This window comes from Nicotiana sylvestris, chromosome 5 (genome assembly GCF_000393655.2).
Source record: "Nicotiana sylvestris chromosome 5, ASM39365v2, whole genome shotgun sequence".
Lineage (NCBI taxonomy): Eukaryota > Viridiplantae > Streptophyta > Magnoliopsida > Solanales > Solanaceae > Nicotiana > Nicotiana sylvestris.
The window spans coordinates 116384405-116456493 of NC_091061.1; the positions used below are offsets into that span (position 1 = coordinate 116384405).

Consider the following 72089-nt stretch of genomic DNA (forward strand, 5'->3'; position numbering starts at 1 on the left):
TTTTTTCCTTTTTTTTTCTTTTCTTCCTCTTTCTTTTCTTTTTCCTTTTCTTTCTTTTTCTTTTCTTTTGTTTTTCTCTTCTTTCTTTTCTTTTGCTTTTCTTTCTTTTCTTTTCTTCTTCTTCTTCCTTTTTTTTTCTTTTCCTTTGTTTTCTCTTCTTTCTTTTATGTTTGGCACCTGTGTTCCCTGATAGTGTCGTTGATTCCGAAAGAGGGGTATGAAAAATAAGTAAGGCTCAAAGGGGATAACAAGGGATAAGAGTGTTTGGATAGCAGGACAAAATGCCTTCATCATTTCAATCTTTAAGATATGCCAAATACAAACAGATACATTCAGAACTAAAGAAATCATACATAATATCTCTTGACCGCATCGGAATTGATGGCCATTTCTATACATTTTCCTTCCACACCTGTCAAATACAATGCCCCGTTAGACAACACTCTGGTTACCACAAATGGTCCCTGCCAGTTTGGGGCAAACTTTCCTTTTGCTTCAGCCCAATGAGGCAAAATCCGCCTCAGTACTAACTGTCCGACTTCGAATTTCCTTGGACGCACTTTCTTGTTGTATGCTCTTGCCATTCTTCGTTGGTACAGTTGGCCATAACACACTGATGCCAATCTCTTCTCGTCAATCAAACTCAATTGCTCAAGATGACTTTTCACCCATTCATCATCATCGATCTCAGCCTCTGTAACAATTTGCAGAGACGGTATTTCAACCTCTGCGGGTATTACTGCCTCGGTGCCATACACCAATGAATAAGGAGTCGCCCCCACCGAGGTACGAACGGTGGTGCGATATCCTAACAATGCAAAAGGTAATTTCTCATGCCACTGTCTAGATCCTTCAACCATCTTCCGGAGTATTTTCTTTATATTCTTATTGGCTGCTTCAACCGCACCATTTGCCTTGGGACGGTATGGAGTAGAATGCCTATGGGTAATCTTAAACTGCTCACATGTCTCCTTCATCAAATGACTATTAAGATTAGCCCCATTATCCGTGATGATTACCTTTGGAATCCCAAACCGACAGATGATATTTGAATGCACGAAGTCGACTACAGCTTTCTTAGTCACAGACTTGAACGTCTTAGCTTCCACCCATTTGGTAAAATAATCTATAGCTACCAAAATAAACCTGTGCCCATTTGATGCTGCTGGATCAATTGGCCCAATAACATCCATGCCCCACGTAACAAAAGGCCATGGTGTGGATATCGTATGTAGTTCTGATGGTGGAGAGTGAATCAAATCTCCATGCACTTGGCACTGATGGCACTTACGCACGAAACTGATACAGTCCCGCTCCATGGTGAGCCAATAATAACCTGCTCGGTGAATCTTTTTTGCTAGAATGTACCCACTCATATGCGGTCCACAAACTCCAGAATGTACCTCAGTCATGATAGATGTAGCCTATCTAGCGTCAATGCATCTTAACAACCCGAGATCCGGAGTTTGTTTGTACAACACTCCTCCACTAAAGAAAAACCCGCTTGACAATTGCCGAATTGTTCTTTTCTGATCACCGGTGGCCTGTGTCGGATATACTCCCGCCCTAATGTACTCTTTGATATCATGGAACCACGGCTCGCCGTCAATTTCCTCTTCTATCACATAACAGTAAACATGCTGATCACGGACCTGAATCTGCAATGGATCAACATAAGCCTTATCCGGATGATGCAACATCGACGCCAAAGTAGCCAAAGCGTCGGCAACCTCATTATGAATCCTTGGAATGTGCCTGAATTCTATGGCCTGGAAACGTTGACAAAGCTCATGCAGACACTGCCGATACGGTATAAGCTTCAAATCCCGTGTTTACCATTCTCCTTGAATCTGGTGTACCAGTAGGTCCGAATCACCCATGACCAAGACTTCCCGTACACCCATATCCACAGCTAATCTCAATACCAATATACACGCCTCATATTCTGCCATGTTGTTCGTACAGTAGAAACGAAGCCGAGCTGTAACAGGATAATGCTGACCTGTTTCAGAAATAAGTACCGCTCCTATTCCCACGCCTTTCATATTTGCAGCCCCATCAAAGAAAATTTTCCATCCTGGCTTCTCAGCTTGTTCCAATTCATCAATGTGCATCACCTCTTCATCAGGGAAATAAGTTTTCAAAGGTTCATAATCTTCATTGACGGGGTTCTCAGCCAAATGATCGGCTAGTGCCTGTGCTTTCATTGCAGTCCATGTTACATAGATAATGTCGAACTCTGTAAGCAGGATCTGCCACTTTTGCAAGCCTCACTGTGGGCATGGGTCTCTGAAAAATATACTTCAATGGGTCCAAGCGAGATATAAGGTAAGTAGTGTAAGATGACAAATAATATTTCAACTTCTGTGCCACCCAAGTTAGGGCGCAACATGTCCTTTCCAGATGAGTATACTTAACCTCGTAAGATGTGAACTTCTTGCTAAGATAGTAGATAGCCTGCTCCTTTCTGCCCGTAACATCATGCTGCCCCAGTACACAACCGAATGAATTATCCAAAACTGTTAGATATAGAATCAAAGGCCTCCCTAATTCTTGCGGGACCAACACGGGTGGATTCGACAAATACCCCTTTATCTTATCAAAAGCCTCCTGACATTCATCAGTCCATCTAACCGCAGTTGTCGTGAGCTGAGCAATGAACCTGCTGATATAGTTCAATCTTCCCAACAAACTCATCACCTCGGTTTTGTTTCTTGGAGGTGGCAGTTCCTGAATGGCTTTGATCTTTGACGGGTCTAATTCAATACCCCGCCGGCTGACTATAAACCCCAACAACTTCCCAGATGGCACCCCAAAAGCACACTTTGCAGGATTGAGCTTAAGATTGTACCTGCGAAGCCTTTAAAAGAACTTTCTCAAATCTCTGACATGGTCGGATTGCTGTCTAGATTTCACGATCACATAATCCACGTATACCTCGATTTCCTTATGTATCATATCATGGAATATGGTCGTCATGGCCCTCATATAAGTTGCCCCAGCGTTTTTCAAACCAAACGGCATGACCCGATAACAATACGTTCCCCACAGCGTAATGAATGTCGTCTTTTCTGCATCTTCCTCGTCCATTAGAATCTAATGATAACCCGCGTAACAATCTTGGCACAATTGTCAATCAGTATATGGATGTTGGGCAGTGGGAAATTATCTTTTGGACTTGCCTTGTTAAGATCTCGATAATCGACACATACCCTGGTTTTGCCATCTTTCTTCGGCACAGGCACGACATTAGCTAACCAAGTGGGGTACCGTGTAACTTGAATGACCTTTGCCTCAAACTTCTTGGTAATCTCTTCTTTGATTTTTACACTTATGTCCGTTTTGAACTTTCTCAGCTTCTGCTTGACAGGGAGGAGTGCCGGATCAGTGGGTAATTTATGAACCACCAAATCGGTGCTTAGACCTGGCATATCATCATATGACCATGCAAAAACATCTTTGTACTCATGCAATACTTTAATTATCTCCTCCTTGAGTTGTGGCTCCAGATGAACACTTACTTTAGTTTCCCGCACATTGTCTTGGTCCCCTAGATTAACTGCTTCTGTGTCATTTAGGTTAGGTTTGGGTTTTTCTTCAAAATGACTTAATTCTTTACTAATTTCCTCATAAGCTTCATCGTTGTTACAATCCACCCCATCATCACACTCGATTTCTTGTATTATTACTTCCGAGCTAGATTGGCTTTTAAAACTAGGCCGAAGATTCCTCATGCATGTCATATCATTGATATCAGCATAAAAAGAACTGTACAAAAGAAAAGAAAAATGGAAACAAAATTAGGAACGAAGAAAATTGCATTTCATTGAATGTAAAGGTAACAAGGTTTTAACTCATCCAAACGGACGGAACATAGCAACTGGATTACAAACCCTGGAATAATCCAGGTGACAAAAGGAAAACAAAACCCACTACCACGACTCCCTCCGAATTGGAAGAGGAGTAGCTTCCCAATTGTTGATGTTAGCACGTGGTCCGATGTATTGTATATCTGCTCTGCTTGACCCTTCCCCGGCCTCAACCATGTTCACTTCAGCAAATACCCTCTCGAACACCTTATCCAAATTCCCATTTTCCCCAATCAGTGAACCTGACACCTTTGCCAATGACTGTTTCTTGCTACCCGGTCTGACGAAGGACCTGGACAAGCGTGGAATTGGTTTGGGAAGAACCCAAGCTTTCCTTTTCAATTTACGGGCCTTTCTAACATCTGCCGCTGTTGGTTTGAACCCCAATCCGAAGGTGTCCAGATTTTTGGGCAGGGAAACAGGTTGAATAATGCCCTGAAGTTCAGCTCCCAGACCTTTCCCTGGCACGAACCCGTTACTTAACATTTCTGATACTACCATGACGGTCGCAGCTGCCACCCTGGGACATGGAATGCTTTTACCCTCGGGCACTCTGCTCACCGGGACCGTGTCGAAGACCTGATAAACCCATGGTCCCTTATCATCTTCAGTTTCTATAAAGGGAACAATGGCATCATTCATGGCGCATGCGGGATCTTCCCCATATAACACAATTTCTTGTTTGTCCCACTCGAACTTGACCATTTGGTGCAGCGTAGAAGGCACGGCTTTGGCCGCGTGGATCCATGGTCGACCCAACAAAAGATTGTAGGATACTGCAGCATCCAACACCTGAAATTCCATAGTGAACTCGACTGGACCAATAGTCAATTCGAGTACAATGTCCCCTACTGTGTTTGTTCCCCCTCCGTCGAAGCCTCGAACACAAATGCTATTTTTGCGGATTCTATCATCATCGATCTTCAACTTGTTCAATGTGGACAACGTGCAAATATTAGCACTCGACCCGTTATCAATCAGTGCCCGAGTAACCATTGAGCCTTCACACTTGACCGTCAAATAGAGAGCTTTATTGTGCTCTGTGCCTTCCACAGGCAATTCATCATCAGAAAATGCTACCCTGTTCACTTCAAAGATTTTGTTGGCAATTGTCTCCAGATGGTTCATTGAAATTTTGTCGGGCACATGAGCCTCATTCAATATCTTCATCAAAGCTCGGCAATGCTCGTCAGAATGAATCAATAAAGACAACAACGAGATTTGGACCGGTGTTTTTCTCAGTTGTTCAACAATGGAATAATCTTGCACTTTCATATTTTTCAGAAACTCTTCTGCCTCTTCTTCCGTCACCGCCTTTTTGACTGGCACTGGATTGTCTTTAGCGCCCTTAGCCTTTCTCAACTCTTCGGGAGCAAAACAACGTCCCGACCGAGTTAGTCCTTATGCTTCACAACTCTCTTCCTCAATTTATTTTCCTTTGTATGTCACCACTACCTTGTCATATTTCCACGGTATGGCTTTGCTATCAACCATGGGTAACTGGACTACTGATTTTATGATAACTGGTTCTACGTAGGCCTCTTTCACAACCACCACGGGTGCAGATGATGACCCTGGTACCACTAACTTGACTGGCTCTGGCTTTTTTGCAGCAACAAATAGTCCTTTTCCCATTACCAACACTGGTTTATCTTTTATTGCTTTTAACTGAACCACTGGCCTTGCACTCACTGTCTTTTCTTTGGCTTCCGTAGAACGAATCACCATAACCACCTGCGAAGGTTTTTTAGGCTGTCCCCTTATGTATCAGTTCAATCATATTGGCCTCATAATGCGTTGGTAACGGATTTTGATTGATGTTTGGGGCCTCTGGAGCCTGTACTTCAATACGGCGATTATCAATGAGCTCTTGTATCGTGTTTTTCAACTTCCAACATTTTTCAGTATCATGCCCCGGCATCCCTGAGCAATACTCGCAGCTAACAGAATGGTCCAGGTTTCGGGGAAGGGGGTTTGGTGCTTTGGACTCAATTGGGGTCAACATTCCCAACTGTTTCAATCTATGGAAGAGAGCAGTGTAAGATTCTCCCAGCGGAGTAAATGTTTTCCTGCTTGGGGCCTTCTCACTTCTAAAAGCTTGGTTTGGGCAGAAGCTGGTTCCTGGTCTGTTTGCCCTAGGAGGTGGATAGGTGTTTTGTGGGAATGGATGTGTGTTTTGGGGATTCGGTGCACGCCATTGCGAGTGAACCGGAGGCTAAGTGTAGGTCTGGGCGTGGTGGATAGAAAAGTGTGGTTCTAGTGGTGGATAGTAGTGTTGCGGTGGGCCATATGGGGTATATTGGTAGTTTGGGTTGTGGGGTCTGGGTTGGTTGTAGTAGAGTGGAGGGTTATTGGGCCTGTACCAAGCACTAGCTTCAACCGTAGCAACTTCTTCCTTCTTCTTCTTTCCAAGCACACCACCAGTACCGCTTTGGATGGCCTGGGTGGTTGCTTTCAATGCCGAGTAGCTCAAGATCTTGTTAGATTTCGATCCTTCTTCAATCATGGCTCCCATATTTACCACTTCATTAAACGACTTTCCGACAGATGTCACTAGATGACCAAAATAAGTAGGTTCCAATGTTTGCAAGAAGTAATCTACCATCTCACTCTCCCTCATTGGAGGATCAACCCTTGCAGCTTGTTCCCTCCAGCGGAAACCAAACTCTCTAAAACTTTCCCCAGGCTTCTTTTCCAGCTTCAACAATGATAAACAGTCGGGGACTATCTCAAGGTTATATTGAAAATGGCCAATGAATGCCTGTGCCAAATCATCCCATGTATACCATCGGCCGGGGTCCTGTCTCGTGTACCATTCCAGCGCGGACCCGCTCAGGCTTTGACCGAAATATGCTATCAACAATTCATCCTTTCCCCCAGCACCTCTCATTTTGCTACAAAAGCCACACAGATGGGCTACTGGGTCACTGTGCCCCTCATACAAGTCAAACTTCGGCATTTTAAACCCCGCAGGCAACTGAACATCAGGGAAAGGGCACAAATCTTTGTATGCGACGCTGACTTGGTTACCTAAACCATGCATGTTCCTGAAGGATTGCTCCAGGCTTTTGACTTTACGAATCACTTCCTCCTGTTCTGTATTCTTAACCGGTTTCTCAACCTCTCCCGGGATTTCAAAATGGGGAGAATAGGTATATGGCTCAGGCGCTTTGAAAGTGGATTCGGGAGGGTAATATTGGGTGTCATGAGCTTGGAATAGCGGCTCACTGGACGATCTATGTAGTGGGGATGGGGGAGGTGCCACAAAGACTGGAACCATGGGTGGTGGAGGGTTCTGTTTGGGGGGTAGAGCTGGGGGAGCGTATGAAGTGGTACCATAGCCCTAGGTGTGATAGGGGAAGGCTGAAGATGTGTGGGGAGTGGTGGGCTCCTGAGCTTGAGCTAGGGGTGGGATGTAAGATGGATTGGCGGGATATAGTGGTGCCGGATGTCCATGAGACCATGCCCGATGCATCTTAACCATTTGTGCTTTTAATTTCCTCATCTCTTCTTTCATAGCACCCACATCTGTTACCTCAACTTCATTTGAAGGGTCTACGATGCTGATTTCCGAATCATGCCCTGTCATTTTTACTTGATCTTTCGACCGGGTGTTGTGCGGGTGAGTTGCCAGAATTGCCAATCAACTAACCACCTTCCTGGACTCACACATTTAGACAACCACTTTGTTAGCGATTAAGTTTTAACAGATTTAACAACCGCACGTTGGCATGAATGCACTTATACAGTTAATCATTTCTATTATGCGTTTGCTCGATTGCATGCGTCATCCCGGCACTTCGTTCCTTGTTTTCTTTTTACCTTCCTTTACAATTTCATCACCTCATCCCTCTCTTGTACTCTTCTCTTTATTTTCTTTCTTTCTCTCTTTCTTTGGTTTCTCTTCTTTTTCTTCTTTTTTCTTCTTTTTTTTTTCTTACGATTACGGTCGAATCCTATGGAGATTGCCTACGTATCGTGACCCCGCACGAATCAGACCAAGCGTAGTTCATGAAAATAAATGCAAAAATAAAGGGTGAAAAATATTTTTTTGAAATTTTCAATTTTCAATACTAAAACAAACTATTACAAACTCAACACTTTTCGGAATGAGACTAACAGACGCAAACTAAAAGCAAATACAGACTCTAAGACTACAGGTGCGCTTGACCTGGAAAGATAACGGGCATACGAAAGACTGACTCAAAATGGTAGAAAATTACAGACACGGACTATACATACTCTAGTGCTTCAAACTTAGGTGTCTGCGGAGCATCGTTCGGCCTCGCCGCGGGCCTAGGATCCAAATCCCTTTCAAGCTGCTCTAATTCATTCATGGTTTGCTTCACATAGATCATTACTGCTGAGATAAAAGTAGTATAGGTCATGTCTTCACAAATCCGGCATCTCCTGAAAATGGCATGAGCAATGGCTCTAATCCTGTCTTTTGTTTGCTTCTTTTCTATGAGCAAGCGTCTTATCTGTTCGTTGCACGTCTTTAAAGCTCGAGAATCCTGCAGGTATTGATCTTGCAACCGCTGCACTTCTACCTCCATTTGGGCCAACAAGTTGTAACAATGTCCACTTTCAATTTCAAAATCTCTAGCCTGCCTAACCGTTTTACCCTCAAGGGCAACCACTTTTCTCTTTAAATTGGCAACAATTTTCTCATGGTCCCTTTTCAACTGATTCAAGTACTGGCGCGCTCCTCTGTTCTTGTAGCCCACTGTGCTTTAAGTTCTTCCATGATATTCTCAGATTTTTCTAATTCATCCCGCCATTCCCTGACTTTGTTTTCCAATCTTTTTATCAATTGCTCATCGGATCGGCTCCTCGGTTGCTTATCGACAGTTATCTTCAATTGCCGGATTTGGGCCTTAAGTGCTTCATTTTCTCGAGCCAGTCTATTCTTTTCACCTTGATCCGCGGCAACCTGTACACTGTTCTCGAATTTTAGACTCTCAACTTGTTGCTTCAGTTTACCAATCTCAACTCGATAGCCTTCTTCCTTTTCTAACCAGTCCCACTGCTCTTGGGACGACTTGGCGAAATCTTCGAGATGAGGTCTTTTAGCCGGTCTCCCACATGTCACGTCACCTTTGAACCAATCATGATACCCTGGGGCAACTTCCCCTTTAACCCTATCAGACGCACAAGTGTTTGCCATCAAATGTTGACACTCACTTCAGATTTGGCAAACCTCTTCCTCGGGGAACCGACAGTCAGGAGTAATTTCAACCACTTGGGTACTCAGATCTTCATCTCTCGGTACTACTTGATACCTCCCAAGTTGCCTCAGAACCCGATATGGTGCATAGGGCTGGATGCTTTTGAGTCCCATCAACAAAAAATGCGACCGGGCTGCTGGCATATATATGACTTCTTCGACAGTCAACCATCCAAGCACCCACTGTATCTGGCTGGCATTGAGGTTCCGAAATAATGATGTCCAGGCCGTGACTCCTTCAGGTAGACTAGCCCCTTTGATTCTTGTGTAAAATTCTCCTATACAAGTTTTCTCAACCGAACCATAACTCAATAGCTGAGAGCGAGAGCACAAATGCTCAGTCATCCACATTTGTAACAACAAGTTACATCCCTCAAAAACATTGCCCCCAGCTTTGTACGTAGTGAGAGCCCGGAAGATGTCAGCCACGATCATAGGTGCTAACGTGCTTTTCCCCATGGTTTGCAAGGTACTGACGACCCCCGCTACTTTCAAATCAATATTACCATCTTTCCTTGGGAATATTATGAGGCCCAAAAAGGCTATCATAAATGCCACATGTCTGTGTTCCTCCTATTTTTGTTGGTTACTTCTACTACATAACTCAAAGTCTGGATTATTGAACCCGCCCACATGGCCATACCTATCATATACGAAGTGGAAACTGCAGAAACCCTTTGCAAAATCTGGATGATGAACTGTTCAGGGTATTTTCAAGGAATCCAAGAACCGGTGTATGGTAATGGCCCTAAGAGCAATCAAGTATTTGAACCTCAATGGAGCTTGATCACTTCCAATATACCCCGCTATTTCTTCCAATGTTGGGGTGAGCTCAAAGTCTGAGAAATGAAATACATTATGTGCCGAATCCCAATAGGCGACCAATGCCCTGATAATATCCCCCCGAGGCTGAATGTTTAATAAATCCGGAAGGTCTTTCAAATATTTTTTCACTTCGTCTTGCCCCTCTTTGCCTAAATCATTCCACCATAATTGCAGCTCAAAAGGGATTTTGGTCATTATTGAAAAAGGCTCCTTTATCATCGTGCTCATCCTGCACATTTATTAAAGCGTTTAAGCAAAAAGAAAACTTTTATTCGACTAAAAAAAACTATCTATATTTCGACTCAAAATTACCTATATATTTTCAAGCGAAGAACTTGACTCTCAAACATGGTCTTTCAGCACTTTGGGAACAAAGATTTTAAGGCTATTTATGACAAGACGACTCTACTTAGCTTATTCACAATTCTTACTTCTCTTTTTTTTTATAATAAAAAAAAATGCCCAGTATTGCAACACGACCTCTCAACGCCTCGAGGACGAAAACTTAAGGCTGTGAGGGTCGAAAAAAAAACATGACCAAAGGTGGCTATTTATGCAAGGTCAGCCTTCCGGCGTTCCGTTTGGGAACATTTGGCTATTTTTGACAAAACAGCATCACCTAATTTATTTATGACAAAAATTAAAATTTTGATATTTTTGGTTATTTTTGCAAAGGGGAGGTTGGACCCGATGAGGGTTGCCTACGTATCTCACGCCCTGTGAGAATCAAACCTGCGTAGTTCGGGCGAATTAACCGAACTATTTTAAAACAATACTTTTTTTCATTTTCATTTATTTCTTTTTCAACGAACAATAAACAACCCATTTTTCCAAACTAAGAATAAAAGACTTTTTCTTTTCTTTTTCAACAAACACTTTCCAAAATAAAAGACTTTTTTTTTCTTTTGCTTTTAGTAAAACAGACTATTAAAAATAAAGCATTTTCCTTTCTCATTTTCTCAAAATTTCGGCAGAGTTTCGACAGTGTTTGGGCATTGGGCTTTTCTAAGATAATCAATTAACTCCCTAATTGCTATTTCTCTTTATTTTTATTTTTATTTTCTTTTTTTTCCCTCAATTTTCCAACATTTTCGAGATTCAGAAACCGGTCAACATGCAGGTTCGGAACAAATAAATGCACAGCACAAGAGAATGCATCAGGATGGTCTTTTCATTTCAGGTTGCTAGTCCTAGACGGACCCAACCCCTGTGTTGAGTCCCCTAAGTCAAATGCAACGTGATGCAAATAAGCGTTCCTACTAGGGATCCGGCATGAAGTCACGTTATTCTATGTTCAAAACCTGGGTCGGTGTTCTAGACTGTGTACCCGAGCGGACAACTCGAGTCGAGGAGGGGCAACTTACCGGGAACCAAAAGGCCATCCGGCTTCGTAACTTGTCCGGCCTCTTTCTTATTTCAAGGTATGACACTAACAGAATAGGGAGTATCAACTAGTAAGCACATCCCCGGAGGTGAAGAGAGAAGGGTGTCGGCATAGTTTATATAGTGTTCAGATAATATCAAAGCGGTAAAAGCATCATTTAACACATTAGGCACAAAACATGTAGGAAAATCAGATACAATCAAATACAACAATTTATCTAAGATCAAATTCTGAACCCTGAACCAGAGATTCTGGGTACGCTTCCCCAGCAGAGTCTCCAGAGCTGTCGCACCTCCTTTTTCTACCTACACCCGCAAAGGGTGTAAAGGAGTTTTTCCAATTAAAGGACAATCAGAACAGGATTTAATTATTAATATTCAGAGTTGCCACTTGGGAGATTAATGGTGTCCCAAGTCACCGGTTGAATCCCGAACCGAGGAAAAATATGACTCTGTTACAGTCTGCGAACCAGAAATCCGAGTAAGGAATTCTGTTAACCCGGAAGAAGGTGTTAGGCACTCCCTGGTTCCGTGGTTCTAGCACGGTCGCTTAACTATTGCATTTGATTTTATCTGATTTTAATACCTGCTAGCTTATGTGCCTTTTATTCGTAAACCGCTTTTTATCATTATTTATTTTACAAGAATTGCGACGTCATGAAAACGCGTTTCGAACCACGTCGCAATCAATGCACCCATGGTTGTCAACACATTTCGACTTCGTCGAGATTTGGATTTGGGTCGCATCAATGCGCATCCGGGTTTAAGAAGGTAATTTAATTAAAATCGCGCCTAAAGATTCTAACGTAATAATATTCTGGGGAAGGCCGTGAAATTCACTAAACGGCCCTCCCGAATTCTAAGTATTTTAATAACTATTTATTGAGGGCCCCACAATCTATTTATCTATCTAGAGAGGCTCGTCTCATTTTGTTTTAAAGGCCGATCCTAGAGTGGCTATAATTTTCTACTATTTTTTTTGTCTCGGAAAATAATAATTGATTAATACGTCGGTAACTTTCTTTATAAGAAAGACTGTCCCCAACATATGGGCTTACATGGACACTAACAGTCCCAATGCCAAAGAAGGCCCAATTCTCACGCAAACACATACCAATGAGCCCAGGTTCGAACCTGGACGGAAACAACACGACGTTCACCCTAATCGATCCAAAACACCAACTCACTATTTTTAGCATTACCTCACTTCGGATCTCGGTTTTAACCAATCAAAACACAAGTGAACAATTATTTTTATTTAGCTTACTACCATATGAATTGTAAAATAACACGAACATAACGAAAGTGCAGTATCAAATTTGAACAACAAACTTGCCAAACAAAAGGCTATTTTCGACTCTAGCACCAGAAACGTTAATATTAAACTGAGATTCGTGTATTGACTCAAACTTATCATTTTTATGCATTTCAAAATTTAAATCTAACCACCAGCTTCACACTTCAATTACTTCCTGACTTTTAAGAAACAAACTGTTGCTATTTTTATTATCAACTATTTGCACAAATCACAGTTGTTATACAAATACGTTCATAATCTAACAATAATCAATCCAAATGGACCTATCTGCTTCACTGATTGACTGGGTCAACAACACCATATTAATTCGAATATGAGCTTAAACCAACATTTAATAACATGATCTAACAAGAGATAGGGATTATCAATGACCAGTTCCAACTGCCCATTGCCTAAACCAATTAACAGCCCATAAATTAACCACAACATCAGTCCTATTATTACATATCCAGTACAGATTTAATCATTCCAAATGAACACCAAGGAAACAGTGTATGACTTAAAGTAACAACACAATACTTGCACTTCAATCTCTTTTTCAATTCAGTTTTATTCAGCTTGTAAACACATACACCACTCAATGCTAGAGATAAGTACCTGGAAGTAACGAAACAAATGGGGAATAAGAAGGATCAGCAGCAGGCAGCAGAAATAATTGAACCGTAGTAATAGTTTCAACCCAACAAGCAAATCAGCAACCCAAGTACCAAACATGAAGGAGAAATTGACCAAAAAAGTATTAATGCCAAACAAACGAACTCAAATGGCATCCATAGACATCAGCAACCGTCAAACTCCAATAAATCCCAGTTTAATTCAATCCAAAATGCTTAATAACAAACCAGCATGGTCCAGAGCACTCTAACAATCAAAGGAGAAGAAAATCGATCAAAACTAAGTCCCAAAACCAATGTAACAGTGATTTGTATATTTTCTCGAATGTACCGGGAGTTTCAGATCCAGTATTTCTAATCTGAGATTCAAAACTAACCTGGGAAGCTTAGTCTAAATTTTTATTTTTATTTTATTTTTTTGAGGGGATTTTGGGGTTCTCAGCTGAAGGAAGAAGACCCCTTCCCTAAGGCATTTCATGCCCTTTTATAGGCAACAAGAGAGAGTAGATCAGATTTTAGGCCTTCTTTTTTAGTCCCTCCCTTATTTTCAGTTTAGTCCCTCTATTCTTGACTTTCTAAACAAGTAAATGCATCACAATTATTGAAATCTACACTTGTACCCCATTCTAGAAGCCTCTAGGATGCTCTTTTAGCTAGGCAATTCCTATATTACCCTTACTCCTGCTTTGAAATTACCAGTCCTTAAAGAAACTACCCCTTTCATCCAACTAGAATTACTATCTTGTTTTCAGCTATAACCATACTGCTCAAACAACCGAGATTTAAACAAAACTTCAAACATTTACCCCAAATCAAACAAAATTCCGAACAATCCAATTATTAAAACAAACTACTTAGCATGAAGCCACCAACCAAAGAAGCCCCGATTGATTCAGAGTTTGAACTAATCGACTGACAAGCCCATGCCCAATATTGATAGAAATATATGAAGAATAAACAAATACACAAACTATTCTAATCGAATTTATTAGCTAAACCCACAGACAATAGAAAGCGTGAGGCCATGACTTCTAATCCTAACTAATTGTTCGACAAACAAGGTTATGGATTAAACTAATTGACATTCAACTAAACTAATCAACACAAAACAAAACTGAACAAAGCGATGAACAAAGAAACTCACTGATGGAGGGAAAACTCCGGCCAACCACTGCCGTCCGAATCTTTCCAGATTTTTGACACGTAGCATCCCTAACCATGTGTTTTTACAAGAAAACACATGGTTAAGGATATTACGGTCCAAAGTCACAAAGATTTTGCGTTAGGGTTTTTGGCCAGAAAATTTAAAATTGATATTTGAACCAATCTAGGAAGATTCGAGACCAACGGGTATGGTTATTGGGTAGAGTAGGTTCCGGCGGTCACAAGGTATAAATTTGATGGTAATTTGGTTACTTTGAGTTTTGGCCGGAAACCTTTGATCAAAGATTCGATGATCTAGGGATAGATTTGAAGGAAACGGATGGTGGATTCATGACGAGGGGGAAGAGGAGGTCTCGTGATGTTATTTTGGTGGTCGATGGCATAAATGGCGTTTCCCGCCGGCGAGGATTCTGGCGAGCTCAAGGCTGTACGAGGAAGGAGGCATCTGTCTCTAGGGTTTGTGAGTGTCCTTCAGACACTTTTATTCAAAAGTTATATGGACTCTGAACCGTTGATACAAGGCAGATGAACGGTCAGGATCGTATCGCTTACAAAACGACGTCGTTTGGGTTAGGATAGGGGTAGGCCGGGTATTGCAGCATTGGGCCTGGATCTGGTTGGAATGGTCTAAGGGCGTTTGGGCCTGAAAATTATCAATGAATTGGCCCAAATTTGGGTCTTTATTAAGACCACTTTCCTACTCTTATTTTCTTTTCTCTTTTATTTCCTTTTTCTCATTTTTTAAATTTTTATAATTTTTTCTAATTTTTATAAAGATGTAATACCAACATGAAATCCTAATTATTTCAAAATAAAGACTAATTAATTCCTAAAATTGTTTTAAAAAACTATTTCATGACAAATTCACAATAAAAGTCATTAGAATGCAAAAGTGAACTAATTTTGTGATTTTTCATGTTTTGTTCTAAACAAATTAACCCTTAATTGATACTAAAATATAAAACTAAACCTAAATGCGAAAATGCATATTTTTGTATTTTATAAAAATTAACATGCGCAAATAAAATGCAACAATTATCAGAAAATGGCACCAAAATGCACAAAAATTGTAAAAATAAAGAAAAACCATTTTCTTTGAATTTTTGGGAATAATTGGCTTAGGGCAAAACTCACGTGCTCACAGCTATAAATTGGGAATTTTGTTTGACGCGTACTCCGAGACTTGTTGTCGAAAGAATTGACCGGGTAATACATATGATGACAGTTATAAAGCAGTAAACACATAAAGCAAAAACTGTAAATACATAAATAACTAGCAAATAACAAAATATAAAAACCTAATAAAAATTAAGTAAAGCTAACGAAAAAAATAAAAACCTCAACCAAATATTCTAAAAGCTAACAAAATCAAGTACTAGCTCGAATCCGCATGTCCCCAGCAGAGTCGCCAGAGATGTCACACCCCTTTTTTTTACAAACTTCACTAAACCCTCTTAAATTAATAAAAAGATTTTTTTAAAGCTTGAAAAGGGTTTTCAATTAGGATGTGACAAAATTTGTGTTCAAAAGGATTAACTCAGAGTCGCCACCTGACATTGATTTCGGTGTGTCAGGTCACCGTTTTTCTAAAAATAATTTTTCCCTTTTAAAACACTTGAGACTCTGAAACTAAGGCTGCACCAGAGAATCGGATAAGGGGGTTCATTTAACTCGAGGAGAAGGTGTTAGGCATTCCCCGAGTCCCGTGAAAGTCACGGTTGAGTACTCGATCTAGTTGGCTTTTTAAATATTCAAATTGAGGCAAAACACACAAACTGAAATAAACACACAAGAGGCTCGAGGTCGTCCCTACCTAATAAAAGAGAAATGAAAAATAAAATAAAAATACTACAAGTTCTACTTTCGGCTTCCAAATACAAATGCTTCGGGGCATACCCCGGATAAAAATATCTACAAATTTCGCAGGGCATTCCCCAGATAATAAACTAAAGGAACGACCTTTCGCCTCGAAAACTAATAAAGTGTCCTAATATTGCCTACCAAAGTAGTCGGCCTAAACATGCTACAAGCGGGCCAATTAAATAAAATAAAACACGCGCAACAAGGATATTTCTTTCCGTTATTTTTTAATATTTAAGCCCCAATCCCAAGTCAATTTTAAACCAACTATGCCACAACTGAGCTGTAAGATTCCTTAACGCTCTTTCAACTCAAATCAAAACCAACTTACTTTGGCATATTTATTCAACAAACTAAGTCAATAAGAGACATATTAACTTATCTACATGGGGACAAGAAATGGACTAAAGCACTAAAAGATTTAAAGAAATTTAAACAAATCATATTAGGATGCCATTCTACCGTATTTTTAATACCAAAAAAAGTTTAACTAATAAACATCAATTCTCCAAATAAATCTAATAAACATTAACAATTCATACTCAACCCAAAGTTGGAAAATCCCCCACTGATATATTGAAAGCTTAAGTTCTAGTTTTAAAAGGAAAGATGCAGAATACTAACACTAAATATTAATACTACTAATTTAAGTATGTGACTATAAAAGAAACTGATTATTCCCTTTAAGGTGAAACCTCAAGCTTAGTTCAAATGAAGATTGCATCATAAACCAATGAACACCAAAATCAACACCATTTTCCACAAAAAAAAAAGTAATTACAACTAAGTGAATCTAGGATTCCTAGCCCCAAATTGCAACGATATAAAACTGCTTCCACGGACATGTATCATGGAGAATTCATCATCATACGCAAATAACATGGCAAAAAGAGAGATCATACAAAATAAGAGAGGGAAGTTTAGAGGGACCTGTTGAAGTTCTTTTAATAGATTAAAAACCGTAAAATACAGAAAGTTTGGCTCCACAGATTCAACTGAGAGAACAACGATGAGAGACGGGCAGAAATCGCGAATTCAAAATTGACACCTCGAACGGAAACCTGGGCTCTCAAAAAAACTTCGCTCAATCAAACTCCATAGTTGGGAGCCAGAATCACGGAGAAAGAAGCTAAAGTGTTTGTGTTTTGTTTTTTTTATTTTCGAAGTTAACAGTGAAAAATTTCTTAAGATCAATAGCTCATCGTTTTCACCAGAAACTTTGAGTCTTGGAGAAGAAGATCGAAGGCTGCCTTTTTTGTGTATACTAGGTTCTAAGGTCTTAGAGAATAGGGGTAGGGGTGGGGTGCCGATTGCTTCTTGGTCGTGTCTCTCTTTTAGTCTTCTCTAGGTTCCTGGAGCTTCTACGGTTGAAGATGAAGAAGCATGAACAGCCGAAGCTTTTGGAGATCGGGCCTTTTCCACTAGGAGATGGGGTTGTCTTGTTTGTTCTTGAAGATGAAGTTTACGGTGTTGTTTTTGGTGAGGGTAACGGCTGGATGGCTGCTTGTGGCGTGGAGAAGATGGTCTTTGATGGAGTTCGTTTTGGAGTTAGCGGCTGAGAGGGGTCGTCGAGTTCTGTCGCTGATGTTCATAAGAAGAAGAATGTTCCCCTAGGGTTTTGGTCTTGTGTCCATGAAAGAGAACGGCTCCTTCCTAAAAAATCGAGGTCTTAGGTTTGGGAGTTGTGAAGATGGAAGATGAAGAAGCGGCTCGTTTGGTATTTTTGAAGTCAAGGGTCTATTAGGTTGGTCCTTGGTATTGGGGAAGAAACAGATCCTTTGTTTTTTAGTCTTGATGGGTGTTGAAGCTTGGGTGGTCGTTTGGTTTTTGGTCGTGTGTAGGGTGGAAGAAGAAAGGGTGGACGCTGGCTATGGAGTGATCAGGCACTAGGGTTTCTGATGAAGATGAGGCTAGGGTCTGTTGTTGTGTAGAAGAAGAGAGCTCACTCCTTAGGGTCTCGATTTTTTAGGTCTTGTGTTCAAGAAGAAGATGATCTCTCATGGGGTTGTTCTCATGGCTGCTCCCTCTCTGTTTTTTTCTCTCAGGTGTAGGGTTCTTTTTGATGTGTTAAGAGTTACGAAAAAGTTAATTGGGCCAAGGAGATTGGGCTTGGAAATTTTACAAAATTGGGCCAAGAAAAGGTTATAAATTCAATTTAAATACCTACAAAATATAAAAACTCTTAATTGATTTTAATAAACTATTATATGTAAAATAAAACTAAAAATTAAAGTTGAAACTATTTTTTGGCATTTTCAAAGATTATATTAAAATAAAATAGGTTCAAAGTAATATATCCTTCTAAAGATATCTAATACGTGAATTGAATAGACAAATATGTAACTATTTTTTGTATTTTCAATTTTGTGATAAAAATAATGTAAAAGAGTCAAAATTAGTTAAAGTAACTATATTAGACCTAAACTAAGTATTTAAATACTAAAAGATGTAAAATCTTGGGGAGGGTCAAAAATCACATGTCTACAATCTATGTCAAGATAAGTTGTTCCTACTCATTACAAGCTAAATACAAGGTTTGTATGTGGATTTGGTCAATGAAATTATTAGAAATTTGGGGTTTTGAGGAAGACCTAGAAATTTGATATTTTTGAATTTTGACCACGATTTTGGGCATGAAATTGAGAGCAAATTATATATTTGGGTTTGTGAGATTATGGGTAAACTTTATCTTCAAGAATTTCGGAATCCGGGTACGTGGGCCCGAGGGCAATTTCGTCAACTTTTCGAGCGGAGTTAGTATTTTATATAAATTGAATTGTTATGAGTATTATGGTACATTTTCATTGGTTTTCCCGTTATTTGGCTAGTTTTGGAGCATTGGAGCTTCAGTTTGAGTCGTCGGAAGGGCTTGGAAGCCGGTTTTGGAGCTTCAGAGCGAGGTTAGTCTTCTTTCTAAACTTGTAAGAGGGAATTGTCCCCATAGGTGAAATAATTGGTTATGTGCTTCTATTTGTGGGAGCTACATATGCACTAGGTGACGAGAGTCCGTGCGTAGCTACTATTATGTGTAAGTCCGGGTAGTCTAGGACCCAAAAACATGCTATACTTGGAATATCTGTAATCTTATTGATAGTTGAAGTGCTTAAATCCTATCGAATTGGTAAATGAATTTCTAAAAGGATTAAACTTCATTTTCTTAAATCATTAAAATAGAATTGGCTTTTTATTTGGATAAACGTTCCCCGATAAATTCTTAATTGGCTGTTTGAATGTGTGTATCTATGTGTGCCCGTGTCGCATGTATGATTCGCGGGCGGGGTATTTGTTTATTTATGTTGACCGCGTCGCATGTATGATTCGCAGGCGGGGTAATAGATGCATCTATGGTTTGCGCCGTTCGACCCTCGGCAGTGCACATTTTACATTTATGTTGGATCGGGTCGTACGACATTGGCATGATATGCACATGCTTGTATTGTTTGCTTGAGATTTATAAATGTTGATATTGGCCTTTCCTGGCCAAAGATAAATTGATAAAAGATGATGAAAAGTAAATCTTTGGAAATCCATTATTATTTGAGAAGTTGTTGACCTGCTATCCGGCCTTATGAGTTTATAATTGCTTTATAAAATCCATGATCTCCTCCCATCTTTACAAATATTATTATTTGACCACTAGTAAATGTCGAAGTCGACCTCTCGTCTCTACTTCTTTGAGATTAGACGGTATACTCATTGGGTACACATTGTTTTCGTACTCATACTACACTTGCTATGTATTTTTGTTGCACAGACACACACATCTCTAGTGGCCTAGTGGGCGTAGCATCATGGTTGATACGGAGATTTAGGTGAGCTTCACTTCTCGAGACGACCCGCAGCTATCAGAGTCTCTTTCAGATTAATGTATTTACTTTCTGTCCAATATTATATTCCGGACGGTTGTTGTATTACATTATTTCCTAGAAATTGCTCATGCACTTGTGACACCGAGTTCTGGAATGATTATGGGGTATTCTGTTTTTACTTCTAAACATTCTTTTATTTATTTTTTTGCAAAGATTATCTTTTACTAGCTGAATTGAAGAAAAATTTCAGTTTTCAAAATTTTTAAGATAAGAATTAAATTAAGCATTTATGGTTGGTTTGCCTGACAGCGGTGTCTGGCGCCATCACGACCCTTAGTGTATTTTGGGTCGTGACAACATTGTATCAGAGCACTAGGTTTCGTTAGGTCTCATGAGTCATGAGAGAGTCTAGTAGAGTCTTGCAGATCGGTACGAAGACGTCTGTACTTATCTTTGAGAGGCTACAGGGCTGTTAGGAGTACTTCCCTTCTTGATTCCTCATCATGCGATTTGATTCCTTGAGGCTTGTGCCCTTGTTTCCTTCTTACTCAATCTTATGCAATGTGAAGCGCTTATTATAAATCAAGAATTGAAGAATTTTAATGGTACCACCGATGTGGTACAGGATGTTTCCCCTGCATAGTTGATTGGGCTATTGTCGTTGCCATGCGGAAGGATATCTTGTCATTTCAGCTCAGTAACAGCATTCCTAAGAGCTTTGAGTCTATGCGCAGATTTCTATGATTGCTTATGAATGGTTGTCGTGCAGTATTAATGTAATGGTAGGATGCTTGTCTACGTGTCAGGGCAATGAACGACTTGAAGGGAGGTTTACTTAGGGCATGATTTAGAGATTCAGTATTTTATTCCCGGCGGGGGAAAGGCAATCGGGCTAAGGATGTTTAGATTTGGGTTGATGGAGTAACGAGGCTTGTTATTTTCGAGTGTGGGGGATTTTTCACCTGTGATGAGGTGCCATTGTCCTTGTTGAATGTACTAAGTTCGTCGGTGTTAAGACCTTCAACAATTTGCCTTAGGGGCAGGATATTGTAAGATAGTATTGGAGAAGCAGCTGCCAGAGATCACGAGGTGTGGTGGTTCAGGATTTAATGTGTATTTCTAATGCTGACGGCTCGAGAAAGATGATCTTCGAAAAGGTTTAAAAGTTAGTAGCGTTCTATTGGTTCAAGTGCTATCGAATTAGACTTTGATCTAAGGCATTAGCTGAGCAGCAAAGGACGAGGAAGGACGTGTGGGAAGTGTAAGGCGATGGTTAAATTTCTAGAAGGCCAGGTATAAGAAGCGGGGGTCGAGTAGCTGATTAAAAGAGTGAGTTTCGCCAAAGTGGGAGAGTGGCAGAGTTGCATGTGGGTTTTGTGGAAGGATGACTGCGCACCCTTGAGGAAAGTTTGGAATGATTTCGAAATGTTAGTGGGCAATGATTAGGGCTACTGATTTAATGTGAAGTATTGGCTATTATGTGGCGGGAAGTTGGATATGGCAGAAGGGAGTTGCTTGGTATGAAGAAGGGTGCAACATGACTTGGTATGGAAGGATATTGTCGCACATTTAATCGATGTCCACGAGAAGTGAATGGACTTGTGCAGCTGGTGAATGAGCACAGGCTCAGGATGGGTTATTGATGTCGTAGTGGGTAATTTCCATAGGTGGGTTATCCCTTGTGAGCAGGATAGCGGTTGCGTGGTTGGTAAAGCTTCTGCGAAGAATTTTACTGGCCATCCGGTAAGAGGTCGAGTATGGGGTTATTAATGGGGATTCAAGGTGTTCATGAAGTGCTAAGGGAAGGATTTCAAGGAATCTGGCGGTTGATTGCGCAAGGTCATGTCAATAAAAGAGATTGAATCTTGGTGGGTTTTAGAGTGTGTGATAGTGGCTTCAAGCTAAATGGGAGAGTCCTACCGCCTACGGTTGACTGCATGGTCGCCTATTTATGAGATTATCGGTTATTCGCGTATCGATGGGTTATTTCAGCTAAGGAAGAGGAATATAAGAGGTGATTTGAGCAAAGGAATTGTTAAAGGTGTGATATGGTTGGCCTTATTGGCTCATGTTCAGACTTGGGGAAGGAATCAAGATTTATGCCTTGTATATATGCGGCATTTCAAGGAAAGTGATTCGGCTGGGTGCCTCGTCGAGAGGGTATTCATGTACGAGAAGGTTCAGGGAGTTAATTATATTCGGGTCCAAGTCAGAGCGGGTGGCTCTCAACAATGGTCCTAGTGAATTCAAAAGTTAAAGTGTGGTGCCTAATGATTTCGAGCCTATAAGTATGGTTAAGAATTGAGCTTTTGTAGGAGATTATGATAAGAGGCTCGGAGTGTTCCATGATATTTTCGACTTGCAGTGTAGCATTTGGGAGTAAAATGAGAAAAGACTTCGGATTCATAGAGGGATTTTCAGAATGGGCATACCGATTGAGGATGCGAATGTGCGCACAAGGCAGGTATGAAATGGTTCGTGGGATTTGAGATAGCATGGTCTTGTGATTCAAGGTCACTCGGGATGAGTGGATGGAGTGTGTTATGTGTTGAATGGAGTTATTATTACTTCTAAGGCAATCAAGTATAAATTGGAAGAAGATAGATTGGTTGGCCATAGTTGAATTGGCATATTGGTAGTAGTGATCAGTTCCTTCAACATGATCAAGTTATGCAAGTGATTTGTGATGGTACGTGTGAGGCTTGTCGACCGCCGTAATCGATGTTATTCAGAAGCATTCTACTGTTAGGGCCTGTTATGTGTAGGCGGATCCCAGAAGGGCTATGGTGGCTTAGACCACTACTTAGAGATTTGCATATTCTACGGTTATGAGAATTCACTCATGTGTTGCTATGGTTCTCTTGGATTGAGTTAAGTAAAAAGTTTCCATGTGAGGAAATGTTTACCATTTTAGTGGTTCAGGAGTTGTGATGAAATTCTTGTACTATCGCATGCTGGCTTGTTAGGTGTAGTGAGCGGTATGAAATTTGAAAGTGAGGATCAAGGTTGCAACTTGGTGTTGACAGTGATGTCACGAGCTCGGATGAGCATGAAAGGGATTTGAATGTTTAGAGTAAGCTGGCATTGTCTTCAGCCTCACCTGAGATCGGTGTTCCGTGAAAGAGGATTGCATCCTGGTTATGGATTCTTGATCGTTTTTCAGCATTAGTGCGGCCGGTGATATGGATGTGCAGACTTGTTATCTGTTACGGAGGGTCGTGGGAGCGTGTCCTACAGGAAGATTGTATAAGTGTGGCACGTAGTCACTTGATTGATTGAAGAATAAAACCAAGTATGAAGATTGTGGTGATATTGTTAATTTGAGAATTTATGCCTGGAGGGCACTCGATTTATTAGGTGGTGGACTGTGGAGGATTACTTCGGTTATGATGGTTGTTCTTGTGCGTTACGAGAAAAAGGGATTATTATGGACCTAGAAAAGATTATTGGCCTAGTCTGGTACGATCAGAATCAGCTTGAGGTCTATTGATGGATTTAAATATGAATATGGGCTCTATATCAGGCCGGATATGTTAATTTCAGCATAGCGCTCCTTACGGAGGAGTATTCGGACGTTGGATGTTATTTCATCATCGGTTATTTTATGTAATGCTATATTGTGTCGTGCGAGTTGCGAAATGGCTTGATAAATTTCTTGTGTGTTGAAGTTCCGCGTAGAGACAATGTTATATGAGCAGGATGGCTCTTGAGATTCAGATCGTATATCGCACCTCAGTTGTGCTTGCATTTTGTAGCTTATGGCGCTATATGTCTCCCCAGGGATGGTATTATGCACTTAGCGTGCTTGTGACCGATATTCGGTATTTTGTTATAATGAGAAATCTAGCTCGGTGTGTATCTCCTTATGTGATTTTTATGTGTGGATCGGGTGGCATACCTCCTTGGGTATGTTGTTTGGATCGGGTTATGCGCCACAATAGTGTAATGTCGAGTACAGTTCCCTATATCTGTTTTTATGTGTTTTGTTTCCCATTTTACTGAGGAAAGCTCGTATTAGCTGTGTGAGTTGAGTAGTCCCTTCCAGAGTTCGTTTTCCTTTTGTAGCACGTTCGAGTTGGTAGCCTATTGGCACATTGTGGCATCATATGAGACTTTTGGTCATGTCTGGGTAGCTTATTACCTGAGCAGTTTGTACTGGGTGAGATGAGATTATCGGAACTGAGATCAGTGCAATCGGATTATATGAAGAATATTAAAGAGCAAATATCGTTATTTGGTTCAGAAGGAGGTAATGATTCTTGTCATGAGTATAGCCCCAATGATTTGTTGATTCGGCAATTGGTTGTGAATTTCTATGCGCATCTTCCATTATGGTGGTATGGTAAGAGTCAGAGCAAGATGTATATAGGTCATGAGATGCATTGAGAGTATCGGATTCGTGGAATTTCGACTAATTTGATCAGAGAATGTTATTATGGTCCTGTGAGTAAAGTGGTGCAAGGTGGGAATTCAGCAAAGGTATGCAGTCATGTTTTGGTGCAGCGTGTAGTGATTGATATGGTGAGCGTATGTTGGAAACAGGACTGGCAGAGGATTCCAGATGTTGGAATTGGGCTCTAAGGCTTATTTTCTTAAGTGAAAAAGGATATCTTCAGATTGATCGAGCCAGGGTGCCCAGCTGAGTTGTGGTAGCATGGGTAGGTGCTTGAGGTGTTAAATAGCGATTTTAGACAACTTCAGTGCAGTTCTCAGCACGTTTGAGGACGAACGTATGTTTAAGTGGGAGAGAATGTAATGACCCGACCAGTCGTTTGAGCTTTAGAGCGTCGTTCAGCAGTTTAAGGCCCTGAGTAGCTTCACTTCAGGTATTATGACTTGTACGCATGGTCAGAATTGAATTTTGGGAAGTTCGGAGTTGATTTGGAAAGAAAATCCTCATTTCAGAAGCTCTAAGTTGAAAGAATTGACTAAGATTGAATTTTTGAGTAAACGACCTCGGAATCGGGATTCGAAGGTTCCAGCATGTTCGTATGATGATTTCAAACTTGGGCGTATGTCCGAATTGGGTTTTGGAAGACTTGGGAATATTTCAGCACCTATTATGGAAGTTAGCATTTTTGGAAGAATTTGATAAGTTTGGTTTGAAGTGCATTTCAGTGTTATCAATGTCTGTTTGGTATTCCGAGTCTGGGAATAGCTCTATATGGTGATTCTGGTGCTGGGAGCACAATCGGAAGTGAATTTGGAGGTCCGTGGGTCATTTTGGAGTCATTTGGCTAAAGATAGAAATTTGAAGGTTTTTGAAAAGTTTGACCGGAAGTGGACTTTTTGATATCGGGGTTAAAATCCGATTCCGGAAGTTGGAGTAGGTCCGTAATGTCAAATATGACTTGTGCGCAAAATTTGAGGTCAATCGGACATGATTTGATAGGTTTCGACATCGAATGTAGAAGTTTGAAATTCTAAAGTTTATTAAGCTTGAATTGGAGGGTGATTCATGATTTCGATGTTGTTCGATGTGATTTGAGGCCTCGAGCAAGTCCGTGTTAAGTTATGGGACTGGTTGGTAGGTTTGGTTGAGGTCCCGAGGGCCTCGGGTGTGTTTCGGATGCTCAACGGGCATTTTTACCCTTGTGGGTGATTGGTGGTTTTCTGGTATTAGTGCAGCAAATTTTTACTCTATGCGATCGCATGGAGAGGAGTGTCATTGCATAGTGCAAAATTTGGAGGCTGCTGTTTTGGCTTATGTGAACGCATGGAGAGAAGTGCGATTGCATAGTGCATTTTCGGGGCTGCTGGATTTTTGGCTTATGCGATCGCGGGGAAGAGTGTGCGATCACATAGTGCATTTTGGAGGCCGCAGGGATTTGGCTTATGCGATCACGGTCGGATGAATGCGATCGCATAGAAGGGTCGCCTGGGTAGTGAAGTGTTTTAAAACGGGTTTTGGCTCATTTTTATCTCAAATCTTTCATGGGAGTCGATTTTTGGAGAGCTTCAAGTGGGGATTTTCGTCATCTATGTCAAGGTAAGTTGTTCCTACTCATTACAAGCTAAATACAAGGTTTGTATGTGGATTTGGTCAAGGAAATTTGTAGAAATTTGGGGTTTTGAGGAAGACCTAGAAATTTGATATTCTTGAATTTTAACCACGATTTTGGGCATGAAATTGAGAGCAAATTATATATTTGGGTTCGTGAGATTATGGGTAAATTTTATCTTCGAAAAATTTCAGAAACCAGGCACGTGGGCCTGAGGGTAATTTCGTCAACTTTTCGAGCGGAGTTAGTATTTTATATAAATTGAATTGTTATGAGTGTTAGGGTACATTTTCATTGGTTTGCCCGTTATTTGGCTAGTTTTGGAGCATCGGTTTGAGTCGTCGGAAGGGCTTGGAAGCGGTTTTGGAGCTTCGAAGCGAGGTGAGTCTCCTTTCAAACCTTGTAAGAGGGCATTGTCCCCATAGATGAAATAATTGGTTATGTGCTTCTATTTGTGGGGCCTACGTATGCACGAGGTGACGAGAGTCCGTGCGTAGCTACTATTATGTGTAAGTCCTGGTTGTCTAGGACCCAAAAGCATGCTATACTTGGAATATCTGTAATCTTATTGATAGTTGAACTGCTTAAATCCTATCCAATTGGTAAATAAATTTCTAAAAGAACTAAACTTCATTTTCTTAAATCGTTAAAAGAGAATTGGCTTTTTATTTGGATAAACGTTCCCCGATAAATTCTTAATTGGTTTTTTGAATGTGTGTATCTATGTGTGCCCCTGTCACATGTATGATTCGTGAGTGAGGCATTTGTTTATTTATGTTGACCGCGTCGCATGTATGATTCGCGAGCGGGGTAATAGATACATCTACGGTTTGCGCCGTTCGACCCTCGGCAATGCACATTTTACATTTATATTGGATCGGGTCGTACGACCTCGGCATGATATGCACATGCTTGTATTGTTTGACTGAGATTTATAAATATTGATATTGGCCTTTCCTGGCCGGAGATAAATTGATAAAAGATGATGAAAAATAAATCTTTGGAAATCCATTATTATTTGAGAAGTTGTTTACCTGCTATCCGGCCTTATGAGTTTATAATTGCTTTATAAAATCCATGATCTCCTCCCATTTTTACAAATATTATTATTGGACCACTAGTAAGTGTCTAAGTCGACCTCTCATCTCTATTTCTTCGAGATTAGACGGGATACTCATTGGGTACACAATGTTTTCATACTCATACTACACTTGCTGTGCATTTTTGTTGCACAGGCGCATGCATATCTAGTGGCTTAGTGGGCATAGCAGCATGGTTGATACAGAGACTTAGGTGAGCTGCACTTTTCGAGATGACCCGCAGCCAGCAGAGTCTCTTTCAAATTACTGTATTTGCTTTCTGTCCAATATTGTATTCCGGACGGTTGTTGTATTACATTATTTCCTAGAAATTGCTCATGCACTTGTGACACCGGGTTCTGGGATGATTATGGGATATTCTGTATTTACTTCTAAACATTCTTTTATTTATTTTTTTCAAAGATTATCTTTTACTAGCTGACTTGAAGGAAAATTTCAGTTTTCAAAATTTTTAAGATAAGGATTAAATTAAGCATTTATGGTTGGGTTGCCTGACAACGGTGTCCGGCGCCATCACGACCCTTAGTAGATTTTGGGTCGTGACATCAAACTTCAAGACCAAGTGTCCTTAAATTTTTCAAAACAATTTGCTAAACTATGACAGTATGTCTTTAATATTTAGAAGAATAACAAAAAACGTTAAGGACAATGTGTCCTTAACTTTTTCAATTCAATTTGAAAAATCAGGACACTATGTCCTTTATATTAGTTACAACGGTCATGTTAAGGACACCAAATCCTTAATATTATGTGCTCAATTTTTATAGAATTATCACAGGACGCGATCCCCTTAACCTTATCAATCCAGAAATTCAAAAAAAGAAAAATCAAATTCCTAGCATCAAATTCATGGTAACGAAATAAAAATCAATAGAAACACACAAAATCATAACTTACTATAAATTATGTCGATTTTTGGACGAGAAAGTTGAATTCAATAGTTTCAAATCGGAAGAGAAGCTTCTGTAATTCTAGAGTTGGAAATTCGATGATCACAATCTGCTATTGTTGCTGATCGTCTAGTCAGGTAAAAGTTAATAAAAGCGTAGGTATAAGTTATAACAGAAGGGTATTTTCGTCCAGTCAGGTAAAAGTTTATTAAACCAGTGGCTAAAGACTAAAGACATTTAAAACACTGGCTTTAAAGTAAAGACATGTGCTCTTAATGGCTATTTGTGCACATCGCCCTTAAATTAGTGCTTCCTACCAAAAGATTTTCTATTCATGGAGCTCGAATTTGAGATTTCTAGTTTAAATTGGAATCTCAATTATCTCATTAAATTTCTCGATAGCTGATGTAGGTTAAAAATTCATATTTTGCATGTAATTTACCATGCATTATGCCTTGATCTTGTTAACTTTGGTGTGAATATTTGTCACTCGATCTTAATAATACTCCCTCTATTCCAGTTTATGTGGACCTATTTTTCTTTTTGGTGTGTTCCAAAAATAATGACCCTTTTTTAAATTTGGAAACAATTTAGCTTAAACTTCCAATTCTACCTTTGATGAGAAGCTTTTATAACCACACAAATACTCTGGGTCACTTTTTGACTTGTTTAGGACTATAAATTCTAAAAGTCTTCATTTCTTCTTAAACTCCGTGCACAGTCAAGCAGGTTCACATAAATTGGAACGGAGGGATTAGTATTTATGTGTGTAGGAGTTAATTGGAAGTGATTTGGAAAGCATGCATGCAAAATGAAGTAAAAACAAAAGAATTGGGAGGAAGTGACTTTGGTGCCTAGGTTCGCGTCAGGCACCAACCAAAACGCCAAAAGCAACAGAGCACAAAAGTGGAAAAAGTTTGGTGTCCAAGTTCGCATCAGGCGCAAAGCGGGATGCCCAAGGGCGGATTTCGTCCTAATTCGGCTAGGACTTGGTAGTTTTGACCCTACACGCTCTCAACATGTATAAAAGGGGTTCTAAACCTTTTTTGTAGGGGCAGACATAATTGGAAATGCAAGAAGGCTACATGAATACTTGGAAGCAACGAATCACAAGAGTTTTCTTTTTCGTTCTTCCTTAATCTGTATTTGAATTCTTTCAACTATTATCATGATTGTTAGTATGGTTATGAGTAGCTAAACTTTCTCATCTAGGGTTTGATGGAACCTCTTGGAGGATGACTTTTAATTACATTTAATATGATTTAGCATTTGGATTTCTCTACTTGTTTAACTACGTGGTTATTTCAGTTGATTGAATGACCATCAATTGACTGTGCCGATTTAGTGTGCATTACTTGAGAAAGATTGCATATTTAGGTTGTTGTCGAAAAATGTCACTCCAAAGGTATATGAGAGATCAATACGGCGAGTTTAATAGTGGAATTAGAGATAACGAAACCTTGGTGTGATCTTAGTGAGCGGTGAACTAGTGCTAGCTAGCGTAGTTCAAGAGAATATGTCTAGTAAATTGTGGTAGTTGCTCGAGAGAGAATTATGACACCTGAAGTGATCACAATCAATAGAAAATAATTAGTCGATATTATAGGAGACGTCGCGGAAAGAATTCCGACAATTGGAAAAATCATAACTCTAGGCCTCCTTAATTTTGTCTCTAACTTTTAGTATCTTTAGTTGTTAATTTACTAGTTTAATTTGCTAGTTAATTAGTTAGAAAATAGAATCTTAATATTTTTAGCTTAGAAATTGTCCGAGCTTGTCCTCTTAGTGATACATAACAGTTACAGCAAAACCTTAGTTCTCTGTGGGATTCGATTTCGAACTTTTAGACTAAATTATATTTGCAGCGACCGCTTATCCTTTTTAGGACTTGAATGGGGTGTGATCACTAATCAATAACACAATCATATTTGCTGTCTTATTTTAAATATTACTATAAGATAAGTGCAACCTTGTGATAAATACTAGATCATTAAAAGACTTTTTACTTATAAAAAAAATCCTTCCATCCTTAACTAGAGGTTTCAGATTAGAGAATTGTGAAAAAAAACTTCTTGAAAATTATTCCAAACATTTGCCTAATTAATAGTACCAAATTTGCTCAAGTTGATTACGACTAATATACCGCCTTTCCTAAAGAATCCTTCACATTTCAATATTTTCTATTAAGTTTTTCAATCTTGAATATTTTTTCAGGGTGAAAACTCAAATCTAAATATAGGTAAAAGTATGCAATATTTTGTGAAGTACATTCCTTCTTCCAGAAATGAATAATATCACACAAATCGACTCTTCCGAACTTTGTTTGCAATTATTTTATAAATCAAGATAGGGAAATACATTGATTTCTATTAGTTGTCATTGGTTAATGTATAGGATAAAATATGTTATGCCAGGTGGCCGCTTAAAAGAATAACACATGGAACCAAGACAATTATCCCGTTTGGTACCTTGGGGAATGAGAATCATAAAGAGGCAATAAATACCTTATGTCCAGTGGCATTAATAAAGAATATTCCACGGCATTAAGTGCACTGCCCATTACAAAGAATTTGTCATTTATGCTCACCATTACATCTTAATTGACGTTAAATAAGGGCATGATCCTAGGACCTTGTTCCCTAGACGTAGCTATAAATAGTGAGCTTTGTTATCATTGTAAAAACACGAATTTTCTGGCAAACTGATACTACAATCTATTCAAAGCTCTATACAATTTTATCTTCTTATTTTTTTGTTCTTATTACTGTTGCGCCTGGAGGCTTCGCTACCGGAATCTTTATTTTTGTTATTTCATTTTTATATCACAGCTAAGTGTTATATATTTCTTTAACTATCTTATTATTTTAGGATCGAATTAATTCACTTGTCTAGAAACCACATATAAATTTAACTGTACTATTTTACGGGTAAACAGTTAAAGCTATATGAATGCGCCCACCGTGGGGCCTGGAGAGCCATGTAATTAAGTTGATCCTTACCTCTTTTACTAACATCTTTTTGATTATTTTGTCTTAGAAAAAAATCATAAGAAATGACAGATAACGGTATTAACAACACACACAATCCTGAGGTTCGAGGAGATCAACCTCATTTTGAGGATTCAATCAGTGACACCTACAATGAGGGGAGTGATTCCACGCCGGTACATAACAAACGGTATTCTCGACATGTTCGGGAGGTAATGCTGATTATGCTGAAGAGGAACATGTTGTTGATGTAGTAAGGGTCCTACAAGAGCAACACGCAATTATTCTAGGCCACCTCACGAGGCAGGATAAGGTTATGACAGAGTTGAAGACGACGTTATCTGGGGCTTCCAATAATGTGAACAAACGAGATCCAGTTCTTCCCAGCGCTCTCCCAAATCAAACAACATAGAGGGTCGATAACAACACCCCGGGGGGGGGGGGGTAATTGGTTCCGATAGAGTTGGGGGAAGTGGATCCGACCCCAATAATGAAAACGACCCCTTCAAAAATGAACTTTTACGGTTTATGAAATAGGTGAACGCCCGCATGGACCAAATTCCAAGCGCACCACCAGTGCTGAAATGACTAGACTCAATGAAGTATAATCAGTTGCCATACAAACCGAGCGCGGCACCAGAATTAATCCTGAAGCGGTTTAAAATGCCTGCTATGCCAAAGTTTGTTGTAACTTCAAACACTCAAGAGCATATTACCACCTATACGATGGCGGTAAAGGGGGATAATTTAGCTCTTCACGAGCTTGAATCTGATTTGCTGAAGAGATTTGGAGAGACTCTCACGAGGGGAGACTTGACGTGGTATACACGGTTACCCTTAGCATTCTATAGATTACTTTGAGATACTCACTTATTCTTATATTAAGTCACATGCTAGGGCTATAAAGGTACATGACCGAAAGGCTGACATATTTAGAATTGCACAAGGAGAATTTGAGTTGCTGCAAGAAATCGTTACCGGTTCCAAAAGGAGAGGATGTTGCTCCTAGATATTCCAGACGAATGGGCGGCTGAAGCATTTACCAAGGAAAGTTTGCTTGAAGTTCCAAGCGATTACTTGGGCGGATGTACACAACCGATACGAGTCAAAGATAAGGATCGAAGATGATTAGGTCGGTTTCCCGTCGTCAGTAAAAGAATAAAGAAAAATCAAAAGACGATTTTGACACGGACAGACGGTCTTTGAGGGGCTAGTTTTTGCCCTACGAATGGACAGAAGGCTGCAACAGAGGTTTTCAGTTAGTAGATAGATTCGCTATTGATAGAAGGTCTGGTCACGATCGAACAATAGATCGTTGAAGGATAAGGAAACGCTAGGTATGCGGGATCCTTCCTACCCCATGCTATCATAATACAATTTCAATGTCAGTGTACTAGATATGGTATCAGCTATGAGAAACCTCAATGAAGCACGGTTTGCGAAGCTGATGAGATTCGATCCCATCTAGAGGGATCCCAACTTATAGTGTGAATACCACGGGACGAATGGACACTGGACTAGGCACTGCTGACATCTCCAGGAAGAAGTGGCGATGCTATTGAAGAATGGTCATCTTAGAGAATTCTTGAGTGACCAAGCTAAGAACAATTATGGTCGTAATCGGGACAATGCGGCACCCTCAAAAGTAGGGGAGGATCCCCCACGGCAGATGATCAACATGATCTTTGGGGGGAATGACATCAACGGGGTCACCTTTTCGGTAGCAAAAAAGATGAAAGTATCAATAACCCATAGCAAGAGGCTCTGGGAAGTCGCCGAAGACAATATCACTTTAATAGAGGAGAACGCAGATGGATGGCTGCTACCACACAATGATGCACTGGTAATTTCTTTAAATGTGCTAGATTTTAAAATTAAACGCGTTCTAGTGTATCCAGGAAGTTCATCCAATATCATAAAATGGAGAGTATTGGAGCAAGCTAAATTCACCGAAAGCATCATTATGGACACAAAACTCCTCGTCAGATTCAACCTCGCGAGCGTGACAACCCAAGAAGAGATTTTGTTACCCGCGAATGCCGAAGGAGTGATGAAAATAACTCTTTTTGAAGTGGTAGATGGTGATATGGGATATAACATTATTCTGGGAAGACCATGGCTGCATGAGATAAAAGCTTGTTAGTTTGTATGGGTCCATCAAACCGTAGAATACCTGGTCCTCTACAAGATTCTGCTGAAAATGCTAATAAAACAGTATGTAAATGAGGCAGAGGATTTTTACGTGGAAAAATCCCACACAAAGGGATAAAAAACACCACGACCTACACCTGTAGGCTTTTAACTTCACTAACTTGTAATCTACCTATTACAAGCCATTTTACAATACTTCCTATTGAAAAGGATTTACTCAACTAACTTGTGGTACTCTTACCACAAGCTACTTTGTGACTATCCTAGTTAGAAAGGCTTTTTCTAACTTGTGATGCTTTCAGCACAAGCCACTTTGTAACTCTACAATTACAAAGACTTTTCCTTATGACTAAAGCTAGTCACAACATAAACTCAAGGAGTTTACAGATTTTCAAGAGGATTCCTAATCAGAATGCTTCTAGGTAAGCAGTTTAGGAGATACAATAATTACAATAACAAGGATACAACTCAACTAGCAAAACAACAGTCTATCTTTTAGGAACTGGTCCGTAGTTGCGTTCAACCTTGTTCTTAAAGCTTATAAGGATTGATTTCTCTATTTTTGCAAGAGGCTTGAATGAGAAACAGAAACCTTCAAGTGATGTTTTATATAAAGCTCATTGTGGGGACATCTTGATCACATCACTTGAAATGATGTGAGTACTATGTTTGGTTAGAGAATGAGTGGTCGTACAGTGCGGCAGAAACAATACCGTCAGTCACTTCATTTCCAGTTGTTTCCAATTGACTTTGTACTGCTATGAGGAAACCACAAGAGCACAGGTCCTTGTGTTGGTTCCTAGCTCCTGAAGCTGTAGCAATTCACCTTTAGTTGGAATCTGTTAAAGCTTGCAGCAATCCAAGTAGGCCAGGTTCCCTATCTGGTTCTTAACAGTAAGTTTGTTAGATCATCAAAACATAAGACAAGAGTATTTAAGATCTATCAATTTCCCCCTTTTTGATGATGACAAACTTAGCATTTATAAGGTGGAATTAGAGCAACACCAGTTTTGAAGTATCAGGGAACACAGAGAGTTCCCCCTGAGACTATGCCTTATCGTAACAAATGTTTACATGATTAGAGCAGTAATAACATAAGAACCAGTCCAGTTTCCCAATGTGTTTCCCCCTGAGTCCTATTTTCCCCCCTTTTGGTATCATTAAAAAGAACAACAGCACAAAGAAGTCCAGCTAAGCTAACTCATGCCACATATGTGCACATAATCATGATAAGGAATAGAACACAGAGAGAGAGTACTGGACATAATAAAAAAAGGATTTATATTAATAACGATTTAATATGTCGCTACCTTTTAAAAATAAAAGAGGCAACATTGGACTTGTTAACAGGAGCAGTAGTAGTACATCCCAACCATCAAAAAAGAAAACCAAAAAAAATATCCACCAAACATCAATACAGAAGCAAAAACAAAAGAAACATATCTAGAAAACTGGTCACTAAAGGGGTTCTTAGGGGGTACTAGGAGCAAAAGGCTTGGTAGCTGCAGCAAGTGTCTGGAGAACGAGGTCTATTCGGGCGTTTCCCGACTTTTGCTCATTGAGTAGTTCTGCTGTCAGGTTCTCAACTTGCACCCTGAGATCAGCATTCTCTTGTGTCAAACGAGCCACTTCATCATTTGACATGGGAACCCCTCGGGCTTGCTGACCTTCCAGGATAGCATTTCTGGCCTTCAACTGACGAATTTCCTCAGTTGCACTGTTCTGGGTATTGATAAGTTGAGACACGGTTGATGTACTTCCAACCCCCTATACTTTTCCACACACTCGCACTCTTCCAAAGTTGTCTGTGAGAAGATCTGCTTTCGAGTCCCCACTTTACCTATTCCCAGTGGAACTTTAAAGAATTTGAACACTGGAGTAAGCAAGAATCCATAAGGAAGGCCATGATTACCGTCCTTGAAGGTGGCAACCTTTTGCATGTGTTCTATCATAATAGCACCCAGACTCACAGGATTGAAACCGTCCAGTTGATCCATTAAGAATAGGTCGGACTTAGAAGTCACTGACCTCCTTTTAGCTCGAGGCAATAAGACTTTGTTAACCAATTCAAACAGCAGCTGGTAAACTGGGAGTAGTGCTTTCTTATGGATTTGGTCCCCTTTCTAATTAGCATTGTCTTTCACCACTGCATTTCTAAAGTTATACTGACAAACATCTCGTACACTCGACACCCAACTGTAGTAACTTTTAAAATCTCTCCAAGCAGTTTTACATCAAAGACGATGTCCACCCCATTGACCAAAGCATAGACATGGTTAGTATCAACTGGAAAGAGACTAGCGAAGAAACTTTGTACCTCCTCCTCATACACCTTAGGTGCATCAATGTGAAATAGATGCACCCACTGTTGAAACTCGACCATTTCCAAAATTTGGCGCATTCCGGCTATCTCAGAGATTGCTGGGTCAAACGTACGACCCAGCAGAACTTTTTGATGCCTCAGGCGCTCAGAGCCAAGGCTGACTTCACTTCTCATTTTCTTCAAATAACTAGGTTCTTCAACAGATTCGGACTTGCGTTTCCTAAACTTTTCTCCACTGACTTTGCCTTTTCCCTTGGACTTGACTAGTACATCCTCATCAGACATGGAAAACTCACTCACTACCTCCTTTATCTTAGACTTAGATTGACCCTTTCTCCATTGAAACAAGCTCTACTTTTTTCGAGGACCGTTTAACAAGTGAACTAGGTTCCTCTAGAGTTCCCTCTTCCACCTCGACTACAGGGATAGCCTCATCACTTACAGGTACACTATCCTTCACCAACTTTCTTCTTTTCTTCTTACTACTCTTCTTGCTCTTTTGGAGAGCAGAGTTGTAAGCCACTTTGACTTAAAGCTTGGTAGTAGGTCGTTTGATTTCAGACTTAGGGGTGGACATAACCCTTCGCTTACTAATAAACGTATCAAGAGCCACATTGTCTAGGTCTTCTTCATCACTGGATCACATTTCAGGTGCTTGAATTTCCAGGGGCACAGTATCGAATGCAGGAACAGCACTGTCCTAGGGATGAGAGCCTTGACCTGGGTCCTCCGGAGAGGGATCAGGTTCCTCATGTGATGCCCCAGTTGTATCTGCTACTGCATCCCCTTCAACAGCCATAATGGCCCCTTCTTCCTCTACACTATGTGACTCATTTTTCCGGGAAGTAATTTCATGCAATACCCCCTCAGCGGATACTACAAACACAGTTACGACATATTTATCTTCTTCAACCGGTGCTTCCATAGCCGTGGAATCGGTGGCAACAATGAACCCTTTGTGAACTCAGTATTTTGATCTTGTTCTCCACTTAGGGTTTGACTGGTGGGAACAGCAGACGGTGGGGAGAACGGAATAGCAGTTTCAAGGGTTTCTGAGTTGGGAAGAGATTGGAAAATTGGGGAAGGTGTGACTGTAGTAGTAGGAGTGATAGAGGGTGACGAAGGCTTAGTGAAAACGAGAGATTCCATAGATGGGTCAGTGGTAGTTACAGCTGAGGTAGAGAGATTGGAAGTTTTCTCAGCCATTGGAAGAAATGGTGTGACGATCCTTCCCTTTTGGGTGAATCTAGAGTAGGACTTATGGTTAAGAAGAGCAGAAGAGAGGGATTTTAAAAGGAGAGGATAATTATGAAGGGAGAGGAATAGGCACCAGTTCTGAAATGGCGATTAAGCATGGAGAATTGCAATGTTTCAGAGGGAGATGGAATGTTTTGAATTGTAGGGACATGACAGCTGGATCTGAAAAGTTGATGACATGGAAATTGTATTTTGTACCCTTTTTAAGACGTGTATTAAAAGGATGCACATAACTACTAACCTTTAGTACAAGAACCTGGTTCTTGAAATTTTTTTTTTGAAATGAATCAATCCTCTTTTATCAGCCATGCACTGCATCTATCGCCTCTATACTCATCATGTGTATTTACCTGCAACAGTATTGAAGTAAGTGAGACAAGGCCAGAAAACACTTCGAGCCAGTTATTTCTTAAGGATACGAGCCAGCCAAAAAAGAATCAGGTTCTTAATTTGGCTTCAATAGTCCCAACTTTACTCGGTTTCTTTCAAATTGTTCCCTACTTAGTGCCTTGGTAAAAATGTCTGCAATTTGATCTTCTGTGCTGCAGAACTTCATACATATCAACCCTTTCTCCACATTATTTCTTAGAAAATGATGCCTCACATCAATATGTTTTGTCCTTTTATGTTGAACTAGATTCTTGGCCATGTTGAGTGCACTAGTGTTGTCACATAGTAGGGGCACACTCTCAGTGAGTACTCCAAAATCCTTTAGTTGATGCTTGATCCATAGAAGTACAGCAGGATGCTACAACTACATATTCAGCTTCAGCTATTGACAGAGCCACTGAATTCTGCTTCCTTGTTCCCCAAGAGATAAGACATGAACCTAAGAAGTGAGCCATTCCAGAGGTGCTTTTTCTGTCCACAAGATAACTTGCATAGTCTACATCAGCATACCCAATCAGATTAAAACTGTCACTTGATAGCACTAGGTCTTGTGTTCCTTTGAGATATCTCAGTATTCTTTTGGCAGCCTTTAAGTGAGATTCCTTGGGATTTGATTGAAACCTTGTACACAGCCCCACGCTGAAAACAATATCAGGTCGACTAGCAGTGAGATAGAGAAGAGAACCAATAATGCCTCTATACATTGTTTGATTCATAGGAGATCCAGTTTCATCCATGTCCAGTCGAGTGGCAGTTGCAATGAGAGTGTCTATCACCTTTGATGCTTCTATGTCAAACCTCTTCAAAAGCTCCCTGGTGTATTTTTGCTGACAAATGGAAGTGCCCTTTGGGGACTGTTTTACTTGAATACCCAAGAAGAAGTTTAATCCCCCCATCATGCTCATTTCAAATTCTCTTCCCATAAGTTTTGCAAATTCTTTACACAGAGAGTCAGTTATTGCTCCAAAAATGATATCATCAACATAAACCTGAACAATGAGCAGGTTCCTTCCTCGTTTCTTTAAGAAAAGAGTATTGCCAATTTTCCCTCTCTTAAAACCATTTTCTAAGAGGAATTTTGACAGTCTTTCATACCAAGCTCGAGGATCCTGCTTTAGCCCGTACAGGGCTTTGTCCAGTTTGAACACATATTCAGGATGCTCATGACATTCAAACCCTGGGGGTTGCTTCACATAGACTTATTCCTTAAAAAGTCCATTCAAAAATGCACTCTTGAAATCCATTTGGAACAAGGTGAATTCCATATGAGATGCAAAAGCGATTAGAATTATGATAGCTTCCACACGAGCCACTGGAGAAAACATTTCATCATAACCAATCCCTTCCCCCTGATTGTAGCTTTGGACCACTTTCCTGGCCTTGTTCCTTGTGGTAATTCCATGTTCATCGAGCTTATTTCTGAATACCCATCGGGTTCTTATAATGGTTCGATCTAGGGGTCTAGGTACCAAGTGCCACACACTGTTTCTCTCAAACTGATGCAGCTCGTCTTGCATGGCTATAATCCAATATGTATCTTTCAAGGCTTCCTTAATGCTTTTGGGTTCTATCTAGGAGAGAAAGGCTGAGAAGGCAAGTGAATTTCTGGCTCTTGACCTGGTTTGAACTCCGGAATCTAGAGGAGTGATTATGTTGTCTATAGGGTGAGAGCTTTGATGTCTCTAGTTGGATGCCTGAGGTTCATTCTGAGAGGAGGAAGGTATGTTTGGCTGATTTTCCTCTATCCTTCTCTCAGGTGCTAGTGGAGTTCCCTGAACTACATCAACCACTCTTTCTTCAGCTTCAGTGGTTGTAATTGAAGTGTTTGGTTCTATTGATGATGAGGCAGCGTTGTCTTCATTTGGACCCTTTACTTAACTCATCATATCTGCCTTTCCGTTTGTCATGTCAATGACTTCACTAGGAACGAGTAAGGGTTCTCCATCTTGATCTTCCTCAGCACTCTTCTCAAATGATGGATGAGATTCATCAAAAATAACATGGACACTTTCCTCAACACATTGAGTCCGCTTGTTATATATCTTGTAGGCCTTCTTTGAGAAGAGTAACCAAGAAATATTCCTTCGTCACTCTTGGCATCGAACATACCAAGCTGATCCTTTCCATTGTTGAGAACATAGCATTTGCATCCAAATGTTCTTAGGTGAGTCAGCTTGGGTTTTCTTCCATTCAACAATTCATACGGGGTCTTGTTCATAAATGATCTGATCATGCACATGTTCACTAAGTAGAAGGCAATGTTGATAGCTTCAGCCCAGAAGTTCTTTGCAATTACACTGTCAATCAGCATTGTTCTTGCCATTTCTTCCAGAGTTCTGTTCTTCCTTTCTACTACTCCATTTTGTTGGGGAGTTCTAGGAGCTAAGAAGTTGTGAGTGATGCCATTTTCATTACAGAATTCATCAAATTTGACATTGTCAAATTCTGTCCCATGATCTGATCTAATGCATACAACTCTGGACTCCATCTTCACCTGGATTTTCTTCACAAAGGCTACAAAAACTTCAACAGTTTCATCTTTTGTTCTGAGAAACAGAGTCCATATGAATCTGGAATAGTTATCCACAATTGCAAAAATGTATCTTTTTCCTCTAGCACATGTATTATAGGCTTTTTGCATCTTGAATTGTGACATAGGTAGACCATGGACCAGGTCCTTCTGAATTAGTTTATTCAGAAGGGAATAGCTTGCATGGCCCAGTCTTTTGTGCCATAGTTCAGCATCATCATCAACAACTTTCAGACAACCCATATCACCACTCTGTAAAGATTCGAAATCAGCAACATAGATGTTCTTGTATCTTTTGGCCACCAATACTATTTCACAAGTCACAAGGTCAGTGATTGTACATATTTTGGACAAGAATTCCAACTTGTTTCCTTTACACAAATTTGAGAAACACTCAGGAGACTGTACTTAAGCCCATTGACATAGTATAAATTTTCAATAGAATGAGTGAGTGACTTCCCAACTTTTCCAACTCCAAGAATGTATCCCTTTTTTCCATTGCCAAAGAATACACTCCCTCCTTGCAGGGCTTTTAGTGAAAGAAAGTTTGTGGTGTTACAAGTCATGTGTTTCGAACACCCACTATCCATGAACCATTATTGATCGCTTCCATTCATTGTTCCCTACACAAGAGATTAAGAGTTAGTTTTAGGAACCCAAACAAGTTTGGGTCCCTTGTAGTAAGCAAGAGGATGAATAAGAGTTCTCTTAGTCCATGCAGGTAATGTGTATTTTTGTGAATGGAACTTGGTCCCTTTTTTGTGGTCAAAGTTTCAGCACCCACTTTGTCTTTCTGAACTGATTGATTTTTGTCCTGGACACCTTCCTTGAAATGCCCAGTGTTCCCACATTGGGTACGAGGCCAGTTATCAGTGATAGTGACGTACTTACTGAGAGGGTTGTGAGGAGTTTTCTCCCTTTGGAACTCTGCTCCTTGCCTTTTTTTATAATCATTAGTAAACAATGCAGTGGTAGCTTCTAAGGATCAGGTCCACTTTAGAGACTTTTCAAGATCATTCATTACTCTTTCTAGATTGGTTTGGAGAAGCTCATTTTTCTCAGTTTCAAAACACATCCTAAATCTCATAGCTTTCACCTCATCTTCAAGCCTAATGTATTCATCACTTGCTATCTCCTTTCCTCTTTCAGAACTTTCAGGTTTTGACTTAGTCCATGGTTTAACTATTGTTTCCTGTTGGTCTGCAATTTCTGCCAACAGATCACTCTTTTCTTTTTTAAGGATTTCAATGGTTTTCTTATGGTCAGTAACTGTAGCCACTAAGTATTCTCTGGTATGTTCAGATTCTTCTAATTCTAAGATCAAAGAATCTCATTCCTCCGCAAGACTACAAAAGGCAGTGATTAAAACATCAGCTAAACACATGAGTTTTTTTGGAGAATAGGATTTCAGATTTCTTTGAACATCCCTAAAGTTTACCTCTTTATTGTCATTGTCTTCATCATCATCTGATTGAGTCATCAAAGCAAAAGTTGAGTCATATCCAATCTCTTCACCTTCAACTGTCATCATGGAACTATCACCAGCATTAGGTTTATCTTCAGACTGTTTTACTTGTGTAGTTCCTTCATAAGTTGTTTGCAAAGCTTCCTATATTTCCGTTGCAGTGTCACAGGTAGAGATTCTATTGTACTCTTTAGGTCCCATTCCACATACCAGAATTTTCTTGGCACGAAAATTCTTCTCCACAACTTTCTTGTCTACTTCAGTGTATTCTTTGCTGGTTTTTGCCATTGAATATGGAAATTCATCTAGTACCTTGATTGGAACATAAGGACCATCGCAAATAATATCCCATAGCTCACAATCCTCAGCCATGATGAAATCGTGCATTCTAGCTTTCCACCACCAATAGCATTATCCATCAAACTTGGGGGGTCGGTATATGGATTGACCTTCTTCAAGATTTGGTGGAGCCGCCATGAGGATCCTTCCTAGGTGTTAGCCTGATAGGAGGAACCTGCTCTGATACCAATTGTTAGTTTGTATGGGTCCACAAAACCATAGAGTACCTGGTCCTCTACAAGATACTACTGAGAATGCTAATAAAATAGTATGTAAATAAGGCAGAGAATTTTTACATGGAAAAATCACACACCTGTAGGCTTTTAACTTCACTAACTTGTAATCTACCTATTACAAGCCACTTTACAATACTTCCTATTGCAAAGGATTTACTCAACTAACTTGTGGTACTCTTACCACAAGCCACTTTGTGACTATCCTAGTTACAAAGGCTTTTTCTAACATGTGATGCTCTCACCACAAGCCACTTTGTAACTCTACAATTAAAAAGACTTTTCCTTATGACTAAATCTAGTTACAACATAAACTCAAGGAGTTTACGGATTTTTAAGAGGATTCCTAATCAAAACGCTTCTAGGTAAGCAGTTTAGGAGATACAATAAGTACAATAACAAGGTTACAACTCAACTATGACAACAATAGTTTATCTTTTAGGAACTGGTCCGTAGTTGCGTTCAACCTTGTTCTTCAAGCTTGTGAGGATTGATTTCTCTGTTTTTGCAAGAGGCTTGAATGAGAAACAGAAACCTGCCAGTGATGTTTTTTATAAAGCTCATTGTGTGTACATCTTGATCACATCACTTGAAATGATGTGAGTACTTTGTTTGGTTAGAGAATGAGTGGGCGGACAATCCAGTGCAGTGCGACAGAAATAGTGTCGTCAGTCACTTCATTTCTAGCCGTGTCCAATTGACTTTGTACTGCTATGAGGAAACCACAAGAGCATCAGGTCCTTGTGTTGGTTCCTAGCTCCTGAAGCTGTAGCAGTTCACCTTTAGTTGGAATCTGTTAAAGCTTGCAGCAGTCCAAGTAGGTCAGGTTCCCTATCTAGTTCTTAACAGTAAGTTTGTTAGATTATCCAAACATAAGGCAAAAGTATTTAAGATTTATCAAAGTTGTACCATCAACATATCATCCCGACCACCAGGTCGTGAGGCTTTCCCAGGGGATATTTTCTATTCCCATTCTAAACGATCGGACCAGATAGGCACAGGCAGCTTGACCGCCTTACCCGTCATTAAAACACAAACTGGAGATGTATCGACCTATATTCATATTCCGATGCCTATAAGAGTTAAATAGATAAGGGTGACCAACCGGCGGCAAAGGAGATGAAGGCATTTTCGTTCTCCAGTAGCAAAGGGAAGGGACACGAGACATAGCAACTATAGGAACCGGTGCTCGGTCCCTAATTAGATGAAGTTTGTGGGGGGGTAAAAGCATCGGAATCTTATCAAGTTCTGAGGTATTTCCAGGTTCCAGAAGAGATGAATGCAACAAAATCCACACAGAAGAGCTTGCACAAGTTACATTGTTCGAAGAGTTCTTAGAAAGGAAATTCCACTTGAGGATAGGACTGCACCTCGATCTCGGGTCTGGCTTTATTGAATTTCTCAAATGTAATGTCGATTGTTTTGCGTGGTCTCATGCGGATATGATACGTATCCCGACGGAGGTAGCCATACACAAGTTAAGTTTGGATCCCAACATACCTCCAGTAAGACAAAAGAAATGCCCTATTGCGAAAGCCAGGAATAAATTCTTCAAAGAAGAGGAAACTCGCTTACTTGATATCGGTTCAATCCGAGAGGTAAAATATCCAGACTAGCTAGCTAATGTAGTCTTTGTTCCTAAGAAGAACAATAAATTTTGCATGTGTGTAGATTATAAGGACTTGAATAAGGCATGCCCGAGAGACTCGTTCCCACTGACAAATATCGATCAAATGATCAATGCGATGGTCGGGCACGAGTTAATGGTTTCCTCTTTGCTTATTTTGGGCACAAAAAAATTAAATGAACTCGGAGGATTAGGAAAATACTTCGTTCATAACGAATTTCGGCACATATTTCTATAATGTGATGCCTTTTGGGTTGAAGAACGCCGGAGCCACTTATTAGCGGCTCGTGAACAAGACGTTGGAAAAAAAAGGAAAAACTATGGAAGTTTATATAGATGATATGCTCGTTAAGTATTTGAATGCAGGTGATCACCTTAAGCATCTGCAAGAAACTTTTAACATCCTAAGGAAGCATAACATGAAGCTTAACCCTGAGAAATGTGCGTTTGTGGTTAGCTCTGGCAAGTTCCTATGATTTTTGGTATCGCAAAAGGGTATTGAGGTAAACCTCGATAAGATCAAGGCCATCGAAGACTTCCCGGACCAACTGTTAAACGTGAAGGAAGTCCAAAGGCTCGTGGGGTGATTGGCAGATTTGAGCAAGTTCATTTCCCGGTTAGCAGAAAAATGTCACCGTTTCTTCGCAGTGCTCAAAAAGAAAAACAACTTCAAATAGACCCCGGACTGCCAGCAGACTTTGAGATATTTGAAAAGGTACTTGTCAAGACCTCCGCTACTTTCAAAACCAAAGGAAGGTAAAACACCGTTACCCTACCTCGCGGTCTAGGAAATCGCGATAAGTGCAATTTTAATCCGTGAGGATGAAGGTATTCAATCTCTCATTTATTAAGTTACTAAAATTTTAACGAGGCAGAAACAGAAAGCATACTACGAGGAAAGTTTCGACGATGGAAATAAGACCTTTAATAACAAGGCATACAAGCGAAGAACCATGTGGACAGTTAGATAATCTTTCGCTCGATAGAAAAGTTCCTAGTGGGAAATTAAGTTTTCTATCGGATAAAGGTTACCCGATCGTTCACAAGTGCAAACCATTAAAGGATTGTTAGATAGTCTTTTGCTCGATAACATAAATTCCTAAGGGGAAGCAAAGATGGTTACCGAGCATAAGATTGTCTAGCAATTCATTAGTAGGGTCCTTGAAGGTGCAAAACTTCCAGTGTTCCAATTTGCATTCTTCGCATTCAAACACTGGGGGAATGACGTGAGTAAAAGGTAACAATGACTGCCACATCGATCGAAAACGAATACCGAAAATATAGTTGTATCACCAGGATCGGGGACTGCGCGACCATCCTCGTAAAAACAAGTTGTACAAGTTAGCCACAAGTAATGGCAATTTCTATTTTAGCATAACAAATGTTTATGTACTTTTTGAAAATGAAAGGAATAAAATGAAGTCTTTTATTTCTATCTTGTTTCTTGTCTAAATGGTGAATTAACTTTGTCATTTGAAAGTTAAATAAGTACTTCAAATGTTAGTACCATAATGAACAGGATATGTCCTCTTTAAGAGAATCGTAAACATAAGAGGGCCCTCTCTTATAAAGACCCTCACGTTAAAGGTGATTTCATAAGAACTTATGCCCGGAATCAAAATGCATTCATGGAAAAATGCACCCGAAACCTTGAAAGAAAAGATGCAAAAAAGCAACCTTGTACAAATACTTATGAAAACTCTCACGTTAAAGGGTTAATTTTGGAAGAATTTATGCCCGGAATCAAAATGCCTTCGGGGAAAAATACACCCAAGGCCTTGCATAATCAGACACAAACAGTAAAACTTGTGCAAAACACTTAAACGAAAAGTACGCAGAATGATCTATGCAATACTTGAGAAAAATATGGTTTATAATAAATAGGACAAAACAACACAAGTACAACAGTTAGGAAAAGAAAAAAAAGCTAAACTACTACCTCTCCGAAGCCCGGAGGAAGAGAAGTGTTCACGCCCCCAAGGGAAGTAGGTGGATTCGTTGATGTCTCAACAGTTTTGTCACGAACCAAACCAATGGGCCGCGACGGGTGCTCGAGTCCTGCCTGTCGAACACCCCTAAGCATGTGTATAAGATATGAACCTGAATGACGTCTGCTGAATTACAGGAATAACATACATGAAGGAACCCTATCAAAAAGGCATATATACATGCGGAATATAGTGGGCGAGCCGACAAGGCTGCTATAGACAAGTATATACCCAAAACTGAAAGCCAACAAGGCCACATGCTATCCAACTATACATAACTGTCTACAGACCTCTAATAGAAATACAACTGTACAAAGACGGGACTGAACCACGTCATACCCATATATCTATATACAAACATGTCGTACCAAAATCAAAAACAGCTCCGGATCAAGTGGAGCACGCCAACTCTTGTTGATCAAGGATCCTAAGAAGGGGGGACCGTCGACTTACCTACCTGCACTTGCGGGCATGAAACACAGGCCCCGGGAAATAGGGTGTCCGTACGAAAAATGTACTGAGTATGTAAGGCATGGAAATTAGTATGTAAAAGACATAGATGAAACATGGAATACAGAAATACCTTTAAATCTGAATAACTCTGTAAATTCTGAAACATTTATTATATCAAGCACATGCGTATAAATGACGTGCCATGCATAGGTATGGGTGTACATAATATCATCAAGCCACTGAGGGCATCCCATCATATCGTCTCGGCCACTGTGGGCACATCATCAACATATACCAAATGATCAGGTGGTGGTGCATATATAACGCCATAATCTCTTCCCATATCCCATATACATATACAACACCGTTTGAGTCATATTTCAGCCAATGTGGGTAACATCATCATTATATACCAGCTGATCGGGTGGTGGCGCATATATAACGCCATAATCTCTTCCCATATCCCATATACATATACATACATATATACTCGTATATAACGCCGTCTGAGTCATATTTCAGCCACTGTGGACAACATCATTATTATATACCAGCTGATCAGGTGGTGGTGCGTATATAATGTCGTAACCTTTTCCCTTATCCCATATACATATATTTACATATATACGCGTATATAACGCGATCTGGTCATGGGTAAATGCACATGTATAAATGAGTGAAATGCATGAAAAATACGTAATAATTTCAATATTCCTTCCGGATAAACTTTTTCAACTATGTATTATTTTGAGACCCATGGACAGAAGATATAATAATAATTTATATGGGGAATTAAGAATATAGACACCCCTAATATTTTTATGAATAGAGTCACTTATGAAAGTTGCGTATTTTGCTCATTTCATTTGTACCGTATGGGTCATGCCAAAAGAAAGAAAGGATGACCTTAACATACCTGGAATAAGGAAAAATCCGTATAATGTTCTTGGAAAGGATTGTACCGTACTACTTCAAAATCATAAAATTTTATGTTGCTATGGTTCTAACAATTCTCGTTGGAATTGTTTGAAAAAATTTTGTTGGATGCTTTTTTTTTCGGATGAGCTTAGCGTCAGTTCTTTGCAGAAAGCCAAAATTTTCTAATTTTCTCCAATAATATGTTTCCAACAATCCAAAGTTTGTCTGTGCATGAGGACGGCAAATAAATAACTACGTCCAATCTTCCCCCAGTAAATGTTCTTCTTTATAGTGTCACCGTTCTTGTGAATAATATTCACAGTTCAATCTTGCCTAGAATTTAATTAGTGTTTCAATAGGAATTCCATAAGTGAGAAGGTGAAACCAGATTTCTCCCTTTAACCGTGCAGTTAGATTCTAGGCTGAATCAAATCTTTAAAAGAATTGGACTTTCTGATCAACAATTGACTAATCTTTAAAAAGTCACCAAACTTTATAAAGTTTGAGGATTTTAACACGTATGGCCACTAAGCTTATGTGACTACTTAGTCACATGTTTGGTAAGCTATATTGCTGCCACGTTTTGGGGGATTTATTAATATTTATCCCCTTATTAGTTAATTAGGTAATGTCCCGTTATCCGATAATTAACCAATTACCCGTAATTTAAAAATTACCATAAATTACTTAAAATTCTATTTATTTTTAAAATACTTCATATATACTTTATATATTATACTACCGTAGTCATATGGTACCTTACATGGTATTAGTTCATAATTATCGGGTATTATCGCTCGACCCGTATTTTATTCCAAATTGGCCACTTTCAACGAAACTCGTTTTCTTTAATCTGTGTACCCCTTTATCCTTCATAACACTTATTTATCGCTTGTTATAAATAGCGTAAGTATGTTAACGTCAAGATGATCTCATCCTCGAGTCTACGTCGGTTAACTGAAAACGAAATTTTTAACGTACAAAAATGCGGGATGTAACAAGTTTGTTCGTCAACTTCATCACCTTCTGGTTCCTCTTCAGTTCCTAAAAGTTCAGAACCAGAACTAGAAGAAACAGGAGAATCAGGATCTACCGGGGGACCCACAGGGAGACCATTTTTAGCAGCCAACTCAAGCTCACAGGTCATAGCAATTTTAGCATAAAAATCAATGATACCAGCTTTGGCCTCCTCCAAGGTTTTTCTCCTCATGCTGTATATGGTGTAAGTTTTCTCAACAACGAGGGAAGTTGATCGGCGCTTAAGTTCTTCTTAGAGTTGAGTTACCTCGGCAGAAAGGTTTTCCCGGATGGATCTAATAGACTTGAGGCTAATGTCAAGATCGCTGACAGTAGAGTTGAAAATTCTATTGTGGTCAAGGGTCTTCTTATACTTATCCTCCAATCGGGCATATTTTACCCCCGCAATAGAAGGTCTTCAGTCTTGGAATTTAAGGCTGCCTCTAAATTGGTCAATGTTTCGGCGGAGGCATCCTTACGATTAGATGCACCAAGAATGACACTATGAACTTCAACCCATTTGGCTTTAGCCTCTTCAAATTAAACCCTCAGCAGGGCGATCTCTTGGCTAAGGGTTTCTACCTCTTGGTCGTTTTGCTGCAAACGAGCCTCCAATACAACGGCCTCAGTGGCTTTGGCTTCCAGTTCCGAGAAACGAGCGTCACTTTGCTCCCGCTCTGCCAAAAGTTGATCCCATGCTGAGGTAATTTCTTCCTTCTCACGAATCAACCTCTAAAGGCCCTCAGAAACAAGAAAGTTGGCCTACAAAGCAGGAAAGGCAAAACTCAGGATATGTTTAGGAAAAAATAGAAGAAACAACAAAGGAAGTAAGGAATGTACCATTGCGGCGTTGTGCATAGAGTTGTTCAACAAGCACTCTCCTGAGAGAGCCTAAATCTTTTCCCAATCTTTCTCTGAAGCCAAAGGCTTCAGATAATTAGCAAGTTCCACCAGCTGGGATAACAAGTTGCATCCGGTGGAGATCGAAAGAGTAACATTCCTCCTCCTTTGCGGATCTTCAGAGGGGGCAGCATAATTTTACACTAAATTCCCATGAATTGGGGACTGGGGAAAAGGAACACCTTCTCCTTGGTCAGGTGCGTCCAGTGGAGATAATGTAGCAGTTGCTGATGAAAGAGCTAGGGAAGAGGGAGATGAAGCTGATGGCGATGAAGGGTGAGAAGCAGCCGTGACAAACACATTGCCGGTTGTTGGATGCTCGCCAACTGAAGACGATAGAGACCCGGTACTCAGCCTCGCAGTATCGAGCATAACAACTAGGGCCTGAAAACGGGAGTTGGCATTTTCTACCATCAAATTCCCCCCAAAGTGCCGAGACATCGTCCTCGGTTGGTGTAACTAACTCAACAGGTTGAGCATTCTGTTGAGTTAATGAGGATCATTTCCTTCTATGTAGATAAGCTCCCTCATCACTAGCTTCTCCATCATCGTCGATCATCATGGTGTCTACGATTGGCCCGGGATAAAGGCTAGTCATCATAACTTCTAAAGACGACTCAGGGGCAATAATCTTCTCCCTCTTATTCTTTCCCCAGTCGTGGAGGAATGCCTTCTTTTTGGTTATTTTTTCTCCGGTAGGGGACTCCGTAATGAAACACTTATACCCGAAGCAGGTCCGGAGACACCTGATCGAGTGAGCACCTCCTGAAGCAGCCTCACCGCATCAGCACGGTCGGCCAAAACATCCTCCTCGAGGACATCAACTGAGCCTGCAGGTAGACCTGATTTCAGTGAAAAGGTAGTAGGGATCAATCAATTTCTTCACGTAAAAAGCTGAAACAAGGTGAGTATGAGTTACCATGATTTTTGCATTTCACCCGTATTTAAGGGCCAGTTCTTTTCACGTGCGGGTTTCGGACATAGTGACATCCAAGGTTTTATGGACCCACTATTCCAAACCTTTAACCATAGGTGGAACCCATCAAGTTGCTGAAATAGGCGAAGGATGGAGGATCAAAACGGATATAGAAAAATCACTAATAAAAGATATATTAAATATTAAACAAGAAGCTTACGAGTGCGGTTCCACGCTTCCGGAAAGGATGAAACCGTTGCCGGAATGATGTTATTAATGGAAACTACAACAAAACGTTCCATCCACCCATGGTCGTTATCATCATCCATGCTAGATAACAAGGCATGGTGGCCAGGTTTGCTGAAATTTATCATTCCAACGCGGAATATTTTGGGGGAATAGAGATTCATGACATGAGCTAAAGATAACTCCTCTCCCGACTCTTGGCACCAGCGCCGAAGAGAAGCAATAATCCTCCATACAAAAGGACTTACTTGTGCCAAACACACCTGGTAGCGGAGGCAGAACTCCGCAATAACGGAGTCAAGCTCTCTACTCAAAGAGAACACACTCAAAGTAAAGGGATATGTGTAAAAATATGTAAAACCCTCCTTGGATAGGGTCACTCGCTCAGTTAGATCAGGAGTAACAATTTCCAAATCATGGCAGCAACAGTCTTCCTTCTCAACAGGAATACTAGAAGGACAGATGGAAGAAGAGTATCTGCCAAGAGCTCATGTGTGAGGGAGAGCCGAAGGGAATTTCTCTTCGAAGTCTTTTGTTGTAACAAGACTTCTAGGAATGATAGAATCCACCGTTGGAGAAGCAGCGTCCTCAGTTTTGCTCTTGCCTTTTGAAGAGCTGACGTTCTTTGAAAAAGAAGTCATTTGGATGAAAGAAAAGTTTTTCCGTTTAAAGGAAGTTAAAGAAAGGTTAACTAACAACAAAGAAGATTTTGGAAAGATTGGAAAATTATGGAGTATAAAGGGAGAAGGTTGATGCGTATAAGTAAAAGTTTGGCGGCTAAATTCATGGCCATGATTACCTCGATAACCGGTAAAAGCTATGCTGAATCGCGGGATGACGCATGTTCGGGACATTAAATGTGGAGAGACGTGCGCCTAATCAACCGTCAGAAGCCTTCAGAGGGAATCATAATAATTACCGCCAAAAGAATGTTTTTACCAACTTCCCGGTGACACAAAACTATGTCATCGGAAAGCAGGGGGACTATCTATATAGGGTAAAATATGCTATGCCAGGTAGCCGCTTAAAAGAATGACACGTGGAATCGAAGGCAATTATCCCGTTTGGCACTGTGGGGAATGAGACTCATAGAGAGGCAATAAATACTTTCCGCCCGGTGGCATTAATGAAGAATATTTCACGACATTAAGTGCACTGCTTGTTACAAAGAATTTGTCATTTATGCTCACCATTACATCTTCATCAATGACCCTCATAATTGACATTAAAGAAAGGCATGATCCTAGGACCTTGTTCCCTAGACGTAGCTATAAATAGTGAGCTCTGTTATCATTGTAAGAGCATAAATTTTCTAGCAAACTGATACTACAATCTGTTCAAAGCTCTATACAATTTCATCTTCTTATTTTTTTGTTCTTATTGCTGTTGCGTCTGGAGGCTTCGCTACCAGAATCTTTCTTTCTGTAATTTCGTCTTATATCAAGGCTAAATATTATATATTTCTTATATTATCTTATTATTTCAGGATTGAATTAATTCACTTGTCTAGAAACCATGTATAAATTCAATTGTACCATCTTACGGATAAACAATTAAAGTTGTATGAAGTTCTAATCAACATTATCGAGGAAAATGTCTTAATCTAAGATGAAGTCTTAACATTATTAACATAACAAAATCAATGTTATTAAGGGGCTCAACATATAATAATAATAATAATAATAATAATAATAATAATAATAATAATAATAATAATAATAATAATAATAATAATAATAAAATAATAATAAAAAGAAGAAAGAAGAAGAAGAAGAATCAATTGAAGAAACTAACTAATCCAAGCACGTCTTACCAATAATAATTAGCTGCTTCACATCTCAATTAGCCGCATACATAATCAATGACATAATCGCTATTACAAAATATTTAAAGTTAAGATAGGTTCGACTTTGCGGAATTTAGTGAATAATTAAAAGGTGTTTGACTAATTGGGGAATGGTGAGTGGATTGTAGAAATGAATATAATTACTAAAATGTCGAGGAAGTTTGCCTAATTCTAATTTAACGGATTTGCTTAAGTTGATTGCGAAATGTTGTTTCTTTTTCTTCTGCTAACTAAAGATTCTCTGCTATTCGATTTTTCATTTAAGTTTTCAGTTCCTGAATAATCCTTTTCGGATTAAGCACTCAAATTAAATATAGTTCAAAGTGTACTTTGTGCAGTATATTCCTTGTTCATTTATTTTCTTCTTATTACTCCCACTTTTCCTTCCCCTGCTCGTACGGGAATAAATTGTTGTACGAAGTATTCTGCATCTACGCAAGGCCCGAAAATGGATCGTACTCTAAGAAGTGTGATTCATGCAGGCTATCTTGATATAAATTTGAGCCCGTGACCTATAGGTAACATGAAAACAACTTCAGCATTACTTCAAGGCTCCCCTTCCAATAATAAATCCAGTAATTTATAATAAGGTTATTCACAAATAAACTTTTTTTCTCTCTTTTTTTGGTTATGGGACATAATCATATTTCATATAGTGGTAATTGCTTCAAACCGATACCTTCTAACATACATTTATAAGAAGAATATCAACCATATAATATCACTTGTTTATATTTGACTAAAATAAAAATACAGAAATTCCCTGTTCATACATAAAAATGAGAAAATACCAAGCTCATGAGATAAGTAAGCATAGAATCTTTAGAAAATACTTTTCTACTGATGTGCACAAGGAATCTGTCTTTACTACCTATAATAATTGACACCAACTTGGCCTTTTTTATTCCACTTGCTAGCTATTTTTAGAAAATGGAAATGAATAGATAGATAAATTATGCAATCCCAACAATTCTTTATCAAATTTTACCAAATCTGGGGACCATAACATTATGACTTTTCTGTTAGATCTGTTGCTTGTTTTTCTTTTCTTTTTGGTCTTTTCCTTGCTTACGTGACTGATATTTCGACTATTCTTTTTAATTTGGAACACTGTATATGTTATTTTAATTTGGTGTGTAAATAATCTAAAGTGTGAGGCGGAAAATAGTCCACGTTCATAACACAATCATCAACATGTATAAGAACATGTCAATTAGTTTTATTAGAAAGGAAAATTGTATATCTAATAGAGTAAAATAAGCATGAACACAATCTTTTAACTTGTAAATCACTATGTTTTACTATTTAGAGAACATGACTAAAATGGTTCTTACCGTTTGGGATAAGTTTAAAAGTCTTTTAAATAAATTTCTGGGCAGTTTTAATCTTTTATGAGCATTTTTGAACTCCGTCAAACATTTAACAAAGTGTAGACTAATAGTAACTGTGAGAAAAGGGATTTGACCACAAAAAAGGGATTTAACTTAAATGTATGTTAGAAGGTATCAGTTTGAAGCCCATATGAAATATGATAATGTCGCATAACTAAAAGAGAGAGAGAGAGAGGGAGCGAGAAGGAAAGCTCATTCTCCCTTCTAACTAAGAAAACTACTATCTCTACCAATCTTCAAACAATTCTTGATAGTATCACTATGCAACTTTAAAACTCCCCTCATCAAATCCCTCTAAAATCATTTGGATATTATTACAACACGATCCACCACAGTGCCCAACCTTTCTATCCCAAGTTTTAAACAAAAATTAATGAATGGAATGCATGAAGATCAAATCCACATGATCATTGATCCTAACCCTGAAGGAAAATATATATTACATAATGAAGTGAATGGAGACCATCCCAATCACCTAGATCAGGATCAAATGCGAGGGTTCAATTATCTCTGGAGGATCTTCAAAGAATATACCATCCATGGAGATTTTCAACCATAATCAAGCTTTAAGGGGGAAAATCCAACACCATGTTCTTAAAAGGAAATTTTAAGATTTGTGGAAAATAAAAGAAAATTTTCCTTTGATTGATCTAGGATCAGACTTCTACATTTCAAAGTTCAATAATGAGGATAGTATGCTTAAAGCACTTCATAATGGCCCTTGGTTTATTTTTGGTCATTTTCTTTCAGTCCAATATTGGGTTCCAAACTTCATTGCTTCGGAGGCTAAAATATCAAATACAGCCATTTGGATTCGACTACCATAATTACCAACTGAATTCTATGATGGTCTTATTTTAAAGAAAGTGGGTAACAAAATTGGTAGATTATTAAAGATTGATTCAGGTACTTCCTCCACACTTAGAGGAAGATATGTTAGGCTTTGCATTGAAGTTCCTCTTGAAGGGCCAGTCACCCCTTACGTTTTCATTGGCCAACATAAGTAGGAAATCCACTATGAGGGAGTTAATTTTTTATGCAAAAAGTGTGGCAGACTAAGGCATTCAATGGCCAATTGCCAATACATAATATCAAGGACCCCCGCTGCAAATTCCCAGGGAGTTCAAGTCAGCAACCAATCCAAAGAATTGGTTGAACTTCAAGACAAAATGGAAGATTTTCCATTCTTACTCAAGGAAAGCAACTGGCAAACGGTTGTGTTCCACAAGAAGAAAAAATCCAATCATAATACAAAGGTGATACTCTCCAACTCTCGTAAGTCTCACGACCCAATCACCCCCCCCTCTAGGTAAGTCTCCATCACTCTTATTAAATGAGTATTCAGCAGGTAAATCTCTTGATAATGGTAATTCCACTACCACTGCATCTCCTAAAGTTCATGGAAAAAATTAGCTAGCTAAGATGTACATTGCTACTGGTAACATGTTTGATGCGTTGATTCCTCCACCAAAGCTTGATAAATTAGATAAAACTAATATTGATATTAACGAACCAATCTGCATGGCAAATAATGTGGAAGAAAACCAAGTTATGACTGTACAAATGGCTAATAAAAAATCTCAACCAATTAAATGACATGTAAATCAATAATTCCCTTCCTAAGGGTAATGGAACCCTAAGCAACCCTATCAGCGTGCTTAATAACCTCCCCCCCAATACACGCCATCTTCCAAATGACCCTCTAATCACCGCTAATGATAATAAGTCAACTTGCATGGGAGATAAGCCTCCTCTTCTAAACAACTTACACGTGTCCATGAAACTCTTGGATAACACACAAATAGGTAAAGCAACCAACCACGTCTCATCTACACAATCTAACCAAAATTTTTCAAATCCCACTCCTCCCAGCAACAACAAAGATATGCAAATAGATGCTACTATAATTAACCACTCTACTCCATCGGTGAGCTCAATACCAGTAGAGGAAAATCCAACACACTCCCACAATATAATCCATCAACTCTCATTTAAAAAAGCCAAGGATCTCAATCTCACATAGAAGAAGGTTCCGACTAGACCAAATAGTGAGACACCAACGTGCTCTAAACATGTCGAATCCACCTCTTCCCCCAAACACTCAAGCAAACAACTAAATATTCTTAATTCAACCCCCACTACCCCAAGATCATCAACCCCTCTTATGGATGGAACAAGCTCTAATGGGCCATGTAATAACATTCAATATGGTACTGGATGGCCAAGAGACAATGATTGTCCTCAAGAACTCACACTTCCTAGCCCAATTAGTGTCAGAGGGATGCACATGGAAATGAACAACTACCTTAATCATGTGTGGATGAACAACATCCTTCATCCTCTTTCTCCTTCGATGAACTTAAGTCAAGCTCAAGCCATGAGAAATCAATGGAGCTTACCACCTCATTTCAATCCTATCCAGAATCACAATGTCCAAGTGGAACTTCCATTTTTTCCTCCAGGGAAAATCACAAACATGAACACCATCTTCATGCCCTGGTACCTCCCAGTGGACAATGCACAAGTTTAACCAAACCCCAACATGCAAGTACCTCCCAATGCAAATCCAGCTCAACAAGAAAATGTACCAAATGTCCCACTACAAGTGCCACAACCTACTCCACCACCAGTACCTCACCCAGCTCCACTTGCTCAGCCCCCTCCCAATGCACCAGAACCAGAAAATGTTCATATGGAGGAAGAAGAGGAGATAAACCTACTGGGGTCCGGACCAGTCCTCGAATTTTCAAGTCTCAACGAGGTAAAAGTATTTCTTTTTAGGGACCTACTAGAGAAGAGATATGTGATCAGTTTCCCTCCAGCACTTTACAAGTGCTCAATGGATGTGAGACTCCCTCAGGATCCTACGGTAGGGAACCACGCAATGATTCTAGTACCACTAAGGAGGAACCCAGTGTTGCAAGCTCAAATGGAAAATGGTCCAACAAACAACCATGCAATGATGTTTAGGCCTACAAATATTATAATATAGAACATCCGTGGGGGAAACAATGAGAACTTTAGGGTTAATTTTAGAGAAATGATAGATATCCATAGGTCATGCATGGTTACACTATTGGAAACGAGAATGGAGAATCACATCTCCTTTCTTAATGACTTTGCCTTCTCTGAGATGATTGAAGTGCCAAGTGATAGTCAGTCTGGAGGCATGGTTATTCTCTGTGACTCTAGTGTTGTTAAGGTTCATAACTTTGTTAGGAGAAATCAGGAAATTCATGAATCTATTGAGGTAATCCCACTCATTCCTCTTGGATTTTTTCTTCTATAAATGCTAGCACTAACACTGACAAAAGAAGAGAATTATGGAATAATATAGAAAATATTAGTACTAGTTATAAGGATCCATGGTTATTAGGAGGAGAGTTTAACGATGTCCTTGGTACAAATGATAAGCTAGGGGGTAATCGTATTAATCGTAAGCATAGAAACTCTATTTGGAACAATATTAACAATTGCCACTTATTAGCTTGGTTATAAAGGACCAAAGTATACTTGGTCTAATCATAGGAAAAAATCTAAGGATTTAATTATGGAGAGACTAGATAGAATTTTTGTTAACAAAGATTGGTTAACCCTATATCCTAAGACAATGGTAATCCACCTTCCTAAAATTCACTCTGATCATAACCCCTTATTACTAAATCTCTCCCAAAAAAATGTGAATCATTTTAATAAGACTTTGCGTTTAGAAATAATTTGGTGTAGACATCCGGACTTCATTAATTTAGTGAAGCACTGTTGGACTAGTAATAACCTTATTGGTGCCAAAAAAACTTTTAGAGATAAGGTTATCATTTGGAAAAATAAAACTTTTGGTGACATTTTCAGAAAAGAAAAAAAAAGGATTCTTGCTAGGCTAAGTGGTATCCAATCCTCTCCCAATTACCATGTTAGCTATTTCTTGCAAGATCTAGAGTCAATATTACAACAAGATTATAACTATATTTTAAAAATGGAACATGATTTCTGGAAACTACGGTCTAGAATAAATTGGCTCAATGAGGGTGAGGCTAATACCAAGTTCTTTCATATCATGGCCTCAAATCGTAAATGTCTTAATGCTATTATGTACTTCACAAATGATAGCGAAAATTGGATCTCATATCTAAAACAAATTCTAGATCATACCCTATCATTCTTTAGGGATGCTTTTATGACATCTAAAATTTCCTCCCCAAACAACATTAACATAGGTGATGCCTCCCTTCTTAAGAAAGTGGACCTAAGTATTCTTGATAGCCCTCTAAACAATTCGGAAATCACTAAAGCTTTATTTTCTTTTAAACCCTTTAAAGCTCCGGGCCCGGATGACATCCATCCTTTTTTTATCAGAAGTATTGGCATATCATTGGTAACTCTGTTATAAGCTTCTGTCATAAGGTCTTCGAATCCCAATCACTACCAATTGGTATCAATGATACATTTTGTTTGTCTGATTCCTAAGTTTTCCAATGCAAATAACCTCAAAAAAATTTGACATATTAGTCTTTGCAATACCTCATACAAGATAATCACTAAAATCATTGCTAATAGGATAAAAGCTTTTCTTCCTTATCTTATTAGTCCCATGCAACCTAGCTTTATCAAGAATAGAAGAGCCTGTGATAATGCCATTATCATCTAAGAAATTATGAATAATCTTCGTAGAACAAGAAAATCCAACTTTGATATGATCATCAAATTGGACTTGGAAAAGGCTTTTGATAGATTGGAATGGTATTTTGTCCATAAGACTCTTAAGTATTTCCAATTTCCCCTAAATTATCTCGTCTAATCATGCATTGCATTTGTACTAGCTCTATGGGTATCATAGTAAACGGTGCTAGAACAAATTTTTTCCAGCCTAGTCGAGGTATTCGTTAGGGTGATCCCATAATATATATATATATATATATATATATATATATATTCATCCTTTGACTTGAACTTCTATCTAGACTAATAAACCACCAAGTAGACACATTACAATGGGACCCAATCAATTTTAAACATAAAGACTCCTCATTTTCCCATATCTTCTTTGTTGATGATATTACTCTAACGAAAAAAACTAACAAAAAGACTAGTCATTGCATTAAATCATGCATGAATTTTTTTTTGAGATGAATCTGGACTAGCCATTAATAAATCCAAATCAAGGATTGTCCTTCCTAATTATTTCCCCCAGGATTTGAAACTATTTCTAACCAACCTCTTTGGTATTAAATCCATCAATGAATTTGGTAAGTACCTTGGCTTACCAATCCTCAATCACTCCTCTACCACCAAGGACTTCCAATTTATCATAGATAAGATGCAATCCAAGTTGTCCCACTGGAAATGCTCCTTCCTAAATATGGCAGGAAGAACTACTCTAGCTTCAAGTACTTTATGTGCAATTCCTACTCATTCTATGCAATACACTCTTCTCCCCCCTAAAGTCTTAAAGAAGGTAGATAAAATCCAAAGGGATTTTATTTTATCTAGGGTTCCACCAACACCACTAAAAAACTACACCTAATTAGTTGGCAAAATGTTACAAAGGATAAAAATGAGGGAGGTTTGGGTATTCGTCCAGCCAAAACTAAAAATCTAGTCCTACTCTCAAGTCTTGCTTGGAGACTTTTAAAGAATACTACCTCTCCCTGGGGTCAAATTACGATAACCAAATATGCCACAAGGAAAACACTCAGTAGCACCTCTTTCATCTGGAAAGCTATTTTGCAAGGATGGAAAATGTGCAACAAGGGCATTCTTTGGCATCCATGTATTAACTCGAGGATTAATATTTGGCATGCCAATTGGATTTACAACTCGCAACCCCTTAGAAGCGTAATAGAAGGGCCTCTAAATAGGAGTGACCAAACCCTTTCTATTAAAAGCCTCATTCATAACAAAGAATGGAGGAGTAGTGTTATCTCCTTTGAACTGCTCGACAATATCCTTAACAATCTAAACATTACACCCGTTCCTACCAAGGGTACCAATATTGATAAAATAAGTGTAACGACCCGACCGGTTGTTTTAAGAATTAACGCCCCGATCCCCTATTAACTGCTTTCCCCGTATTTGTTTCTGCTATTTTGATTTGCCGGGATGTTTGGTTTTGAGTTTCGGAGTGTTTTGGGAAACTTAGTCCCTAAAAGAGAGCTTAAGATTTAGAATTTGGACCGTAGTCAGAGCAGTGTAAATACAGCCTCACAATGAAATTCCATCAGTTCTGTTAGCCCCGTTGGGTAATTTCGGGCTTAGGGGCGTGTTCGGATTGTGTTTTGGAGGTCCGTAGCTTATTTATACTTGAAATGCCGAAAGTTGAATTTTTGAAGTTTCCGGTTCGATAGTGAGATTTTGATATCGGGGTCGGAATGAAATTCTGAAAGTTAAAGTAGCTCTGTAGTGTTGAATGTGACGTGCTTGCAAAATTTTAGGTCATTCGAACGAGGTTTAATAGACTTTTTGATCGAAAGCGTAATTTGAGAGTCTTTGAAGTTCTTAGGCTTGAATATGATGTTTAATTGGTGTTTTGATGTTGTTTTGAGCGTTCCGAAGGTTGAAACAAGTTTGAATGATGTTTTAGAATTGGTTGGTATGTTTGGTTGAGGTCCCGGCGGCCTCGGGTGTGTTTCGGATGCTCAACGGATCAGTTTTGGACTTGGAGAAGGATCAGATTTTTGTTGGTTTTTGTTGCAGACTTTTCTTCATCGCGATAACGTGAGGAGGCTCGCGATCGCGAATGCTTAGATGAGGCAGATTTGTTCTACGTGATCGCGGAAAAGGGAGTGTGAATGCCTAGTATTGGCAGGAGTTCAATCGCGAACGCGTGAGCTACGCCGCGTTTGCGAAGAGAAAGAAGTGAGGTAGTTGAGGAGTGGCAGATTTTCTCTTTGCGATCGCGTAAGGTCAACCGCGATCGCGTAGAGCTGAGCAGTGCAACATCGCGATCACGTAGGGTTTATCACATTCGCGTAGGGTTACTTTGGGGATCGGTGAAGTTGCTCTTCGCGATCGCGTGGGAGTTTCCGCGATCGCGATTAATGACGCGTCTGGGCAGAACATAAAGTTCAAAATCGAGGGTTTTGAGTTCATATCACAAAATTAAATTGGGAGCTCGGTAGAAGACAAATTTTGGAGAGATTTTCGGAGGGAGTTTGCGGGTAATAATTCTTAACCCCTTTTTTATTAGAACCATTAATCTAATCATGAATTTATCATCTAATTTCGGATTTGGGGTGAGAAATTGGGGGGAAATTTGGAAAAGTTCTTAGACCTAATTTTTGAGTTTTGATTGGGGATTTGAGGGTTCATAATCCGCAACTTTTACCCGATTCCGAGACGTGGGACCGGGGGCATTTTGGGAAATTTTCTTAATTTCGCGTGTTAGATTCAAATTAATTAATGGAATTAGTTACTTGAAGTTATATTTACATTATGCAATTGATTTTAATAGATTTGGAGTCGAGTACTCATGGCAAGAGCGTAGTTTCGGGTTGATTTTTGAGCCGGTTCGAGGTAAGTGGCTTGCCTAACCTTGTGAGGGGGAACTCCCCTTAGGATTTGGTATTGTTGATATTTGAGATGCCTTGTACGTGAGGTGACGAGTGCGTACTTGTGCTAATTATTGAAAATCCTATTTTCATTAAGTAACTATAACTGTGTTTCCTTTCCTGTTTATATTACTTGCAATTTAAGCCTACTATTAGCTTAGGGAAGCGTGTCTAATTGACTTAATTGTTTTACTTGCTCAAACTGCTTTATTTGAAGTATGTGCAGCATGCTAGGTTAGAAATACCTGTTTACCTTGGTATGAAATTTGGATTGAACTGAATATTCTCCGTGTTGTTGTTGTGTGTTTACTTTGGGACTACGGGACGGCATCCCGGGAGATTCCCATGCATATTTACTTTGGGACTACGGATTTGTATTCCGGTAGATCCCCCTGCACATTATATTGGAACTACAGGACTGCACCTGGTAGATTCCCCTAGTACTGGGTATTTACATTTGGGACTACGGATCGGAATTCTGGTAGATCCCCCCGCACTATGAGTTGGACTATGGGACAACACCCGGGATATCCACTGGATATTTATATTTGGGGACTATAGAACGGTATCCTGGGAGATCCCTGGTTGTTATCCTGTGTTGAGCTGTATTTCTTCTGTGATTATTTTGTCTCTATTATAGTTGTTGTTATTCTTATTATCTTGTGTTACTTCATACTGTTAGTATTTAATTATATTGTCGTATTCTATACTGTTTTACCTTATTTTTCAGCTATAATCACTAGGGCCCTGACCTTCCTCATCACTACTCAACCGAGGTTAGGATTGGCACTAACTGAGTACCGCTGTGGTGTACTCATGCCCTTTCTGTGCATGTTTTTCATGTGTAGATCTAGGTACTTCGACTCAGCCCTACTACCCTTGAGGCGAGGTGATTCTCCAGATACCTCGAGGTATATCTGTCGCGTCCGCAGACCGGGGAGTCCCTTTCCATTCTCTCTTACAGTATTAGCCCTTCTGTATTTACTTTTTTTTAGACATTCTAGAGTTAGACACTGGTAGTTATTCAACAGCTTATGAGATTCCGGGTTTTGGAAAGTTGTTCAGTTTTTGAGATCTTGTATTAGTATATGCTGAGCGGCATCTTAAACGTTTCTATATTTGCTTATCTTCAGTTTTTATTAGTTTTTCGCATTTTATTTCTTTTTCCGCAATTGTTAGGCTTACCTAGTCGTAGAGACTAGGTGACGTCACGACAGTTCACGGAGGACGAACTTGGGTCGGACAAGTTGGTATTAGAGCTCTAGGTTAATAGGAGTCATTAATCACAAGCCGGTTTATTAGAGTCTCGCGGATCGATATGGAGACGTCTGTACTTATCTATAAGAGGCTATGCAACTGTTAGAAAAATTATACTATATTTGATTTCCTTGTGAGATGATCAGGCACCCGCACCCCCTATTGGAGCCGTCAGAGGTTGGGGCCGGGGTAGAGGCCGAGGATGCGCACGTCGTGCAGCCAAAGTACCCACGCAGGCTACCACCGAGGTGCCACTAGTAGTTCCAGCCGGAGTCCAGGCACCTGATATGCCTACTGCTACTACCACTCCAGCTCTCCAGGAGACTCTTGCATAGTTCATGAGCATGTACACCACTCTAGCTCAGGCAGGGTTGCTTCCACTTCTTGCAGGTACATCTCAGGCCGGGGGAGGAGCATAGACTCCTGCTGCCTGCACTCTTGAGCAGCGAGTGCATGTTGATCAGGTCCTAGAGATTATTCTCGTACAACTTGCAGTCCCAGATTAGCCCGAGGACAGGGCATCAGCTTCCGAGGATGAGCAGCTGAGGCTTGAGAGGTTTAAGAAATACAAGCCTCCTGTATTCAGTGGTCTAGCATTAGATGATGCTTTGGGATTTCTAGATGAGTACTACCATATCCTCCATACCATGGGTATATCAGGATCGAGCGGGGTTTCCTTCACTACCTTCCAACTTCAAGAAGACGCCTATGAGTGGTGGCGTACCTATGAGTTAGACAGTCTGGATGAGGCAGCTTCCCTAACTTAGACTCAGTTTTTAGATATGTTCCTGAGAGAGTATGTTCCTCAGAGCCTCAGGGATGCATGGCATGTAGAGTTTAAGCATTTGTGCCATGGTGCTATGACTGTCTTGGAGTATGTTGTCTGTTTCACTAGATTGGCTAGGAATGCACCAGCTTTGGTTGCTACTGTTCGCGAGAGGATTCGTCGGTTTATTAAAGGCCTCATTCCCAGCATCAGGTCTAGCATGGCTCGCAAGTTAGAGATGGATATTTCTTATCAGCAAGTGGTGAGAATTGCTAGGAGAGTGGAGGGTATGCATGCTCAGGATAGAAAGGAGAGGGAGGCCAAGAGGTCTCGAGAGTCGGGCCATTATTCTGGTGCCCATGCTCCAGCTGCAGTTCGTCATGGTAGGGGTTATATGAGTTGCCCTGTTCATTCAGCTCTTCCAGCAGCCAGTGGTATTCCAGCTCCTCCTAGGCCGCAGGAGCCTTATTATGCACCTCCAGTATCTAGTGCGCCTCCTACGCGGGGTGCTTTCAGTGGTCAATCCAGCATACCTGGCTCGAGCCAGTCACATCCTCCACATCCTCCCAGAGCTTGTTTTGAGTGTGGTGACACCCGCCATATGGTGAGGGATTTCCCCAGACTTAGGAGGGGTGCACCTCCACAGACTTCTCAGCCACAGCGTGCCTCGTAGAGTTCTCAGGCTATGGTTACAGCTCCAGTTGTTACCCCAGCTACTCAGCCAACTAGAGGTGGAGGTCGGGGAGATAGAGGTTGCCCTAGAGGGGGAGGCCAAACCAGATATTATGCCCTTCCTGCTCGTACCGAGGTTGTCGCCTCTGATTCTGTCATCACATGTATTGTCCTGGTTTGTCCTAGAGATGCATCGGTTTTATTCGGTCTAAGCTCCACCTATTCTTATGTGTCTTCTTATGTTGCCCCGCATTTGGGTTTATCTCGGGATTTTTTGAGTTTCCCTATTTATGTTTCTACTCCTGTAGGAGATTCTCTTATTGTGGGTCATGTTTATCGGTCGTGTGTGGTTGCTCTTAGTGGTTTTGAAACCAGAGCCAATTTATTATTGCTCAGCATGGTAGATTTTGATGTTATCTTAGGCATGGACTGGTTGTCGCCCCATTATACTATTCTTGATTGTCATGCCAAAACTGTGATGCTGGCTATGCCAGGTGTACCGTGAGTAAAGTGGAGGGGTACTTTAGATCATACTTCCAGTAGAGTTATTTCATTCCTTAAGGCTCAGTGTATGGTTGAGAAGGGGTGTGACGCGTATCTAGCTTATGTGAGAGATGTCATTATTGATACCCCTACAGTTGATTCAGTCCCAGTAGTACGGGATTTTTCTAATGTGTTTCCAGCTGATCTTTCGGGCATGCTACTGGATAAAGATATTGATTTTGGCATTGATCTGTTACCGGTCACTCGGCCCATTTCTATTCCTCCATATCGTATGGCCACTCCTGAGTTGAAGGAGTTGAAGGATCAGTTAGAGGAATTGCTTGATAAGGGTTTTATTCGGCTCAGTGTATCATCTTGGGGTGATCCTGTCTTGTTTGTGAAGAAAAAGGATGGTTTTATGCATATGTGCATTGATTATCGCCAGTTGACCGTTATCCTTTGCCCTGTATTGATGATTTGTTTGACCAACTATAGGGTGCATAAGTGTTTTCTAAGATTGACTTGCGTTCAGGTTACCATCAGTTGAAGATTTAGGAGCCAGATATCCCGAAGACTGTTTTTAGGACTCGGTATGGTCATTACGAGTTCCTTGTTATGTCATTTGGGCTAACCAATGCCCCAGTAGCCTTCAAGCATTTGATGTAGAGTGTGTTCCGTCCATATCTTGACTCGTTCGTCATTGTCTTTATTGATGATATTCTGGTATACTCCCGGAGTCGGGAAGATAATGAGCAGCACCTGAGAACAGTGCTTCAGACTTTGAGGGAAAAGAAATTATATGCAAAGTTCTCTAGCATTCTTAGGCCACGTGGTATCGAGTGAGGGTATTCAGGTGGATCCGAAGAAAGTGGAAGGAGTGCAAAGTTGGCCCACACCATCCTCAGCTACAGAGATCCGCAGTTTTCTTGGCTTGGCAGGTTATTACCGTCGATTTGTTGAGGGGTTTTCATCTATTGCGGCACCTATAACCAGGCTGACCCAGAAGGGTGGTCTGTTCCAATGGACGGAAGAGTGTGAGGCGAGCTTTCAGAAGCTCAAGACATCTTTGACTATGGCCCCAATTTTGATATTGCCTACAGGTTCGGGGTCTTATACTGTCTATTGTGATGCCTCAAGGATTGGCCTTGGAGCGGTATTAATGCAGGACGATAGGGTGATTGCCTACGCGTCCAGACAGTTGAAGGTACATGAGAAGAATTATCCTATCCATGATCTCGACTTGGCTGCTATTGTTCATGCCTTGAAGATCTGGCGTCATTATTTGTACAGTGTGCCTTGTGAGATTTATACTAATCAGTGGAGTTTGCAGCATCTGTTCAAGCAGAAGAACCTTAATTTGCGTCAGAGGAGATGGTTAGAGCTGCTAAAGGACTATGATATCACTATCTTGTATCACCCGGGCAAGGCCAATATGGTGGCCGATGCTTTAAGTCGTCGGGCAGAGAGTTTGGGGAGTTTGGCTTATTTACTAGTATAAGAGAGGACCATGACGATGGATGTTCAGGCCTTAGTCAGCCAGTTTGTGAGATTGGATCTTTCGAAGCCCAATCGGGTTCTAGCTTGCGTGGTTTCTCGGTCTTCCTTGTTTGATCGTATCTGGGAGTGTCAGTTTGATGACCCTCATTTGCTTTTCCTAAAGGACAAGGTTCTGCATGGCGATGCCAAATATGTGACTATTGGTGATGACGGGTTATTGAGGATGCAGGGTCGGGTATGTGTACCCAATGTTGATGGGCTTTGGGAGTTGATTCTAGATGAGACCCATAGTTTGCGGTATTCCATTCATCCGGGTGCCGCGAATATGTACCAGGATTTGAGGCAGCACTATTGGTAGAGGCGGATGAAGAAAGATATAGTTGGGTTTGTAGCTCGGTGCCTCAATTGTCAGCAGGTGAAGTATGAGCACCAGAGACCGAGTGAGTTGCTTCAGCAGATAGAGATTCCAGAGTGGAAATGGGAGGGGATAACCATGGACTTCGTAGTTGGACTCCCACGGACTTTGAGGAATTCGATGCCATTTGGGTGATTGTGGATCGACTGACCAAGTACGCACATTTCATTCCTGTGTGTACTACCTATTCTTCAGAGCGATGGCGGAGATTTATATCCGGGAGATTGTTCGTCTGCATGGTATTCCAGTTTCCATCATTTTCGATGGAGGCACTCAGTTCACATCACGGTTCTGGAGGGTCGTACAGCATGAATTAGGTACTCGAGTGAAGTTGAGTACAACATTTCACCCTCAGACGGACGGACAGTCCGAGCGCACTATTCAAATTCTTGAGGATATGCTATGTGCGTGTGTGATGGAGTTTGGAGGTTCTTGGGATCAGTTCTTGCCACTGGCGGAGTTTGCCTACAACAACAACTATCAGTCCAGCATTCAGATGGCACCGTACGAGGCTTTATAAGGTAGGTAGTGTAGATCCCCAGTGGGTTGGTTTGAGCTAGGTGAGGCTAGATTATTGGGCATAGACTTGGTTCAGGATGCTTTGGAGAAGGTTAAGGTGATTCAGGATAGACTCCGTATAGATCAGTCTAGATAGAATATTTATGCGGACCGAAAGGTTTGTGATGTTTCCTATATGGTTGGAGAGCGGGTTCTGCTTCGGGTTTCTCCTATGAAGTGCGTTAAGAGATTTGGGAAGAAAGAGAAGTTGAGTCCGAGGTTTATTGGCCTTTTGAGATATTGCGGCGTGTTGGGGAGGTTGCTTATGAGCTTGCCTTACCTCCCAGCTTGGCAGGAGTTCATCCAGTGTTTCCTGTTTCAATGCTCCGGAAGTATCAGGGTGATCAGTCGCACGTGTTGGATTTCAGTTCAGTCTAGTTGGACAAGGATTTATCTTATGTTGAGGAGTCTGTGGCAATATTAGACAGGCAGGTTTGGAAGCTGAGGTCAAAGAACATTGCATCAGTGAAGGTTTAGTGGTGGAGTCAGCCGGTCGAGGAGGCAACCTGGGAGACCGAGCAAGATATGCGCAGCCATTACCCTCATCTTTTCACTACTTCAGGTATGTCTCTATGCTCGTTCGAGGACGAACGAATGTTTAAATGTAGGAGGATGTAAAAACCCGGCCGGTCGTTTTACGAATTAACGCCCCGATCCCCTATTAATTGCTTTCCCCGTATTTGTTTATGCTATTTTGATTTGCTGGGATGTTTGGTTTTGAGTTTCGGAGTGCTTTGGGACACTTAGTCCCTAAAAGAGAGCTTAAGCTTTAGAATTTGGACGGTAGTCAAAGTAGTGTGACGACGGACTCAAAATGGAATTTCGTTGGTTCCGTTAGCTTCGTTGGGTGATTTCGGGCTTAGGGCATGCTCGGATTGTGTTTTAGAGGTCTGTAGCTTATTTAGGCTTGAAATGCCGAAAGTTAAATTTTTAAAGTTTCCGGTTCAATAGTGAGATTTTGATATCAGGGTCGGAATGAAATTTTGGAAGTTGGAGTATCTCCGTAGTGTTGAATGTGGCGTGCTTGCAATATTTCAGGTCATTCGGACGAGGTTTGATAGACCTTTTGATCGAAAGCATAATTTGAGAGTCTTTGGAGTTCTTAGGCTTGAATCTGATGTTAAATTGGTGTTTTGATGTTGTTTTGAGCATTCCGAAGATTGGAACAAGTTTGAATTATGTTTTAGAATTGGTTGGCATGTTTGGTTGAGGTCCCGGGGGCCTCGGGTGTGTTTCGGATGCTCAACGGACCATTTTTTGACTTGGAGAAGGATCAGATTTGCTGGTTTTTGTTGCAGACTTTTCTTCATCGCGATTGCGTGAGAAGGCTTGCGATCGCGAAGGTTTAGATGAGGCAGAGGGGATTTTATTCTACGCAATCGCGGGAAAGGGAGTGCAAATGCATAGTATTGGCAGGAGTTGAATTGCGAACGCATGGGCTACGCCGCCTTCGCGAAGAGGAAGAAGTGAGGCAGCTGAGGAGTGGGAGATTTTCTCTTCACGATCCCGTGAGGTCAACCGCGATTACGTAGAGCTGGGCACTGTAACATCGCGATAGCGTAGGGTTTATCGCGTTCTTGTAGGGTTATTTTGGGGTCGGCGAAGTTGCTCTTCGCGATCGCGTGGGAGTTTCCACAATCGCAATTAAGGACGCTTCTGGGCAGAACATAAAGTTCAAAATCGAGGGTTTTGAGTTCATATCACAAAATTGAATTGGGAGCTCGGTAGGAGACTAATTTTGGAGAGATTTTCGGAGGGAGTTTGCGGGTAATAATTGTCACGCCCCCTTTTTCCCTTCCGTAGAAGAGGACTCCAGGTTTCGACATTCATGGGGTGTAATGACTCATTTCCTTTTGGGAATTGGGTATTTTGAAGAGTCGCCACCTAACGATTTTAATGTGCATTAAGGCACCTATAAGATTTAACTACAACTATGTTTGATAACCAGAGGTAGGATAAGGGCTTGAAATTATCCCAAGGGGAAGGTGTTAGGCACCCTTTAGGATCCACTAGTATTGTTCCCGGCTAGATAGTTTTTTGTGAATTTGTGCAATTAGCACGTAATCAAATAAGGCTCAAGTAGGAGGGGATTTAAGTTAAACATACAAGCGTTTGAAAACAATTATCGAAGGGCAAGGTTTGAAAGAGTTATAAGCTAAACATGCTTGTAAAAATAAAGGGGGTCCTAGGCTTGTTTGTAATATGGATCACATCAATGCAATACCCGGTATGACACTCCTCAGAAGAGGGGATACACATGGTATTAGCACACCGGTCATCATATCCATATCTACCCTTCCCACCCCATGAAGGTATTAAAGCGCGGATTGGTCTCGACCTCTATTGCATGTTGTTACCCGTCTCATTCCTATCAGTCTCGGAGGAATTTAGGACCACTATTCCTATAAGAGGGAGGTTTTAGGCTGACACTTAGGTTTAAAGGTAAAAGTCTAAGGCGACATACAAAAATACGTAGGACTGCATTTAGAAGGGGAACATATAAACAATTAGAAGGCTTATGTATACCTCCGCAAATGATACATATAAATAGCATAACTTAAACACAGTTAAGGTCTGAATTTTAAAAATCCTAAAGCGGGGTTTGAGTCAAAACCAGATTCATTATATAACTCAGAAAAGAAGTCTGAATCAGGCTTGTCTACTGGTTGTAGCAGTTGATAATTAAACAAAGGAAGTTCCAGTTTTATTTGAGTAATTACCCAAGGCTTGCCTAGGTGTAATAATGATGCCCTATGAGCATGATATCTATATTGATTAGGAATGCAGTAGAGTAATGATTAATTTAAAACGGACAATTGAGATCCGATAGACATGCTTTCTAACGGTATTAACTTAAGGCAGTGTTTGAAAACTTATTAAAGAAGCGGCAGATTAATTAACTAATCCAATTCAGAATAAACATCGTGAACTAAACGGCTTCTCCAACTAAACTGGTTTGAAGTTCTATAGGCATGATTTCTATTATAGCTACTTAGATCCTATAGGCATGGTATCTAAGTATTAAAAGCTTGACTTTGGACCTATAGGCATGCTTTCTAGGGAGATGAATCTGAATACATGCTGTAATGAAACCTGAACTTTAATTACTTTACACCCTTTGGCATGATATCTAATTATAAAGCTCATTTTAACCCTATATGCATAATATCTAATTATAAAGCTGATTTTAACCCTATATGCATGATCTCTATTATTAAAGTCATTTAGATCCTATAGAGATGGTTTCAAATTGTGTGAAAGTAAAGCATGCAGAATTCATTTTAAACTAGAACAGATCCTATAGGCATATTATTTAACAGACCATATGTGAAAAATAGACCCTATAGGCATGTTATCTACTCAATTTACCCACAATATAACTCTACCCGCCCTTTTTCACTAATCACCCCAATAATTATTTACAAATTATTATAGACCAAATGATTGAATTACAAAAGAAGTGCAGAAATAAGAAATTACAACCAAAGGAATCCTGATCTTGACTTCCTCTCTCAGTTATGTAATGAACTACTTCAATACCAATATTTCAAAGCCTTTCTCATATCTGGGTGTGTCAGAGTTCCCTAAGGACCTCAAGGGATCCCGAGCAGTGCTCACACCCAAATTTGCATAACCAAACAGAATTAGTGCAGTGTGGAAGGGCCAACTCTTATGTGTCCAAGTTCATAGGGAGCTCAAGGGTCCCAAGGCAAGGCTCACACAAGAGAGGCAGAACCTAGATTCTAGGAATAGGTGAGAGTGCTTGACATAGTTTGGAAAAAAGAGTTTGTTTACAACTGAGTTGAAAGTAATTAGTAATAGAGGCAATTTGAAAGCAATTGTAGTAATAAAATTCAAAACTCAAACAAATAGATTCAGTAGTCATACAAGGGGGTCAAGGGATTTTGGGAATACACTTGTCTGTAAGAACATGACCCCAGCAGGGGTCTGGTTTGGACATGCACAGCAATAGCTGATGTTGGCATGGTCACAAACCAGCCAAAAGAACACGAACACATAGAGGGGATATGGGGGTTTGGGATTCACAAGACAGTAAGTACACAACACGTGGCTGCCAGAGTATGCTTCAAAACACACATAGGGGAAACATTAATCTAAGGGGGAAGGGAACATATTACAACATGCTAATAATGTAACATGACTGCAGAACCATAAACAGGCGTAGACAAGAATAAGGGAAACTAAAACAACTAAAGAAGCATGTTGTTGTTGGGGCTTGAAAAATTAACTAGGACATACAAGTAGAGAAAGCAAGGTGCAGGAAGGTAAAGTAAGAAGGATTCCACAATCTAGCCTTGGCATTTAGCCGGCTAGACAAAGCAATAGCACAAGTAGTAATAGAGAAAGAGAGAGTTTTGAGTGTAAGTGTGTTTTGAACTCAATTGTTCGTGTGTTTGAAATAAGGGAGGGTAGGGTATTTATAGTTTTGAAAACGAGTGAAGAATAAGGTAACCAGTAAAGTTTCAACTCAAACATGGAAATAACCACAATCAGAATCAATTAACACAAGTACTCCCATTTAATCAAGGGATTACTACTCAAACTGATACTAACATGGTCAATTAAGAAAAGAAATCGGTTTGAGACAGATTGACTATTCCCATATAAGAGGGCAATAAAAGTATGAAGTAAATAATTGAGTCTACGTACGAAGTATGCTTAGTTTTGGGAAAGGATTTAGCAAGGTAAAACATCACAGTAATTAGGGTTTATAAGGGAACCCTTTGCAATCAATAGTAATATTGAGGAAATCAAGATCAATCAAGAAAGAAACATGATTCTGCACCTTGACATATAAATAGAACGAACATAAATATCAGACATGCAAGGCTAAACACATTGGCAAAAGAAATAACTAGATACATACAAATATGCAGCAATTACAAGAGTAAGCTAAGGCTCAATTTTCAACAAAGTCAAATAGTTAGGGCTCACATGTAGAGCCAAAATAAAGAAACCAGTCCAACAGGTAAAGAGAGTCAGAAACAAGTAAAGGTCTCATAGTAACAAGTGAGGAAATCCTTTTAAGAAATAAGGCTTTTAACAATAGTCGAGTTTAAGAGATGATAAGAACTCAGAATCAGATATGTCAGACAAAGAAAAGAGAGTCAGAAACAAAGAACTTAATCGAACAAGTATACATTCAAACAAACAGTTTTAGAACTCGGATAAGACCAAAAAAGACCTAGGGTTTTCAACATGATGAATCAAATAGAAGAAAAGCATAACCAAGTCATTTGAACATAGTGAAAATCATGAAACAACACCAAAAAATAAGAAAAGAGATCTTTTAAAACATGTTAAGAGAAAACCCTAACCGTTGAAAAAATAAAGAATCATTTTTTAAAGAAAATCGAAGAACCTTCGAGAAAACACTTAAGAATTTCATGATAAGCACAGATCTAAGATAGATCTGAAAGAAAATCGGCGAAACGGTTTGAAGAAGATTTAGGCCACACCCTAGCTTTTGAGCTGCCTACATATCCCTGGTTTTACTAGAATCAAGTCGTATGTAGTTCAGGATCTACCAGCGAAGTATACTGATGAAGTGATTTCAAGAACTGACGCGATATCCAGGGCGGGGTGCGTGGCAGGTTTACGGGGATGATTAAGGCTTGATATGGCTGCGGGGACTGGAGCAGGATCACTTCTACCGGGATGGCCGTTGCTCACCGGTTTACCTGCAATGAAACAATACAAGTGTATTCTGTGCATAAATTTAAACATGATGCAAATTCTCATTGGACTGTGAATGTTGTCTTTGGACGGTTAGGATGACGTCTTCAGACCATTACGTTCTGGGCCATGAAGCGTATGATGAAGGATTCTCCAGCCATG

The 72089-nt window shown here is 40.0% G+C and overlaps 1 protein-coding gene across 1 annotated transcript; it reads left to right on the forward strand.

The window, feature by feature from the left end:
* The first annotated feature begins 32600 nt into the window (after positions 1-32600).
* LOC138869206 (uncharacterized) lies at positions 32601-33191 on the forward strand. Its single transcript, XM_070146806.1, has one exon. The coding sequence runs from the start codon at positions 32601-32603 to the stop codon at positions 33189-33191; it is 591 nt and encodes a 196-aa protein (XP_070002907.1).
* Positions 33192-72089: the final 38898 nt, after the last annotated feature.

Coding starts and splice junctions, on each gene's coding strand:
- LOC138869206 (XM_070146806.1), top strand. CDS start 32,601: ATGCTATTGAAGAATGGTCATCTTAGAGAATTCTTGAGTGACCAAGCT.